At 47.7% G+C, this 64,608-nt stretch overlaps 2 protein-coding genes and 1 long non-coding RNA gene across 6 annotated transcripts; 2 read left to right on the top strand and 1 right to left on the bottom strand.

Moving 5' to 3' along the window:
• The first annotated feature begins 26,698 nt into the window (after positions 1-26,698).
• Positions 26,699-33,342, top strand: LOC127347448 (uncharacterized). 4 transcript variants are annotated; one of them, XR_011753495.1, is made up of 7 exons: positions 26,699-27,431; positions 27,547-27,867; positions 27,951-28,027; positions 28,591-29,480; positions 29,614-29,677; positions 30,392-32,771; positions 33,141-33,342. It is a non-coding gene; the product is annotated as an uncharacterized lncRNA (long non-coding RNA). The 4 variants fall into 4 exon arrangements; XR_007879628.2 differs by having other exon boundaries at positions 29,614-30,885; positions 32,666-32,771; XR_011753497.1 differs by having other exon boundaries at positions 29,614-30,885.
• A 986-nt stretch (positions 33,343-34,328) lies between these two features.
• LOC127347431 (uncharacterized) lies at positions 34,329-36,075 on the bottom strand. Its single transcript, XM_051373623.2, has 3 exons — positions 35,873-36,075; positions 34,757-34,911; positions 34,329-34,677 (listed from the first exon to the last, which is right to left on the bottom strand). The coding sequence occupies exons 1-3, from the start codon at positions 35,957-35,959 to the stop codon at positions 34,596-34,598; spliced, it is 324 nt and encodes a 107-aa protein (XP_051229583.1). The 5' UTR covers positions 35,960-36,075; the 3' UTR covers positions 34,329-34,595.
• Positions 36,076-36,231: 156 nt separating this feature from the next.
• LOC127347421 (large ribosomal subunit protein uL2m-like) lies at positions 36,232-38,207 on the top strand. Its single transcript, XM_051373614.2, has 2 exons — positions 36,232-36,374; positions 36,953-38,207. Exon 2 carries the CDS (start codon positions 36,953-36,955, stop codon positions 37,877-37,879), a length of 927 nt encoding a protein of 308 aa, XP_051229574.1. The 5' UTR covers positions 36,232-36,374; the 3' UTR covers positions 37,880-38,207.
• Positions 38,208-64,608: the final 26,401 nt, after the last annotated feature.

The following is a 64,608-nucleotide window of genomic DNA, read 5'->3' as shown; positions in this document are numbered from 1 at the left end:
GTGCCGTGGGTGGCGAGGAGTGAGCGAATGGTGATGTTGTCGAACTCCTTGCCGTTGTCCGTCTGTAAAGCGTGAATGGGGCGACCAAACTGAGTGGAGACGAACGCGAAGAAGGCGGTGAGGGTGGTGGCAACATCAGACTTACGGCGAAGTGGAAAAGTCCATACAAAATGCGAGTAATCATCAAGAATCACAAGATAATAATTATAACCAGAGTTACTCGGAACCGGCGAGGTCCATACATCACTATGAATGAGTTGAAAAGGAAAAGACGCGACTGTGGAGGACGAACTAAACGGAAGGCGAACATGTTTGCCTAGACGACATGCTTCACAAGAGTGGGCATCCGTTTTATTACAAGTAAAGGAGAAGCCTTGCATTATTTGACGCAGAGTGGCGGAGCTAGGATGGCCAAGACGGGCGTGCCAAAGGTCGACACCGGCGGAGAGGGCGAGTGGGCGACCGGTGGTGGTGGAGGCCGCGCCAACGGGGTAGAGATCGCCGGGGCTGTCACATCGGTGGAGGAGCATCCGGGTACGACCATCCTTGACAGAGAAACCAAAAGCGTCAAATTCCACAGTCACAGGATTATCACGACAGAAAGTTTTAACAGAAACAAGGTTTTTGATCAAGTCGGGAGAAACAAGAACATTATGGAGAGAGAGGGGAGTGGAGGTGGAAGGGAAAGAGACAGAACCAGTGTGAGTAATAGGAAGAGCATGACCGTTGCCAACGATGATGCGAGAGGAAGTGGAAGCGGGTGTGGACAAGGAGAGGTTACCGGGATGCGCAGCCATATGCGCGGAAGCGCCGGTGTCCATGAACCAGTCGCCACCGCCACCATACGCCCCGGCGGAGGGGGCGCTCTGGAGGGCGGTCAGGAGCGCGGGATCCCACGGGGTCGCACCCGGAGGGGCGGCGTAGGCCGGGGCAGGCTGGGGCGCCGCGTAGAACGCCTGGTGGGAGGCTGGGCGCGGCCCCATAATGCCCGGGTAGGGGGCGCGCGGCACGGGCATGGAGTAGGCGTGGACAACCCCGGTCCACGGGTTGTGACCGGCAGTCCATGGTGGAGGGGCGGTGTACTGCGGGGGACGAGGCGCGGGGACGGCGCCACCGTTGCCGCCACCGTTGCCACCGCCACGGCGACGACGGCCACGGCGGCTACCACCAGGAGGGGCCAGCTGGCCGGTCCAGGGGCCGGTCTGGCCGGCCGGGGCGCCAGCGTGCCCGGTCCAGGGGCCGGTCTGGCCGGCCTGGTGGCCGGTCCGACCGGGCGGCGGGGCGACGGCGGGGAAACCCGGCGGCGGACCCAGAGGGCGAGGCGCAGGGGCGCGGGGCGCGGGAGTCTGGGCGCCGCGGGAGAAGCCAGCGGCGAAGGCGGTGTGGGCCGCCCGAGTCCGGAGGTGCTTGAGGCGGCGCTCCTCGAGGCGCAAGTACGCCACGGCCTGCTCGAAGGTGGGCGTGGTGAGGAGCGTGAGGTTGGAGGCGGCGTTGCTGAGATCCTCGCCGAGACCCGCCGATAGGGTGGAGAGCATGATCTTGTCATCGATCGGGAACTCCAAGTCACGGAGCTCATCGGAGAGGCTCTTCAGCTTGAGGGCGTAGTCGTCGAGAGACAGGTCGTTCTGGTGGGTGCCGAAGAACTCCTGTTGGAGGAAGGTGACCCGCTGGATTTTGTTGTCGGTGAAGAGGCCGGTGATCTTAGCCCAGACCGTGTGGGCGGAGTCGCCGTCGCGGACGACAGTGCGGAAGATGTCGTTGGAGACGGTCTGGTAGAACCAGCGGATGATGGTGGCGTCGATGGCGAGCCACTCGGGGTCGTGCGGCATGGCGAGGAGGTCGATGGTGCCGTCGACGTGATCAAGGAGATCATACTCGCGGAAGAGCAGCCCAAAGTACGTCTTCCACGGGAAGAAGTTGGCGGCGGTGGTGGAGAGCTTCAGCGGCACGCGCTCGGCGATGGAGATGTCGCGGATGACGGCGACAGAGGGTCCGGCGAAGGGGTTGCTGCTGCCGGAGCCGGAGGAGTCGAAGCGCGCCATGGCGGAAGTGGTGGTGGTGGGGGTGGCCGGCGGCGCCCTGGATGAGAAGGGGGCGGCGGCTAGGGTAGATGGCGGAAGCGGAGGTGGTGGGGGGTGGCCGGCGGCGCCCTAGATGGGAAGGGCGGCGGCTAGGGTTGGGAGTGGGAAGGGCCGGCTGCGCCCTAGGGAGGAGGAGGGGCGGCGGCTAGGTTAGGAAGGGGGTGGCCGGCGGCGCCCCAAGGGAGGAGGAGGGCGGCGGCTAGGTCAGGACCCGAAGGGTCTCTGATACCATGTAGAAAGGTTATGGGAGATTGCACAGCACCAATAGGGCCGGCTGCTCATATATATATAGGCGGACACATGTACAATTACAGGTACAACCCTGAGAAAACACGGGGACCTATATCTATACAATATGTTACTCAACAGTATGATCCTGCGGGCACATGATGGGACTATCATTTTCTCTGCATGTAGATCCCTCGAGCAGTGTAACTCCGCGCTGGAGGCGGAGCTCTGCGCCATTATGGAAGGTACCGCTCTAGCAGTAGAACGTTGCCAGCAGCCAATCATGATCGAAACGGACAGTGCGGAGGTTGTGCGGATGCTCACGACTAATGCAAGGGATCGTTCACCCTTGGGGCATATTGTCGCCGAAGCCAGAACCCTGATTAACCCGGAACGAGTGGCTGGTATTGTTAAGATTCCTAGATCACAGAATGTAGCAAGTCATTTGTTAGCTGATTATAGTAGATTGAATGGCCATACTGATGTATGGTTAGGGATAGGGCCAGAGCCTATTCTGGATGCCCTGTTGAGGGATTGTAACACTTCTTTATATGCTTAATACAATCCCTTTGCCCCCGCAAAAAAAAAGAAGGATACCCCGCGCGTTGCAGTGGAAATTTCTCCGATAACTCTATTTTGTAAAAAACAAAAGGATATAAGTTGATTGGAATATGATGTTATTTGTAGGAACATGCATGACAATTGGCATAAATAGTCAAGAGGCTAACTTAAAAAAACTAACTTGAAATGGTTATATAGTTGGCGGCTAAAAGTTGATGATGTGGATAATTGGATGGCTTAAAAAATAGATGATGTGGCTTGCATGTAGAGTATTAATGAATGTTAGTGGGGGATAACATGGACAATTGGATGGCTAATAGAATGGATGATGTGGATAGCTTGCATGTTGAGATAGACAACTTAAATGACCCTCTAGTGAATTTTGCTTTATAAGAGATATAGATACCCTGTAAGGAATTTCCAAAAATATTTATCCCAATACAAGGTGGATTCAGATTAGAAGCCACTTCTTTTTCAAAAAATATTAGAAGCCACTTGAACGATAGCCAGAAAGTCTCGAACAAATTAGTAATAAAAAAATGAGGTGTTTTATCGACTTGCCGTGATGGCAAAAACACATTTTTAACTTCGTTACCAATTATGCTTTAAGGTTGTTCCAGATCACTCCTCTCAAAAGTTACGAAAGGAGGATCTTAGTTTTTTTTGTGGAACCTTTAGATTCCACAACTTGTTATTATTCCACCAGAGCGTCAACATGGATTAAGGCAAGGAATAATGAGATTACTGAGTGTTTATCATCTTGATGAAGATTCCACCTAAATTCATCTGTATTTTGCACACGCTGAACATAATCTAGTTGACTTAACAGGGTGTTTTACCCTGATAATCATGACCAATTAAATCTCTCCGGAACGTTACATCTGAATGTTATGTTATTCAAGTTTATATAAGCACTCATGAGTTAATTGTTACACACTTACACCTACCAACTCTGCATGCTAGTGCACTAGCCCAATTTCACACTGCATCCGTATGGGTCGACAACCTACGCATTGTTCATCTGAGTCCATTAATATCAATTCCTTACCAACTTAAGTACATATATATCATCACACACACACACACACACACACACACACACACACACACACACTACAAGCATAGTTTAAATACATACTCATATATATTCTCATGTTTGAACACTTCGTATGTATGCCAACTCGTATAGCTATATGTTGAGCTCACTAACCACAGGCAGAAGAACACGCGGTACCATATTAGTATGTGAAATAAAGCCTTGTTGTTGTTTGGTAGTAATATGGTAGGTGCCATAAGCATGCTCTTGCCAGGTCAGTTAAGTAAGCAAACTAACCAACTGGGTTTTATTGTGGGAAAGGAAGGCATTAGGAAGGTTTCTCTAAGAGCCGAAATGTCACGCCGTGCTCTGCTGCCAGGAAAATGAGAATCGCGATTCGCAAGCACCTAATGCTTTAGTGCCCTTTGGCATGCGAGATTTGGTGCTCCCTCTTCCTGCCCCTTTGGCTTCATCTCACTTCACCCCGTCCAGCGTGTCGACTCTGCTGGACTGGCGGCCATCTCTTACTGAAGCAGAGCAGTGCCTTCCCTTCAAAAAAGAGCTCAACATTCATATCAGCCCAGGACACTACGAGTCTTCTAATGGAGGAGGCATCTTGCAAGAGTCTATATATTCGCTTAGAATTCAGGTGGCATTGGTGAACATGATTTCACTTGCAAACATATTTTTAGTGCTGTGGGCAAATAAACTAACCAAAACGTACGCACGTATCCAACACACAACTGTACCAAAACATATATTTTTTTAACACCAGAGATATATTCAAAGATCATCCACAGCTTCCGTACTCACCACACATGCTGAATCAGAAGATTCCAGAGTATAGATCCTCCATACAAGTCAACTGGCTATTGCTTTGAGACTTAAAAAAGGAGGACCATCCCACAACGCCGCAAGTACATGAGTGGTACATATATAAAGTGCACTAGATCATAACACATCAATAAAGTCCAAATGGATTAGAACTTAAGATAATGCTTTGGTACTCATATATCTTCCTTCCAATTCAAATAGTAACACACTGGTTTGTGTAGAAGCCAAGGGCGAAACCGAACGCCTCTGTCGAGCATACCTATAAGTGAAGAAAATATATAGTTAGCATAACCTAGAAAAATGTGCATCTACAAATCAAGTAGAACCATCAATTTTACCTTCGGGCGACAGCATCTTTTTTCTCTAACACAAGTTTGAGTTCTTTGAATCCATCCTGCCGACCACCTACCACACGAGTCAACTCATCCAACTTCGCATCAAGACCTTGATAGTTGATAGCTCACACCGTTCACCCACATCAAACAATTAGAATCGGCACAACATTTTTAACTTTCTTACCAATTATGCTTAGTAAGATTGTTCTAGACCACTCCTCTCAAAAGATACGAAAGGAAGATCTTAGTTTTTGGTGGAACCTTTCCACAACTTGTTATTATTCATCGGAGCGTCAACATGGATTAAGGCAAGGAATAGTGAGATTACTAAGTGTTTATCATCTTCGTGAAGATTCCACCTAAATTCATCTGTCGTTTACACACGCTGAACATAATCTAGTCGACCTCACAGGGTGTTTTATGCTGCTAGTCATGACCCAACTAAATCTCCCCGGAATAATAGATCTGGATGTTATGTTATTCAGGTTTATATAAGCACTCACAATTAATTGTTACCCCTACCAAATCTGCATGCTAGCGCACTAGAACGAGTTCACACTGTGTCCTATGGGTCGACAACATAAGCATTGCTCATCTGAGTCAATTAATCCTTACCAACTTTTTTTAGGGGATTAATCCTTACCAACTTTAGTACATGTATCATCACACCCACACAAATGCAAGCATAGTTTATATATGTACTCATCTTCTCATGTTTGAACACTTCGTATGGATGCCAAAATATTGAGGTGACTAACCACAAGCAGAAGAACACGCGATGCCATACTGAAGTGTGAAACAATGCATAGTTGCTGTGGTAGTAACATGGTAGGTGCCATAAGCATGCTCTTGGCAGGTCAGTCGAGTAAGCAAACTAACCAACTGGATCTAATTTTGGGGAAGGAAGACATTAGGAAGACTTCTCTAACAACCAACATGTCATGTTGTAAAAGATCAAAATGTTCAGTACTACGCGCTCTGCTGCCAGTAACATAAGAACTGTGAGCACCTACTGCTTTAGTGCCCCTTTGGCATGGGAGATTTGGTACTCCCAACTCCTGCCCCTTCGGCTTCAGTCGTTTCATCCCATCTAGCGCATCGACTCTACTAAACTGGCGGCATCTCTTAGTGAAGCAGGGTGGTGCCGTCCCTTCGAAAGCTCAACTCCCTTGTCATTTTGGCGTTGCGCTCAATCTTGCTGGAACAAAAACTAGTAGGGTGTATGTATGAAAATTGTAATACCAAATGAATACCAATGGACTCACCATCGAATATATATTTTCATAATCTATTCATTCAATATTGTAGGTATTGACATTTTATTAATATAATGGGTCAAACTTAGAAAAGATCGACTTTTTTAATCTAAGGTTCGCTATTATATTTTGGGATGCAAGGCTAGGTTGGAGTGCATCCATGAATCAGTGCAATCCTGCCAAATTTTATTACTCCCTCCGTCCTGTAAAACTTATCTGAGATTTGTCTAATCTCGGTGTATCTATATACTAGTTAGTGTCTAGAATCTAGATGTTATGACCGGGCTGGTCTACCGCCGGAGGGGGCCCACCGGTCAGGCCGGCCAGGCTTAGTTAGGGGCTTAGCCCAATTAGCAGATTAGGGTTTAGCAAATTTCTCTTATATATATGAGTTGTAATCGATAAGAACAATTAAGCAATAAACATATTTTGTTGCCGACTCCCTCAGGAGTCGGAGTCCCAAACCCTAGCCGCCACCCAGCCTTGCGCCGCCGCATCTCCCCAAGCCGCGCGACGGCGCCCTGCCGCCGGCGCCCTCGCCTCCGCACGCACACCGCCCTTCCTTCCCCTACAATCTCCGCCCTAGACCTGGTAGATACGCTGATTCTACCAATTTGGTATCAGCTTCCTCGGTTACGATCATGTCTTCGGGCCAAACCGCCGCCACCATCACCGCCACCTCCGAGACACCGTCGGCCTCCACCGCCGCCGCCTCGCCACCGCGGTACAGGGCATCCGCCTGTACTTGATCGGCACGCAGGGGATGACCTCGCCCTCCCTGCCGCCGCCCCTCACCGCCTACCCGGCCGCGCCGGCGGCTCCGTCCGCCCAGGGCGTGCCTGTGCCTCCCTCGGCCTCACCGCCTCCGCCGCCGTGGGCGTCGTGGCAGCCGGGTCCCAGCGCCGGTCCTGCTTTGCTGCCCCAGGGCGTCCCCATCCAGCGGGTGCCGTTTCCGCCGTCGCCCTCCCGGCTCCCGGCGTGGGTGACCGCGACGGAGCCCCTGACAAGGTATTAACTTATCAATGCCTACGGATTGTAGACTAGGGTTTAGTTGGATGTAGAGGGCAAGTAGATCTCGAAGGTTTCAGCCGAAAAGTACTCGACGAATATGAAAACTAGGGTTTGAGAAACAATGGTTCGATGCCTTCTGTGTCCCTCGACTCCCCCTTATATAGGAGGCGGAGCCGAGGGATTCGTATTGTACAAGTTACAGAGTCCGGGAAGGTTTCTAACTCCTCCCGCAAGATTACAAATAATGCTTCCTATTACAACTCTAGCTTTCCTTAACAATATCTTGGTCTTCCGAGTCTTCTTATTCTTCGGGTAGTGGGCCTTCAGTAAACCCCGGGTACTATCATCGGCAGGCCCATTGGGGATGCCTATGTCAGTAGCCCCCGAGATTTTGCTTGAATCGTAGAGTCAGGGAAAATCTCCGCTGTTTATTTTTACTCGACAACTTAAAACCTTTCTATATTTCTTCACATAAATTTCTATATTTTGCAGGGATAATAGTAGTTGGGGCTAGTTCATCTGACGGATCAGGTACTAGTTAACTGCTCTAGTGGCAATCCGCAAAAACCTACTTCAAAATCACGTCCCTGGACATGATCTCGGGATACTGGTGTAAACTTCGACAGGTGCCGCTTAAGGTCTTACCATTCTGTCGAGTCCCAGTTATATTTATCGGGTACCTAACGCGTCCGTTAGGATTTTTCTTCGTATCTGTTGATACGGATAAAAGTAGCAAACCGACGTCAAAGACGGTGCCACGCCTCACAGAACGGATCTGGGGTCTTACCTTCGCAAAGTTTTGCGGCATTCAGAAATTGATCGCAACTTTGGCGTTCTGAGAATATATTGTCGAGTGCTTATTCGGCTGTTGGAATGGCACATTTTATTGAGTCAAAGATGACTTATATTGCTCTTCCCGATGGGAGTATATGCAGAGTTATTTATAACTCGAAATATACTCTTTTGCTCTTCTATCTTTCATTTTTCCATTCTTTCTTTATTTTTTATAATTTCATCGGGCACGCGAACAGCGTTCCCGATGGGAGTAGCCCCCGAGGCTATAATCAAGGACTTGTTCTTGGTTGTAGGCTCCACGCCTTATGCCGCTATGTTTTCTTTCTCTCCCGAAGTTTTATAATTTCTTGGGAGCGCGAACAGCGCTCCCGATGGGAGTAGTCCCCGAGGCTATGAACAAATATTTGTATTTGATCATAGGCTCATGCCGTTTCTATTTTGTCTTTCTTGATCTTTTCATTTTTTCAAATTAGCCCCTGAGCATTTGATCAAAAACTTGTATTTGATCAATGGCTCTCCGATATTTTTTCCATGTCGCCTTGTTATGCCGCTGTTGAGTCGAATTTTTGTCTCTGACAAGGTGACGTTATTGCTGACGATAGCCACGATTGCGAATCCGAAAATGGCGAGAAGTTTTCCCCACTGCCTTGCGGACCCAAATTATCTATTATCTTGACACGTCGTGTAGGTGGGGGACACACGTCCTCCACTTTTCCTGGCGCACGTACCGTAACTTCTTTAGTGTTAAAATACTTTTTTACCCTTGTTTCCACGTGGTTATCATCTGTCACACATTTTTTCCATCCAACGGTCCGCCGCTTCGCCGCACCTCTACATAAGATCTCCTTCTTCTTCCTCGAGCACTTCCGCTCGCGCCGCTCTCCTGCTCTTCTTTGCAAAACCTCCGCCTGCGCCCCACAACTTCCTAAGCTCACCTTCTCCAAGCTGCATTCCTACGCCATTGTTGATGCCACCGCGTCGGTTGATCAAGCGCAACACGCCTGAATCGTCAATGGCTGCCGCAGATCTGGGAACCGCGGAGTGGGAAAGGTCCAAAATTTCCTCTCAGGACATCAATCTCTTGAAGAAGCTAGGGATTAGCAAGAAGCCCAAAGCGTTGTGCTTCCCTAGTGAAGAAAGCTACCCAACCCCTCCAATGGGGTATCGGGTAAGTTTCGTCGACCATCTCATCCGCGGTCTTTCCGCCCCCATTCATCCTTTTCTCCGTGGATTGCTTTTTGTTTATGGTCTTCAACTTCACCACCTCACGCCCAACTCAATCCTCCATATCTCCATTTTCATCACCCTCTGTGAGACCTTCCTTGGCGTCCAGCCTAACTGGGCACTATGGAAGCGCATTTTCTTTTGTCGCCGCAATGGCTCCCCCAATGTCGCCTATAATATAGGCGGCGTTGTTATTTCTGTTCGCCCCACAGTCGATTACTTCGACGTCAAACTCCCTGACTCAGTTCAAGGGTGGCGCAAGAAGTGGTTGTACATCCAGGAGGAGAACCATGGATGCGCTGAAGACAACATCCCTCCTTTCGATGGTGCCGAGAAAATCCTTCGCCACCGCTCCTGGGATGCAGAGGTTACCGAGGAAGAAAAAACATCGACAGAGGCCTTGATGACTCGCATCCATGAGTTGCAAAATACTCGCGGCAAAGAATTGTCAGGTATCCAAATTACAGCGTATTTTCTTCGAACCAGAGTGCAGCCTCTTCAGGCTCGCAAATACCCTCTCTGGAAGTATGCTGGCGACGAGGACGTAGATCGGTTGTCAGCGAATTTGGAGGTCAAGGATTTAGAAAAGCTTGTCCGAAAAATCTCCACTCTCAGTAAAAAAGATTCTGTCCCTTCTTCTTGTCGTGTAAAACCGTACAGCGCCACCAATGCGCTTCCCAAGGTAAACTTTGTCGATTGATTTATTATTGCCTTGCTATATTTTTGTAACTCCTTTTTTTTTGACATCTTCCTCTGTTTTTATATAGAACCATCCAAATCTTGTCTCGCTTCCTCCCCTTCCTGAAGGTGGAGAAGTCGAGGAAAGGGCCGTTGTCACCGATGACAACCAAGATGCCCCCTCTTTTGTGAATGAACCCGCAGATTCTCGAAAATCTGCGGGATCTGTTGAAAAGGAGGCTGCCTCTGAAGGTACTGCATCAGCACAATCTCCTCCTCCTGCTGTTTCTCCAAAGAACAAAAGGAAAAGGAGTGATGTCGAAGATTCCGGCACCTCCAAAGCCGAAGAAGTTGTTCCTTCACATCAGAAGGCAGCTTATGATCCATACCTTGAGGCCCTCATCAGTTCGTAAGTCACCTCTTTTTTTATTTTTATTTTTGTACTCAAAGATTTGTATCTATCTTGCTTTTTATGCTGCCAACATTTAATCGCAGTGATGATGAGGAAGAAGTACCAGCTTTTGATGTGGCTGCTCGAACGAGTACGTCACATACTCTAGTTGTTTCGGAAACGCCAGTTGATGGAGAGGAATCCTCGCCTCTCAACAAAACATCGGCGCTTCTACTCCTCCTTCAAGCCCCCTTGTCCCTTCACCAAAAAGGGCAAGGATTGAAACAATCCCGGAGCCTACTCTCCAATTGAGTAGCTCCTCTAACCCTCTCTTGGATGATGTAAGTTCTTAATTTTCTTGTCACTGTCTATATTTCTTCTGTTTGCTTCTTTGTGCCATCATATTTTTCCCATATCGACATTTTTCTTTGTCCTTCTTTGACAGCCTATGATCAAAGAGCTTATTCGCATCGGTGCCCAATTCATTGGGTACCGTGAGTATGCCAGTAAGACTGAAGGTAATGCCTTGCTGCTTAGTTTTGCCCTTGCCTTCTTACTCCTTCGTTGTCGATGTTTTTAACTAAGTTAATTTTTTCTTGGCAGAAAAACTGGCGGAGGCCAACGAGCGTGCCAACGCACTTGCTCAAAAATTAGAGCAAAGTGAAGAGGCTCGTAAGAAGGCCGAATCAGATGCTATTCAAGCTAGAGCAGAGGCTGACAAGGCCAAGACCGATGCTGCTGGTGTCGAAGATCTTAAGAAGAAAGTTCACGATGCCGAGACTTCGCTGAGCGAGCATATAGCCGCACAATCTGCTCGCGAGGAAACGATCATTAAGCGCGTAAGGTCGCAAAACCGTCGCTTTGTCAGTAAGTATCTGAACCACTTCACATCCTTTCGACTTTCTTTCCTTCACTCGTTTGTTGATCAATAAGTTTTTATCTTGACAGGTAAAACATCTCAAGAATTTGAACTTGAAGATCCCGACAACGATCCTCTTCTTGACGCCATTTCGTTCCTTGAGTTTCATGGAACAGAAGCACGCGAGGGCATTGATCAAGCTAAAGCAGGGTTGTCGCGACTCTTCCCCTATTTCTTCCCGAAGAAAGAGGAACCCGCAACTTTCCTTGCTCTTGCCAAGTGCTTTACCCCACCAGAAGATCTTGGACTGAAGATGCGCCAGGAGAACATGAAGATTTCTGTCGAAAGCACTGTTGCCTTGGTCGCTGATAGCCAACAAACTATCGACTGAGCGAAAGTAGGCGACACAGAACAGATAGAGCAGACAAAATGGCGATCGTTGATCAAGGCGGCAAAGCCCAACACGAAGAAAATCCTGTCCTATCTCGGGATCAAGCCATCTTCAACTCCTAGCTCATCAAAGTCGGAGGTCTAGTTGAATGCTCCTTCTTTTTATTTTTCCTGTTTCTTAAGCTATTGTTGCCATATTAGCTTTGGCGACAATTACCTTAGTACTTTTGAAGAACTCCTTCTGTAATATCCATGTAAATTTCTTGAAGATCAATGGAATTCTGTCTTGTGCAATCCTTTGATATTGGAATTTTCTTTTCCAGTTGATATTTGATAACTACTCTGCCGATCCTCATTCTGCCGATACTTCTCCTGCTTCCTCCTTCTCGAAGAAAACACTAGTCAATGATAACTTTGTCGACGGTTCTTCAGAACAACATCTGTCGCAAGATTTGCAAGAATTGCGCCAACACCTCCAATCCATGAAAAAACAAACTCTTGCGATGATGGAAAAATCTCGACAAGCATCCGAGAGAGAGAATATTGCTCTTCAACAGGCAAAAGAAGCCATTGCTGCAAAGGATGCTGCTGTTACTGAGGCTACCGAAGCTTCCTCACGAGAAAATTATATGCTTCAGCTAATGACTGACGCCAGCTTGGACATGACAGGTATGTTTCTTGTTCATAACCATGCTGGATGTTGTTTTTGCTATTTTCCTTCCTCGTCAATTTATTCGCTGTACCAGGCTCATTTTTGGATACTGCTGCCGAAGATCAACGTGTTGAAGCTCGAGCCACTGCTCTGCTCAGACTGGCTGCACAACATGGTTCTAACTTTTGGGTTACTCCCGAGCGTACCCATCAAATTGTCAGATTCCAAGATCGCGCGGGTCAGGTCCGTGATTTCCTTGACTTTTGTACGAAGACCTTATTTTTAGTTTATGGAACCATGTTCCCTCGCAACAAAATGCCAGAAACTCTTCCTGCATTAATGGAAAAATTTCGAGATGCTCCTCGAATCCATGGCTTTGTGCGGGCTCAACTTTCTGCTGGCGCAAGATTTGCTATGATGATGATAAAGATTTGCCATCCAAAATTGCCCATGGATCAAATTGTTCCCACGTGCCTGGCTAAAATGTCGAAGAAAAAGAGAGATGTGGGCAAGATTGATGATCTGGTGACTCCTGTAGCCGAAGATATGATGGATGAACTTCTTCGGATGGACGCTGAGTTCTTTGTGAAGGGTAGCTATGCCGAGCATAGTACCCGTCCTTCCAATGAACGAGTAACCATAGACCATGTGCTAGGTATCCACTGAGGGTTTTTCCTTTTTCTCACTGTAGTTTCATCATTGACACGTCTTTGTAAACATGATCTATATTGTAAAGCTGTCAACTCTGTAAGTATGTATTGTTTTTATTTTTGATCATCGAGCCCTCAAGCCTTTGGCTGGGGCTTATACTATTTTGTTACCCCGAAGATTTTTCTCTTATTGCGAGAAGGTATATATATTTCGCTATCAATGGGTACGAGCCCCCGAGTGTCTTGGTGGTGATGTTCTATTTTTTTTGCGAGGTTTTCAGACCAAAGCAATAATATTTTGACGAGTACGCTATATTTACAGTTGCTAGCTTCCGATGTTCTATTTGGCGAGGTATTCTTGTACCAAGGCGAAATATTTCGGTAAGTCTAGTTTATCTATATTGTATATATTTTGTAACCTGAAGGCATTGAGCCCCCGAGCGTGTCGAAGAATAAGAAGTATATCTCCACTATCTTTATTATATTGCAGCACCGCGAGCCCGCCTCATTAAAAACCTTTCTCGGCCCCACTCGATGCCCCGAAAAAGGAAAAGAGTGCGTCTGAAAACTCGTGGGCGTTTCAGTACATTGTATTTTTACAAGGAGGACTATATTTTGACACTAAGCGTAAAAACGCCTTAGCTGTGCCACGTTCCAGGGGGTTTTCTCGGGAACCCCTGTCTTCTTATCTTTTATCCTGTACGCTCCTCCTTCGATTACTTCAGTAATGACGTAAGGGCCAAGCCATGGTGACTCGAGTTTTTCAGTACGCTCTTGATTGAGTCGCAAAACTAGGTCTCCAACTTGAAAGGATCTTGGTCGCAAACGTCGACTGTGGTAGTTTTTCAGGTCCTGCTGATATTTAGTTACCCTTGACAATACTTCGTCTCGAGCTTCGTCGAGTGCGTCGACGTCGTCTTCCAAAGCTTTCCTGGAAACTTCTTCGTTGTACTCTGTGACTCTGGGGGAGTCGTGCTCTATTTCTATCGGCAGTACTGCCTCTACTCCGTGGACTAGGAAGAACGGGGTCTCATGTGTTGCTGTATTTGGTGTTGTTCGGATGCTCCATAACACACTTGGTAACTCTTCTGCCCAGGTATGTCGAGCTTTTTCCAGAGGTCCTAACAAGCGTTTCTTGATGCCATTGCAGATGATGCCATTGGCTTTCTCGACTTGACCATTGGTTTGAGGATGTGCAACTGACGCGAAGTGCAATTTGATGCCTACCTCTGCACAGTACGCCTTGAACTCCTTTGACGTAAAGTTGCTGCCATTGTCTGTGACGATGCTGTGAGGTACTCCAAATCGAAAAATGATGCCCTTCACGAACTTTATTGCTGATGCTGCATCTGGTGAATTTATCGGCTTTGCTTCTATCCACTTGGTGAATTTGTCGACAGCAACCAACATATACTCGTATCCTCCTGGCGAAGCTTTGTGTAATTTTCACACCATATCGAGACCCCATTGAGCAAAAGGCCAAGATAAGGGTATTGGCATTAATTCTGCTGCCGGAGAGTGAGGTTTTGCGGCAAATCTCTGACATGCGTCGCAAGTTCACACTATCTCCTTTGCGTCCTCAATTGCTGTCAACCAGTAGAATCCTGCTCGAAAAACTTTGGCTGCAATAGACTGCTTGCGTGGTGGCCACATACTCCTTCGTGTACGTCCTTCAGAATTATCCTTCCTTCTTCGGGTGTGACGCACCGTTGTAACACACCCGAGATACTGCGTTTGTACAACTCTCCTTTGACCACCGTGAAAGCTTTGGATCGCCTAATAACTCGCCTTGCTTCAACTGGATCATCGGGTATTGTCTTTCTTAGGATGTATGATATGTACGCTTGCATCCATGGGATTTGTACCATCAGCACTAGATCCTGTTCCTCGTCTTCTTCTTCCAATGCTTCTTTCACAGCCCCCGAGGGTTTCTCGCTCTTCTCTTTCTTTGTTGGTTTCTTCGGCTTCGTGGACCTCTCTGTTATTTCTTCCCAGAACACACCTGGGGGAATTGCGAGGCACTGCGACCCGATGTTTGCAAGAACATCGGCTTCATCATTGCTCAGCCTACTGATATGGTTTACTTCGCATCCGTCAAACAGCTTCTCCAGCTCATTATACATCTCTTTGTACGCCACCATGCTATCATTGACCGCATCACATTGGTTCATGACTTGCTGAGCTACCAATTGTGAGTCGCCAAATATTTTTAGTCGAGTTGCGCCACAGGCTTTCGCCATCTTCATCCCATGTATAAGGGCTTCATATTCTGCCTCATTATTAGATGCGTTTGGGAACATCATCCGCAGGACGTATTTAAATTTGTCGCCTTCAGGTGATATGAGTATTACCCCTGCTCCAGCTCCTTCTAACCTTTTGGACCCGTCGAAGCTCATAGTCCAGGTTCTCGATAAATCCGGAGGTCCTGTGTTTTGCAACTCCATCCACTCTGCGATGAAGTCTGGTAGAATTTGTGACTTTATTGCCTTTCTCTTTTCATACGTGATGTCCCGAGGAGAAAGTTCTATTCCCCAAAGGGAGACACGACCTGTAGCTTCTGGATTATTGAGTATGTTGGATAAAGGCGCCTCATTGACCACTATTATCGGATGCGCCGAAAAATAGTGACACAATTTTCTTGCGGTTGTGAATACTCCATATGCTAGCTTTTGGTACTGCGGGTACCTCTGTTTTGAAGGCGATAATACTTCGCTGATGAAATATACTGGCCTCTGCACTCCATGGAGTTTCCTTCTTCTTCTCTTTCGACAACTAGTGCCGTGCTGACCACCTGAGGTGTAGCCGCAATATATAACAGGAGCGGTTCTTTCTCTTTTGGTGCCACTAGAATTGGTGGTGTCGAAATTTTCCGTTTGAGGTCCTCGAAGGCCCTATCTGCCTCTTCGTTCCACTGGAACTTCTCTCCTTGTTTGATTAGGGCGTAGAATGGTAGCGCCTTTTCTCCCAGCCTGGCGATGAATCTGCTTAAAGCTGCGACTCGCCCAGCTTAATCGTCGTATTTCCTTCAACTTTGTTGGCTTCCTCATTGTGACGATAGCTTGGATTTTTTCGGGATTTGCTTCAATCCCTCTTGCTGAAACTAGGAACCCGAGAAGTTCTCCTGCAGGGACGCCGAAAGAACATTTCGTCGGATTCAACTTGAGACAGAATTTGTCGAGGTTGTCAAAAGTTTCTTTCAAGTCCTCGATTAGTGTTGCTCCCTTTTTTGATGTGATGACAACATCGTCGATGTACACTTGTACATTTTTCCCAATCTGTGTTGCTAGGCACTTTTGCATCATCCGTTGATATGTTGCTCCCGCGTTTTTCAACCCGAAGGGCATTGTTTTGTAACAAAATACGCCGTACGGTGTGATGAATGTTGTTTTAGCTTCGTCGTCTTCTTTTAATCTGATCTGATTGTAACCAGAATATGCGTCCAAGAAGAAAAGACGTTCACATCCTGCCGTGGAGTCGATAATCTGATCGATCCTTGGGAGGGGAAAGTGATCCTTTGGACAATGTTTATTGAGGCACGTAAGTCGACACACATGCGAAGGACTTTCGTGTTTTTCTTCGGCACCATCACTGGGTTAGCTACCCAAGTGGCCTTAGTGGATATCTCTTTGATGAAACCAGCTTCTCTAAGTCGATCAATTTCTGACAGCATGGCTTTGCGGTTTGGTTCCGAAAAACGCCGCAAAGGTTGCTTGATTGGTCTCGCAATAGGATCCAAGTTTAGGTGGTGCTCGGCAAGTTCCCTGGGTACTCCTGGCATGTCAGCTGGACACCATGCGAAGATTTTCCAGTGCTCACGGAGGAACTCGACGAGCGCGCTTTCCTATGCGAGGTCCATGTTTGTTGCGATGGACGTCGTTTTCTTCGGATCTGTCGGGTGAATCTGCACTTCCTTAGAATCTTTTGCTGTATTGAAAGTTGATTCCTTGTTGGGCCTCCCTACGTCTGGCAGCACATCATAATCAGTCATGAGCCTTGACGCTACTTACTCTGCCTGCATCCCGAAAGTTTCTGATAGTCGATGAAAATCTTTGTCGCATTTATCGGCTAGCGCGAAGCTTCCTTTGACTGTGATTGGTCCCTTAGGTCCAGGTAACCTCCAAAGCAAGTACGTGTAATGTGGTACCGCCATAAACCTGGCATATGCTGGTCGCCCCAACAAAGCGTGATACTGCGACGGGAAATCCACAACTTCGAATTCCAACCTCTCTATCCTGTAGTTTTCTCGGGTCCCAAACTGAACGTCGAGATTGATCTTCCCCAGTGGGTAACTTGGCTTTTCTGGTGTGATGCCGTGGAAACGTGTGTCGGTTGGTTTCAAATTTGCGAGGGAAATATTCATCTTCCTTAGCGTATCTGCGTACATAAGGTTTAGACTGCTGCCGCCATCTATGAATACTCGAGATACATCGAATCCCGCAATTATCGCCGGGTAAGATCAGTCTTTGACTGCCCTGGTCGAGGAACTTGCTGTGGATGATCAGCTATTGTGAAGCCGATATCTTGCCCTGACCAGCTTAAGGTACTCATCGTTGGTGGTGGCATCTTCTCTGCCATAAACACCGTCGCGAGATTACTTTCTGAGCTCTATTGGATGGCCTGCCTTTCTGAATCATCGAGACCGCTCCGTTAGAGTTAGGATCGACGTAGGGCGGTGGAGCAGGTGCTGCCGCTATTCTGAGCTGATGTCGATTTTCGTCTGTAACCGCGGGAGGAGGTGGCAAGTGAATCTCACTCCTAGGTCCTTGAGAATTTCTGTGAGCTGCCTGAGCATTTGCATGTCCTACCCACCTTAACATTGCCTGGAAATTTCGGCAATCCTTTTGCAAGTGTCCTGACTGTCTTTTTCCATTGCTATCGAGAAAGAAATGCATCTGACACGGCCCGTTCATCATCTCTTCGGGAGACACAAAATGTCTCTGGAACCTTGGCCCGCTATTTTGCCTGTTATCTCTATTGTCCCCTTGCTGTGCATTACTTCTCTGGTAGTCATCTCTACTGTTTCCTCCATTGTTTCCCCGAAAGCCAGCCGATATTTGGCCAGGTGCATCGTAACTTGAAAATTGACGGGGGAATCGACGTCTATTTTGAAAATTTCGACTGCGATCTTCCTCTGGGGACCTATGTCGTTTGTTATGTACCACATCTTCGCCATCTTCCCATCTGTTTGCTATCTCCATTAAAGCTGATACTGTTCTTGGGTTTGTCCTCCCCAAGTCCTCCACGAAATCTCCTCCTCGAACTCCTGCAACGAATGCATCTATCGCTCTTTCGTCAGATATATTTTCTGCCGAGTTTTTGATGATGTTCCACCTTTGGATGTACTTCCTCATTGATTCATCATGCTTTTGTCGACATGACCTCAACTCCTCTAGTGTCGCAGGTTTCTTGCAGGTTGACCGGAAATTCTTGATAAACACATCTTCGAAACTTTCCCAGCTGTCGATGGAACCTAGGGGAAGCTTTTTTATCCATGATCTGGCGGCTCCGCTCAGATGTATCTGGATGCTCTGCATGGCTGTCGCTCTGGTTCCGCCTATCAATTTTACTGTCTCGAGGTAATCCACAAGCCAATCCTCGGGGTCTTGCAGGCCATCGAATTTTTTGAAACTATCGGGTAGCTTGAATCCTGATGGAACTCGAGTTTTTCGGACCCGTCGTGTGAAACATGGAAGTCCACACATGTCCTCTTCAGCAAATTCTGGTGAATGCCGACGTTCCCTTCTTTCTTGTCGTGCTCTATCGACTCTGGCCTGAGTTGCTGTGTCCCTGGCTCCACTTGCTCTTGGTGGATCTTGCACTGCTGCGGTAGGTCTCGGACTATTTTGCCTTGCAGTTCCTTCGGGAGGTGTGGCCGTGAACGCTGCTCCCGTGGCTCCACATCCTGCCATGGCCATGTTGTACAACGCTTCCCTTGGATCTCCGGGAGGTGGCCTGGACGCTAAGATGAAAGCTTGTGTTGCCATGTATCCTGCTTCCGGTGTTTTTGGGATAATATTCCCCCTCGTGTCGATTGACATAAAGGACATGTCGAGGTTTTGGATTAGAGTCTCTCTTTCAGCTTCCGGTATATTTTGCAGCCGAAATCTTGCTCTCCTCCGAGCTTCTCTGTGACTATCTCCCGAAGTTTCTGAGTGTCGACTTAATTCCGCTCGTCGCCTGCTTGATGCGGAAGCTGCCTCCCTTCTTCTGTTCAGCAAATTGTCTGCTTTTCCAACTCTCTTCCAATTTCTGCGAGTCTATATTGATAAGCTTGCAGTTCTTCGACTGTAGCAGTTGTCTCCATTGGTTCAGAGCCATCCAAAGCTTTCGCAGCTCTATCCCAGGCTGCTTGTGGAAGTTGAACTCTGGCACGTGGTGTGGGCCCGACATATTTAGTGCCCAAACCTCTCCTTAGATCTGAGGGATCGACATAGGGGTTTCCCAAATCGTCAAAAGCCTCTGATGTTTCCTCTTGATCGCGACTTGCTTCTCCAATGGCATAAACTTTGTGATATTTTGGAGTTTTCGCTTTGTTTGGTTTGGTGACACCATCATAGAGATTGGTGAAGACCTTCCCAATAGAGATGGATTTGTCGATGAAGTCGAAACTATCGGTGTCGCTTGAATCATCGCTTATATAGGAGTCCGCCGATGACTCGAAGGACATGTCGCTGAAGATTTTGGTGAGTTTTTCACTTGCCCTGCTGCCGATGAAACGTGGCGACGAAATCTCCTTGTCGCTTGACTCGACGGATGATACTGAGTTTGAGAAATCAGGACCAACCGCTGGTAATCCCGATGAGATCGGAACTTCGAGACGATACGATCCTTCTTTCTCGACGTGGAAGTGGAATTTTCCAAACGTCATCTTTATGGGCTCCTCCAGATACGCATATGCATCCAAACGGGAGGGCGGGTGAGGAATAAAATCAATGAGACCAGTTTCGATCTGTTTACCTCTGTCCATGATGTTGCTTGCTACTGATGAAGTCGACGATCTTGAACGTGCCATCGAGATCAGCTCCTTGTCGCCTCTAGATCCCACAGACGGCACCAATTGACAAGGTATTAACTTATCAATGCCTACGGATTGTAGACTAGGGTTTAGTTGGATGTAGAGGGCAAGTAGATCTCGAAGGTTTCAGCCGAAAAGTACTCGACGAATATGAAAACTAGGGTTTGAGAAACAATGGTTCGATGCCTTCTGTGTCCCTCGACTCCCCCTTATATAGGAGGCGGAGCCGAGGGATTCGTATTGTACAAGTTACAGAGTCCGGGAAGGTTTCTAACTCCTCCCGCAAGATTACAAATAATGCTTCCTATTACAACTCTAGCTTTCCTTAACAATATCTTGGGCTTCCGAGTCTTCTTATTCTTCGGGTAGTGGGCCTTCAGTAAACCCCGGGTACTATCATCGGTAGGCCCATTGAGATGCCTATGTCAGCCCCCGCCCGTCTACTCGGCCGCACCGGTGCCTCCCCCCGTCTACACGGCCGCCGGGGACCCTCCGCGACCGTCCTTCCCAGAACCGACGTACTCGCGCTTCGCGGAGCCCTCCGCTGGTCGCGCGGAGTACCCCGTCTAGGGCGCCGCCGGCCTCGCTCCCCCACGCTACGCAAGGCTGGATTTCGCCACGTATGACGGCGTCGAGGACCCCCTCAACTGGCTCAACCAGTGCGAGCAGTTCTTCCGAGGACAGCGCACTCTTGCTTCGGACCGAACGTGGCTCGCCTCGTACCACCTCCGCGGCGCCGCCCAGACGTGGTACTACTCCCTGGAGCAGGACAAGGGTGGCATGCCCCATGGGACCATTTCCGCGAGCTCTGCCTTCTCCGCTTCGGCCCCCCGATCCGCGGTAGCCGCTTGGCGGAACTCGGGCGTTTTGCCTTCACCACCACGGTGCAGGACTTCGCCGACCGCTTCCAGGCCCTCGCTTGCCATGCGCCCGGGGTGACAGGACAACAGCGCGCCGAGCTCTTCATTGGCGGACTTCCTGACCACATTCGCGTGGACGTGGAGCTCCAGGCCCCGCAGGACCTCCAGACGGCGATGCACTACGCGCGCGCTTATGAGCGTCGTGCCCAGGCGGTTCAGCAGACACCCCTGTCCCGCGGCGCCCGCGCCGCTCGGCCTCCTCCTACGGCCGTGGCTGCCACCCGCCCCGCCCCACCTGGACCGACCGGCCCCGCCCCCGCGGCTACGCGCATGTTCCGCCGCCTCACCCCGGCAGAGCAGCTCGAACGCCGCCGCCTTGGGCTCTGCTTCAACTGCGACGACCCCTACACGCCCGGCCACGCGTGCCCGCGCCTCTTCTACCTGGAGACAGTCGACATGGAGGAGGGCGACCCGACGACCGGGACGGTTGCCACCACGTCCGAGCCGGCCAAGCCGACCGCCGCGGCCGCCACGGCTTTCGTCGTCTCTCTACACGCACTCCCCGGCATCCGCCACGAGCGGACGATGCTGCTACCGGTCACGATCCATGGCGAGACCCTGGTGGCGCTGCTGGACACGGGCTCCACGCACAACTTTCTCCCCGCCGCCACTATGCGTCGCCTCGCGCTACAGCCGACAGGCGGGGATCACCTCCGCGTGACCGTGGCCAACGGTGACCATCTTCATTGCCATGGGGTGGTCCAGCACGTACCCCTCACCGTTGGCGACGAGCACTTCGTCATCACGTGCGCCGGCATCGACTTGGGCTGCTTCGACTTCATCCTTGGCGTCGACATTCTGCGGACGCTCGGTCCCATCCTTTGGGACTTCGACACCCTGACGATGACCTTCTGGCGCCAAGGTTGCCACATCCGCTGGGAGGGTCTCGGGGGCGCCGCCCCCGCACCGCAGCTTCAGCTCGTCTCCGGGCCCGACGACGCCGAGCACCCCCTCCTGACGCACCTCCTGCAGCAGCACGGCGACATCTTCGAGGAGCCGCAGGCCCTGCCGCCCCCACGCGCGTGTGACCACCGTATCCACCTGATCCCAGGGTCGGCGCCAGTGGCGGTGCACCCATACCGCTACCCACAGCTGTAGAAGGATGAGCTGGAGCGCCAGTGCGCGCTCATGCTGGCGGCGGGCATCATCAGGATCTCCACGTCCCCGTTCTCCGCGCCGGTGCTATTGGTGCGCAAGTCAGATGGCACGTGGCGCTTCTGCATCGACTACCGCGCCCTCAACGCCCTCACGCTCAAGGACAAGTTCCCGATCCCGGTGGTTCACGAGTTGTTCGACGAGCTCCACGGGGCGTGGTTCTTCACCAAGCTCAACCTCCGCTCAGGCTATCATCAGGTGCACATACACCCGGAGGACATCGCCAAGACGGTGTTCCGGACGCATCATGGCCACTTCGAGTTCGTGGTGATGCCCTTCGGCCTCACCAACGCGCCCGCGACCTTCCAGGCCCTGATGAACGACGTACTCTGCCCATACTTACGCCGTTTTGTGCTGGTTTTTTTCAATGATATTTTGATCTACAGTGCATCATGGGCGGAGCACCTGCAGCATATCGCCATCGTCTTCAACGAGCTTCGAGCGCATCGACTTCACCTTAAGCGCTCGAATTGCTCGTTTGCGATGACCTCTGTGGCCTACCTCGGTCACGTCATCTCCGCCGACGGGGTGGCGATGGATGCGGACAAGGTGGCAGCCGTCGCCGCCTGGCCGACGCCGCACTCCCCACGCGCCCTACGCAGGTTCCTGGGCCTCGCCGGATACTACCAGAAGTTCATCCGGGAGTTTGGCCTCATCGCCTCGCCACTCACGTGCCTGCTGCGGCGCGATGCCTTCGCTTGGGATGACGAGGCTACCGCTGCCTTCGAGGCCCTCAAGGGGGCCCTCACGACGGGTCCCATCCTCCAGATGCCGGACTTCGACAGGTCGTTCATCGTCGACTGCGACGCCTCCGGAGCGGGGTTCGGCGCCGTCCTTCACCAGGGCGACGGGCCGCTCGCCTACTTCAGCCGGCCGTTTTGCTGCACGCCACCTCAAGCTTGCGGCGTACGAGCAGGAACTCATTGGCTTGGTACTGGCCGTCCACCACTGGCGACCCTACCTATGGGGGCGCTCGTTCCGCGTACGTACGGACCACTACAATATTAAGTTCCTCTTGGACCAGCGGCTGTCGACGGTGCCACAGCACCAGTGGATCAGCAAGCTGTTCAGTTTCGACTTCACGGTGGAGTACCGTCCTAGGCGCCTCAACACGGTGGCCGACGCCTTGCTGCCGCGACGCTGACCCAGACACTGCCGAGGGCGCCTCGGAGGGGCGCCTGCTATGCATCCGCTCGGGGCCCTCCTTCGCCCTCTTCGACCGCGTCCGCCAGGCGACCGCGACCGCGCCGGACGCCCAGCTTCTGCGGCAGCAGCTCGACGCGAGCGAGCTGGACGACCCCTGGCGATTCGTCGACTGTCTTATCCTCCATGGGCGCCGCGTGTTCGTGCCCGACCACGATGACCTCCGCCACCAGGTGCTGCTCTTGGCGCATTCTGTGGGTCATGAGGGTGTCCAAAAGACACTCCACCGCCTCCGCGCTGACTTCTACGTCTCTGGCGATCAGGCCATGGTCCAGGATTGGGTGCGTTCGTGTGAGACGTGCCAGCGCAACAAGACGGAGACTTTGCGTCCAGCTGGCGTTTTGCAGCCGCTTGACGTACCATCGCAGGTGTGGGCCGACATCTCCATGGACTTCATCGAGGGCCTTCCTAAGGTGGGAGGCAAGTCTGTCATCCTCACGGTGGTTGACCGATTCTCCAAGTACGCCCACTTCATCGCGCTTGGCCATCCCTACACGGCCTCGTCGGTGGCCCGCGCCTTCTTCGACGGAATCGTCCGCCTACACGGGTTTCCCTCATCCATCGTGTGTGACCGGGATCCGGTGTTCACGAGGCACGTGTGGCGGGATCTCTTTCGCATGGCGGGGGTCCAACTCCGATTCAGCACGGCGTTCCACCCCCAGACGGACGGCCAGTCCGAGGTGGTCAATAAGGTGATCGCCATGTATTTGCGCTGTGTTACAGGTGATCACCCTCGCGCTTGGGTGGATTGGCTTGCATGGGCGGAGTACTGCTACAACACCTCCTATCACCCCGCCCTGCGCGCCACGCCATTCGAGGTGGTCTACGGCAGGCCACCTCCGCCTATTATGCCGGTGGACCCGGCGACGGCGCGGACGGAGGCAGCTGGCGAGCTCATCCGTACCCGCGACGAGATGCTAGCCGAGGTGCGGCAACGTCTTGTCCAGGCTCAGCAGGTCGCCAAGCACTACTATGATGGTCGTCACCGCGAGGTGAAGTACGCGGTGGGTGACTGGGTGTGGTTACGTCTGTTACACCGCTCTCACCAGTCCCTCGACCCGCGAGCAAAGCGCAAGCTTGGTCCGCGCTATGCGGGGCCCTTCGTCATCTTGGAGCGGATTGGGACCTTGGCGTACCGCCTTCAGTTGCCTGATGGGGCACGCATTCACGACGTCTTCCACGTGGGATTGCTGAAGCCCTACCGCGGCGAGCCGCCAGTCGCCACTCCACCACTTCCGCCGACGGCAGAGGGTCGTCTGCTTCCTCAGCCCGGCCAAGGTGCTGCGCGCCCAGCAACATCGTGATATTTGGCACTTGTTGGTGCAGTGGGAGGGCCTTCCAGCTGAGGAGGCGACTTGGGAACCACGTGAGGCGTTCCAGCAGCATTATCCAGACTACCAGCTCGAGGACGAGCTGTTTGCGCAGGCGGAGAGAGATGTTATGACCGGGCTGGTCTACCGCCGGAGGGGGCCCACCGGCCAGGCCGGCCAGGCTTAGTTAGGGGCTTAGCCCAATTAGCAGATTAGGGTTTAGCAGACTTCTCTTATATATATGAGTTGTAATCGATAAGAACAATTAAGCAATAAACATATTTTGTTGCCGACTCCCTCAGGAGTCGGAGTCCCAAACCCTAGCCCTGCCCAGCCTTGCGCCGCCGCATCTCCCCAAGCCGCGCCACGGTGCCCTGCCGGCGCCCTCGCCTCCGCACGCACACCGCCCCTTCCTTCCCCTACAATCTCCGCCCTAGACCTGGTAGATACGCTGATTCTACCACTAGATACATCTAAATTTTGACAAATCTAAGAAAACTTTCATGAGACGGGGGAGTACTAGCGATTCTTTTCGAACTGCATTCAGTATCGATTGAACCACGATACCCCTCAACCGGAAAAGTCCATGATGTTATCACGCAACTCTGTTACTGAATTAACTGAATTTAGAATATGTCAATATTGTTCGAATTCTAAATGGTCCTCTAGTAGACCCACTCAACTTGTGATGTGATCTTTATGTCAAACATGATAAAGAAGTTGGTTGAAAGGCATATTGTCTTTTTTTTTTTCCGAGTAAACGGCAGGAGCACTGCATTTTAATTTAATTAGAAGAAGAGAAGAAGTTAGATAAGTTCACAGAGTGCAAATCTGCATACCGTGTCTCTTGTTATGTTGTAGTTTAGTCTCCTAATTAAGTTGGACGACAACTCACTGACTCATGATAAGTGACATTAGAGTTTTTCCCCTTTTTATATAGCTTTAGCCTATTGACTCAAACGTCGCATATGAGTGATACAATCACACATTTTACATAGCAAAGATGCACACAACCCACCATGTTCCAATATACGAAGAAGAGACAAGTTGACAAAGTTCAATACAAATAAAGGTTGCCTAGAGTGTTGGAGGACGATCAGAAGACTAAATGAGGACCGTCCATTTTGGAAAAAAGATTAGAAGCCACTTCTTTTTGGAAAAAGATTAGAAGCCACTTGAACGATAGCCCAAAAGTCTCGAGCAAATTAGCAATAAAAAAATCAGGTGTTTTATTGACTTGTTGTGATGGCAAAAAACACATTTTTAACTTCCTCGCGAATTACGCCCAGACTGCTCCTGGCCAAAGATACGAAAGGAAGATCTTATTTTTTAGTTGAACCTATAGATTCCACAACCTGTTCGACGTGTCAACATGGGCTAAGGCAAGAGATAATAAAATTAGTGAGTGTTTATGATCTTTGAAAGATTCAACCTAAATCCATCTATACTTTCAGCACACTGTACATAATGGAGTTGGCCTAACAGGGCGTCCTACGATGCTAGTGATGACCGAACTAAATATCTCCGGAAGGTTACACCTGAATATTACGTCATTCAAGTTTATATAAACAGTCAGGCCGGTGTTCACCTGAATATTACGTCATTCAAGTTTATATAAACAGTCAGGCCGGAGTTCACCTGAATATTACGTCATTCAAATTTATATAAACAGTCAGGCCGGAGTTCATTGTTACCCCTACCAACTCTGCGAGTTGGCGAGCCAGCCCAACTTCACACTAGTTCCGTATGAGTCGACAACCTACCCATTGTTCATCTGAGTACATAACTACTATACTATTTGGGAACAAACATCTTTTTTGTGAGAATTTTGAGGCTTCTTCCGAATTACTGTGGTGGTGACACGTATCCATTTTGGATGGTTTGTTTTCTGGAAGGTTTACCTGTGTGCACTTCGATGCTGCGTACCAATTTGGCCCAAGAGGCCAAGATGTTTTCTTTCCTGGTATTTTGGTGGCCGGCTGTCCTGGTGCGTCGTTTAGGTGGACATATTAAAGATGGATGAAGCGGTGGTGGCTTCCTGTCATTTATGCCAGCCCTGTCTTGGTCGGACCGCTTTGACTACGTTTTGTTTTATCTGTCCCTCTCAATGGAAATCCTTCGCCCATGCGGCTTCTTCTCTCTCTGTCCATCTCCCGCACCGTCTCGAAACAGATTCCCGTGGTGGCCGGTCTCCTTTTTCCTCCATCCACAGATCCACTGCTCCCGGCGGATACACCCGCGGATTTCTGCCGATTCTCGCGACAGCCATCGCTGTTCAGCCGGCTAGAGCAGCGGCCTCCCCCCTACCCGGCCATGGAGCTCGACGAGGCCGACATCACATGGGGCAAGGAGGCCCGGTGGTGTCCTGCTCGGTTGACATGTGCGGATGCGCTCTGTCTGCGTCCAAAGCCTCTAAGCCGCGCGTCGTGGGAGGCCGCCTGTGGCCTCCAATGAATATCCCGGATTGGTCCAAGATCCTTGTGCGAAGTACGGCGGGGGCAGCGCCGGTGAAGGGCGGCGGCTGTCGGAGGGCCACGAGGACGCGTACGTAGATCACGGCTAGGGTAGGTGGGTGCTCCCGCAGGAGCAGCTCATGTGCCGGGAGCGCCGCGACGTCCTTCTCCGTGCGCGAGGGTGCTGAGTCCTTCTTCTCACACCAGTGCTCCGCGGCGGCGCGACGTCCTTCTCCGAACGAGCAGCTGAGCTGCGGTGCCGCCCCTTATCCTCCCGGTTCCCTATCTTTCGTAGCACCGCTTAGTTGACCCAGCGCCGCTTGCCGTTTCCTTGATGTGGAATACGGGAGATCCGGCGGGCGGCCGATGATGATGAACAGATGCAATTTTCTAGGTATGCTCTGTAAGGCTCGAGCCCACCCTCAGATTCTGCACAAAGAAAGTCAAATCTATATGCTAGCGTTGTTTCCATGGATTGAAACTTTTTTTTATGTACGTTTTTATAACAGGAAGAAGAGGAGTCGACGGCATAGATCATACGCTGAACTCACCTCCTGCTCTGAACCGGTGAACTACAACTGCAGAAGCATGAAAACGCAGGCCAGCAGCTACCAGAGGTCGAAGAATCCAATAAGCCACAAAGTGCAGATTCTGACTATGCATACGGCCAAGTTACATGTGGGTCGTCTGACCAAAGTGGGAGACTCAGCAAAAAAGAGAAAGGAATACCATTGCGAGATGAAGATGAGGGCAGCAGTGGTCAAGACAACGATGACCCTTTAGCTCCAAAGAGGCCAAGAGTTGCTGTTGTCAACCATCTTGGAATTGAAGTAAGAACTAATGAGTACTTTCCTTGTGTCGTTATTTGCTTAGAGTAACTCATGTTACTCACTATGATTTTCTGTTTATGCAGAAGCTATGCCAAAAAGAATACTTGAGCTCATGAATGTTGAGAAATTCACTAGGGAAAATGTTGCAGGTCACCTACAGGCAAGGCACTTTATTTACTTTCTTGTAGTTATCAGTAGATCAGTACCTTGTCTGTCTCATTCTGTGAAATGTAGATCTTTGTACTGCAGCCAGCAGCTAGGTATTAAAGATGGTATATGGTACTACCATATATTATGCTGACCAATTAATATTATTTAAGTTGTGCTGAAAGAAAGCACCGCTCCCACACTGATTAACCTGGAACAAATATACTTTTAATGTTGATATTAAAGCTGGAGTGTGAAAAACAAGGTCGTATTTTTTCACTGTAAAACCTGCAGTCTGTGGAACAAGTCCTGAAACAAGTAAATGAGTATTCAGGTAGGAGCTAGATAAAGGGCCTTTATGTGTAGCCTAGCACTTCTCTAGACCTCTTACCAAGATTCAGCAAGCATGAGTATGGTAAATTAGCTCTATAATGTTTCTATATCTGAGTATGGTAAATTAGCTCTATAATGTTTCTATATCTCGCTTTGGAACAAGCTAAAGGCTAGATGTGCAAACATAGTTAAGTACTCCTTATAACATGTTTCACAAGTTTGACCGTTTGCTTTGGTGTACAGGCATACATATAGGCTATATCTCCGACGGTTAAGTGTTGTGTCATCACAACAAGCTGCCATCGTTGCTACTTTGGGAGGCAGAGACCCCTTTTTGCGCATGGATGCATTTAAGGGCTCCAGGGATATCAAGCTTTCACATCTCCTGCAGCTCTATCATCTTTCGGTGCACATGGGCTAAGTAGTCCTAGAAACAATCAGGTAGTGGTTGTGATACAGGGGATGCCTGCTTCCAGATCAATTCATACTGGAAGTGGCATTTCCATAACAAATAATTCCGTTGGTGATGCAAATAAGTACCATCTTAACCTATAAGGAAACCAACATGGTAACCTGGCACAAGGTTTAGCCACATCGCTTGGGCAGGCCCAACTGCAACAGAAGTGGATGAATGAAGCAACGGTGATTTGTCCGTCATCCTATGTGGGAATAGCCTGGTCAAAGGCATGCCTCACACGCTCCGAAGTGTCACAAGCAGTACATGCCTCAAGATCAAATGATACATTCTCAGCAAGGTTTGGTCCAACAAATGACCTCATGGTAGCAAGAGGTGGCAAAGTGGGAGCCAACTCTTTTGGTGGCACGATACTTTGTCGCCAGATACCGACCAAAAGTACTGGAGCTTTGGAAGTGGAAACAGCTTTAGACAGAAGGCAGATGAAAGTAGTGTAGACAGTCTACTTGGTCCAAACCTTGCATGGAATTCCTCTCAACTGATAAGCTAGCCATAAAGCTAATACACAAATAGTCTCTCTTTTAAGTGGCCAACGAGCAATTGTGATTCTCGGGGGAGACTACGCCAAGAACTTTGATTCTGCTGACCTATGTAATGCATCCTCGCAAGATTCTATCATAATATTAATTTTTTGGCATGAGTGTCAGCAAATACTGAGGTAACTTACGATTATCTAGCTAAATCCTGCATTGCACATGAGTTCTCTTCAAGTTCATGAATTTTCGTGTGATTATTTGTAGTATTGGCAAACTAGGTGGGTTTCATGGGAATATATGTTGGTGCTGCTGCAGGTTCTGAATTTTTTAAGGTGAGCTGCAGGAATTGGATAGCTCTTGCAGGTCGTGCATTTCCTAGGTGCGGGTGCCTCCATCTCCATAACCTCACACATATGATTAATCTTACATGGATGTTGGTGTATGGTCTTGGAAGAGTGAGATACAAAGTACTTTCGTTGCATTTTTTCCCTCAGAAATGGTGAATATACTTAAACGGTTAACTTTATAATTTAGTTGGTAGTTTTTGAAAAAGCAACCTATATATGCAGAGGGGCCTTCCAATCATCAATATAGAGTTTCTTCCAACTGCTTGGTTGTTCTGATCATATCAGTGGTGGAACTCCGATAAGATTTTAATTCCATGACTCACGAGGTGTCCTCTTCAGAAGTTATATGCAGAGTGCAACAAGTTTAGGCCCCACAACACCTGTAGTAGGTGTACCTGTAAATGTGGTCATATTTCTGGAAATTCGAGCATAGTTTCCTTAGCTAAGCTGAGATCAGCGTAGAGAACTCCCTAAGCTGAACAGTCTTTGCTTAATTCAACAATGAATGCTCCATGCCTCTTATAGCAACAGATATCACCCTAGGGGCGCGGCATGTAGGATTCCTTCTAGAGTTGAAGTGTGTTATTATGGGTTTCAGTTAATTAATGAGGGGATGGTTGCTAGGACCTAGCTAATTGGGTAGTAATATGTAAGTTAATCTAACTGCATATACAAAAGTTACTAATAGTAGAGATTCATTTAAGATAATTGAGGTAAAAATTGCTAGCATTGTCTATAATTTTCAGGTTTTGTCAAAGTTTGATACTGCCTTTTGTACCAGAGAGCCCTGATATTTTGTAGCGACTGGGCTCCGAAATAGATATGCATATTTCCGCAAGATTATGTGCTGCTTGAGCAAGGCACGTCAAGATTTCTTTTTTTCTCTCGAACACACACCTAGACGTGTGTCTTTGTATATTAGAAGAAGACCGTCAAGATGACGGGAAAGTTACAGCGTTGGTAGCAAGGCTACAGAAGAAGGCAAAAAACAAAGAAACAAGAGAAGAACACAAGAGAGAACAAAAAAAATGTACAAGGCTAAAGCCTGCATTGTTCGAGATTTCTGATACTAACCTTTCTTTTTTATTTCTGCACTTCTATGTAATGGGTGATGCTTGCCTTCCTTTTTCTATCTGCAGTTTCATGGAATGTGTGATCTATTTCCTCTAAAGTTGTTTGGTGCTTCTCCCCTGCTTCTCCCTCCTCCTATATGCAGATCAGAAAAAAAGAAGAAGCAATGGTACCTTTTTTGATCTTCTAGGTTCACATTTTGAAAGATAGATGGGCATTGGACATTGTGTCGCTCAATCGGGGCAATTTGGTTCTGTAAATATTGCACAATGATCATGTTTCTCTTTGCATTCCTATTCATTAGATATATGTAGGTGTGTAGCAATATCATCCCCTGAAATAGCTGTGCTGATGCACCTTCCTGGTTTATGACAAATGGGTATTGTGTGATTAAGGTGAGCTGCTTCTACCTGCATACATCCTGCTACGTCGGTGCAACCAAGTCATATGTTCTTCAGAGAAGTGTGATTTTCCCACAAACAGATCAAAGACGATCTTCTGGACACTGATCATTCAAGTGATTATATTTTTCTTAACTGCTGCCTTTTTCCTAATTGCAGCTTGGGGTCTTCGTTTTTTCATAGAGGGTGTGTCTCTATTAACAAAAAACAGTAGTGCACCTGGTAATTCTTTCTTGACAAGCCTATCATGTCAAGATTGTTTCTGATGCATTACTAACAATGCTTTTGTCTGCACAACAAACAAACCAATGGTTGTGTCAATATGTGACACTTTCAAGTTCAAACCTTTAGGTACCATTATAATTAGCATCGTGTTTATCATTGGAGAAAGTAGCACAAAGCTATGTTATTGGCTACTCTCAATGAGTCAGTGAGAGCCAAGATTATTTTCAAGTTACATTTTTGCACCACTTTTTGGAAATTTTTCAAACTACATGAATTTTCCTATTCTCGCATTTTAACTTATTGCCATCTACTTAAATAAGTACACACACAAATGTTGTATTAAAAGAGATCAGTGTACATGTTTCTATAGGAACTAAGAAGTGAAGATGCATGCAGCTGACTATTCTGTAAACATAAAAGGATCCTGCCCTCACAACCACACACAATGGTTGCGCACAAGTACAGTGGACCTATTCGACATTTTGAATTATTGCCATGCATCCACTTAAAATAGGTATCCAGAGGTGTGTGTAGTTAGGAACTTAGAAGTGCAGATGCAGCTGACTAAGCTTAGCTCTCACAACCATACATGCATGGTTTTTGGTTCTCCTCTTCTAGAGATTTGGCAGCTCTTCTCACTAAGTTCATCCTTCAAGGTGTCGTTGTATCTACCAAGGTTTTACCATTGCGTTCCTAATTTGTCTGTCGCAAGAACCTGCGCTTTAAATGATAGAGAATGAAAGCAATTACCTAGACTATACAAGAAATCTTATAAGCTAAAGAGCCGTAGAGAGTGGGTTTTATAGTTTATTATTACTGCATATTCAGCTATGTGCAGGCATTGCCTTTAGGCACCAATATTTAGATCCTGGCACATCTATTTTCTGTACATAAATGGAAATTTTTCCGCTAATGAAGATTTCGGTTTATACAAAGAGTTAGGAAAATAAAATGTAGTATATTATCCTTCAACTTGAATCAGCCTATGCTATGTTTATTAGTGGCATTGCCATACAATTAGCTAAAAAAAACTATTTGTTCTGCTTCAGTCGTGTGGAATGATCAAGGGGAAGCAAGGCCGAGAATGCAGTACTGGTCAAGTAGTATCTCCTTAATCAATGACTAGAATTAGTGTCCGCTCCATCTTCCATGGATTGAGAGAGCTCGATGTTTTTGTGAACTAATCAGACTGAGATGAGTTATTTGATTTAAGCGCAAATACAAATCTTAGCTGAATATGCTCTTAGTTGTGGAGATTCTGCTATTACATTATTCAGCTTCAGTTAGTCTTGTTTCTTAGACTTATTTTGCTTCTTTGTGTAGGCTCGGTTAAGAAAGGCATGGGAATGGGTAGTTCTTTCCAATTTTATCGTGTATGCTCGCATAATTTTATCATGAGCATATGCTATATACCAACAACAATTTAAAGGTGATTTCATTGTGTTGTTGAGCATTTAAAATTTGTCATATATTCTAGACTCTTTATGCTACACAAAAGAGCTTCGATGTTCTCTGTTTTCTACTATGTTTTTTGATTGACATAGTTCTCTGCTGTTTCTGTTCTGAGAAGGCTGCATCTGCATGACAATTTACATACATTTCTACTCCATCTAATTTTTCTTCATCTAATAATTGAATATAAGTTCTTAGATTATTTATGTTTTCTTGGTACTACATGTATTGTCTCCGCTGAAGGTCACTCTTCTTCAACCATTAGTATCAATACTACTATTCAAATACGTGCATCAATTTTTTTTTTTGTAGTTGAAAAACTGACATATGTTTGTCGCTTTTGAAGGCCATTCGCAACTTCTTCAATCATGGAGAGGACGACAAAGAGAACATACTGGCTTTACACAAGCAACACACATGTTATCGATATATCATCTGGGAACACGAGAGTGGCTAAAGTAAGATTTGTGTATGCAGGTAGAACTTGGTATATCATGTATCGTCCAAGTCAGCAAATTTACTGTCATATATGTCCCCATTGCCGTCAATGTGTCATGTATCCAATTTCCTTATCGATTGCTTTGTACCCTGTTTAGCTAGCAAAATATTCATCAAGTGAAATCAATAAGAAAATTTTCTCAAGAAAAAAAATCCACAAGACACAACATTTGCCACACACGATCTTTACATTTTCCTTCTACTATCCCACCTACACTACCAAAAATTACCACCAGTCAGCCACCATATGGCGCGGCGTGCCGTCGCGCTGATTATTGCTAGTGTACTATTAATCCTTATCATCTGAGCATTAGTCCATTAATCCTTATCAACTCTAGTACATGTACTATTTATCACACCCACACAACTGCAAACATAGTCTATATATATACATACACGCGACACCACGCATGTTGAAGAGTGCAACGATTCGTAGTTGCTGTCTGCTAGTAATATGCATGGTGCCATAGGCATGCTCTTGCCTGCAGGTCAGTCGAGTAAGCAAACTAACTAACTGGATTTAATTTGGGATAGGAAGGCATTAGGAAGGCTTCTGTAACAGCTTACATGTCAAGTTGTGTACTCCGTAAGATCAAAACGTCCAGTACTGCGTTTTGTGGAAAGCACGATATCAGCGATCTACAACCCACCTTGATGTTATGGTGAATCATGCATGTAGTCAAAAAAACAAAAAAAGCGTCCAGTACTGCGAGGCGTGGTCTACTGCCATGAAATGGAGTATGGCTTGAAATGCATCGATGAATCCAGGCGATGCTGCCAAAATATACTACCAGTGATCTTTTTCACACTACATTCATATCAGCCTAGGACACTCCCAGACTTGTACATCAAGGAGGCGTCTTGCGAGGGTCTATACTCTATACATTCGCTTAGAATCCTGACATTGGTGAACAGGATTTCACTTGCAAACACTTCTTTTCAGAGACGTGGGGGAAAAACCAACCAAAACAAGTAGTACATACGTATCCAACAGAGGACACTACCGAACACATGCACTTTTGGAACACTTGAGATGTATTCAAAGATTGTCCACAGATTCCGATATACTCAAGTCATGACCCGTACAGAATCGGAAGATTCAAGGGGCTAGATCATCCATACAAGTCAACTGACAACAGCTGGCTGTTGCTTGAGACTTCAAAAAGCAATACCATCCCACTACGCCACAGGTTCTAGAGTGGTACATATATAACAGTGCACTAGATCATAACACGTCAATAAAGTCTACATGGATTAGCACTAACATAGGGCTTTGTTGCTACCGATACATCTTCCTTCCGACTCAAGCACTAAGATGCTGGTTTGTGTAGAAGCCAAGAGCGAAACCGATCGTCACCCCCGCCAGCATCTTGAATGGAGCCTGCCTGCAAGTGAAAACAAAATATAGTTAGGATAAACTAGAAAAAAGTGCATCTACAAATCTAGTAGAACCATGAAGTTTACCTTCTGACAGTAGCGTCCTTTTTCTCTAACACTAGCTCAAGTTCTTTGACACCTTTCTTCAGACCACCTAACACACGAGTGAGCTCATCCACCTTCGCACCAAGACCTTGATAGCTCTCCCTGTTCACCTGCAGACCTGAGGACGAGGTGGAATACTGGACACACCCACATCAAACAATTAGAATCTGCAGACATGGTAATCACTGGATTACTTCTTTAACTCGTAAGAAACTTGCAAGGCATTATAATGAGCTCTCTATCCATCAACAGTAAGTGCTTAGTTAACAGCAGGAACTGCTCACAGCTAAAGAGATTCTGTCAAAAAGTACTTCACAGTGCAACAATCTTTGCATATTCTGCAATTTCTAGGAGTGAATTGTGCATCGGTTTTTTAATGTGTGGCTGGTAGACATGTTTGGCATGATAACTGTTCATTTCCAAGTGGAAATCAGATGAAACTTTGGAAACACATGCGGAACTTTTCGCCAGAAACGAGAAAAAATGCAATTCTACGTCTCTTTCAGCTTCTTCTATCAGGTGGCCTGGAAACTTAGGACTGGTACATTGAGCATGCTAGTTGATTGTTCCAGTGGTAATTCAGCAAACTTCATTCAGAGGGCGGCGTGTTTGTTAAATGTTCCAAAATGGATGCTACGACCACAACAGCGACTTTCCTAAACTTTGCTGTATAATCAACACAATATATTGTGATGTGTAACTATGAGCCCACGCTTCATAAATCATAACACGGGCTGTTCTAATCTTTCAAGACTTTACAGTTTATATAATAGAATTCCAGAAACAAAGGACTTGGAAAGGTAGAAACATGTTTTGTTTTACACGGCACCACATCTATATCTTTTTTTTTTTTTTTGCGAATAGGCACCACATCTATATCAAGTACTGTCACATCACATCTTCACATTCCAAAAGGTAGAGGTGGCAATTTTAAATCCATGGCAGTTGAGTGCATAGCCAGAATGGCAGATAAAGTAAAATAAAATGAGCGGAAACACGCTAATGTCGTGTCACAGGAAGCTCCGAAATTGGGGGAAAAATGGTAGTATGACCGGAATATCAATGAAGAAACCCTAGAGGAAAGGGGGTGGGGCTTACCTTGCTGGATTGGGTCTTCCCGACGAAATCGGAGACGGGCGACCGCCGGAGAGCGCGGCCGGCGGACCTGAGCACCAGAGAAGCCATCGCCTTCTGAACACGAGGGTCGCGGGGACGGCCGGCGACGAAATCGTGCGGCGGCAGCGGCGTCGACGCTGCGGCTTCGGAGAGAGAGCTTGATGGAAATCAGGAGCTTGGCGCTGGATGGTTTGGGCCGGTACGCACGGGCCTTTTTTTTCGCAAAGCTAACAGACTGGGCCCAAATTCCGCACAGTTCTTCTAATAAAAGCTGGGCCAACATTTGGCCCCGGCCCAAGTCTTCAGCCCAATAACGCTCGCCTGGGTTACCCTACGCTCCTGGCTCACTTTCACGCTGCCGCCACTCCTCTGCTCCTCGTCCTCCGGGGAACGGCTGCAGGCGGCGCTCTCGTCCTGACGCAAGAAGATCCCCGGTCTCCGATCCGCTATTCGCCGGATTCTCCTCGAGACGCCCTCGTCAAAGGTACGGCGCCCCCGCTCTGCCATCCCTTCTCTGAGCTCGTTTGATTCGCGTGGTTCTGTTCATGAATCTCGCATCTGATGTGTTGGAGGTGAGATTTTGGGGTTCCTAGTTGTTTGATCTGCGATGAGCCCGAGGAAACCGCTCGAGTCATGATCAGCATTATACATACAGCAGTCGTTTCAACTCCTCACCGACACCAAACCCTTTTAGGCTTGAGTAAATTGCTATGCTTTTTGGTTTTCTACCGCTTTCCATCTTTTCTTAACTGGTCAGCACGCTGAGATCGATGGAAATAGTTTGTATGTTAGCTGGTCAGCATGCTGTCACCTGAGGTCGGTAGAAATGGATATTGCTATCTGCTGACTCTCTGTGGTTAGTTAATTGGGGCTTGATGCGTGCAAGTTCTCTGTTTGTGCATAGTTCATCTTTGGGGCTTGATGCGTGGAAGTTCTATTTGTGGTTAGTTACTTCATCCTTTGGGGCTTGATGCGTGGAAGTTTATCTACATGCTAATACCTGCCTTCTGATCTCTAGCCCTTGAAGCTTTACCATCTCTTTGTCGATTCTTACCTCTGCAGATGAAGGTTGCCAAGACCTTGGTCAAGGCCTTGACCGGCAAGACCGTCACTGCAGGGAGGAACTCTTCCGGCCGAATCACTTCGTTTCACCGAGGTGGTGGGCACAAGAGATCGCTTAGAGAAATCGACTTCAAAAGAGACACTTCGTCTGTTGGCATTGTGGAAAGGATTGAGTATGACCCTAACCGCTCTTCTAAGATTGCTCTTGTCCGATGGATCGAAGGGGTAGGGCAGAAGGATGCATCGTATAAGGCTGAACGTGCACCTGTCAATTATATTCTAGCCAGTCATCAAATGGAAGTGGGCAGCATGGTGGTAAACAGCGACTGCTCCAAACCTTCTACAACCGGCTCCCTGCGACCTGCCCAGAATGCTGATTCTTTCCTTCGGTTCCAAGAGCTCTTTCGCCAAGTCCATGCAGATGCAGAGGGGACTGATCAAGCAGAGGCTGCAGTTACTGCTGCACCACTCCCGCCTGCTGACCTATTGGATCTCAATTCCAAGGTAGGGAATTGCATGCCGTTAGCTGATATTCGCATGGGAACATGGGTACACAGCATTGAATGTCGGCCTGGTCAAGGGGCACAGCTGGTTCGAGCTGCTGGAACTTACGCTAAGGTGGTCAAGGAGTCAGCCTCCCAGTGTCTTGTACGGCTGCCTTCAGGTGCTGAGAAACTCATAGATTCCAGATGCCGAGCTACCATTGGTATAGTTTCCAACCCCTCCCATGGTGCGCAAGAGCTTAGGAAAGCAGGGCACAGCAGGTGGTTAGGCTGGCGCCCGGTTGTTCGTGGTGTTGCAATGAATCCAGTGGATCATCCTCATGGTGGAGGCGAGGGCCGTACGAAAGGTGGTAGGCCATCGGTGTCACCTTGGGGGAAGCCCACCAAAGCAGGTTATAAGACAGCGAGGAAACAAAAAGCTTAGTTCATGCCACAGCGATCTGCATGCAACAGGTTTTTTTGGATGGAAAATTTGCAGGATTTTGATGTGGATCTTGATCAGAAAGAACTGTAACTCATGGTCGCATCCTCATAATGTGTTTTGGTTTCCTGTAAACTGTTTGCTGCTATAGCAGTTTTGCTTTATATGTATGAAATAAGTGATCAAATAAGTGATCTTTAGACTTGCCTGTGCTTGGCTTGCTCACTTGCATTCCCTCATGGCATTTGATTAAATTATGTAGCTGTATTGCTCCTGACGATCTTTGAACTTACCTGTCCACAATTTGACTATTGGCATTTTAATCTGGCTAGACATGTTGCATCTGATAATTTGCAGCTCTGTCTGGATAAGCAATCTGGGAACATATTGATCATCATATTTCTTATTTATATAGCTCTTTTAGTCTGGAATCGTAGCTTAAGCTGCTAGACTAAATTATTTGAGTCCCCCATCATGTATGTGGGTGTGTGTTTCCTGCAATTTGTTCTTGCCAATGCAGTTCGTATGAATAATTGTCATTTAGACCTGTCTGTGCTCAATTGGTTGTTTGAGTTCCTTTCTGGCATTAGTTTGGTTCAAGTGCTGGTCAATCAAACGGTTGTATGCATATTTCTAATTTTGGTATCCCAGTTTGAATTCTGAATTGTAGCTTTGTGTATGTGTTGGGACATAATTACTGTGAAGTTCTAGCAGTTTTCTGGCAGATAAAGGAACCTGTTCTGGAACATAGAATTATACTGCAGTTTTTCTTTTCTTCCCTGTATGTATTTTTCTGAATAAGAAAAGCATGGGGTTTCTCTTATGGATGTTGCCAATTTTAATGTTTTTTGGTGAAATTGAGCATGGTTTTATTATGGACCATTTAGGGACTACAGTCTACAGAGTCATCTCTTATGTTTTTTCTTTTGGAAGCCTGAATGTCAAGATAAGTTTTAAGAGCGCCCAAGGCGTTTGCCTTTGCTCCTGTGCATTTACAGAATAATCTTTGCTTTTCTTCTGAAACTTGCCTGAACTGATACTACAGTTGGATATCATGTATGAATAAGTGATCTTTGGACTTGCCTGTGCCCAGGTTTTCTTAATCTGTCAAGATATGTCGCTTCTGATAGTTTGCTCTATCTTGACAAGCAAACCAGGAACCTCCTGATCTCCATATTTCTAATTTCTGCAGCTGTTTCTTATTTTTGAATTGTGGCTTAAGCTTCCGGACTCAATCATGTGAGTCCTCCACGACGTATGTCATTGTGCTTTTCGTGCATACAGTTCTGTTAGGCTATTCGTATTAATGATTGCCATTTAAACCTGGCTGTGCTTGGTTTGCTTGTTTGCATATCCTCTCTCGCATTTGCTTGCTTCTGATGAATCAAAGTGGTGTATGCTTTTCTGTAGCCCTGTTTTAATTCTGAATCTTTGTTTTGCTCATGTGTTGGGAGTCCCAACTTGGGACTGAATTATGTGAAGTCTCCTTTCAAAATAAAATAAAATCATGTGAAGTTCTTGCAGTTTTGTGTTGAATAGAGCTGTATGTTCTGTTCAGCAAGTTTCAGGAACATAGAGTTTTTCTCTTCCTTCCGATCCAAAATTTTCTGAATATTAAAAGTTTGGAGCGTCTCTTATGGACGTTGTTCGCCAGGTTTAGTGCTTTTGGGGAAGTTTGAGAACGATTGGGGTCAATTAGGGACTACAGAGGTCTCTCCTATGGGGTTTCTTCTGAAATTCTGAGTGCCAAGAGAAGTTTTAAGGGTTTTAAGGGTGTCCAAGGACCAAGGCGTTTGCCTGTTTCTCCCGCCTTTACAGAATAATCTTAATGCCAATGCCAAAATTGACACTTGGTTGCACTTCAGTTCTTAGTTCCATTCTAGCTTGTGTGATCCTGCCTATTGAATAGTTGTGTCCCTAGTTTGGTCTCTTCGGCTTCATCAGGCAGCAGCATATGGATTCTGAATCTGAGCAGAGTGCTGAGCATGATTTGGTTAAATTTGGGGATATTAGTCATTGGTACGTAGTACAAATATAGCCAAATATAACATCTGTACACTCCATACTTCGATGTGTTGCAGACTTGCAGCGCATAGTTGTACCACGTTTAACAGTTCACAGTTCACACGACCTATAGAACAAAAAATAAATCAACAGTGGTGCTACTGCCCTGCACAGTGGCGCACAGTCCAGTTAAGCAAATCTACTTATACTTTAAACACTCGTTTGTTTCCCTATGCATCCTATTCCTATGGCTTTGCCTACATTGCTTCGTTGGTGTGGATATGCTAGCATCTCCGGTCCATGTTTACATTGGTTGTCACTTGTATATTTGCTACATTCAAATTGTTCAAGGGAAGCAACAGTGTAGTGTGTGGTTGCAGAGGATGATGGTCTTGGCCGGCTGCTTGGGCTTGAGATGGGAGTATATGTAGGGGAAAATGGTTGTTCAGGATAAGTTAAAACTGGTGGGATATTTATTTTCTGTACCAATCCATGTCATAACTCTAGAAATGAACACACATATGTCTGGCGCAGAAGATTTTGTTACTTCATTGTTCTTGATGCGTGAATTTTTATATTCCGTAGATCCTAGCATAGTCCATGATCATTTTGCTTATAAGGAAACTACTTGAATACAAATAAGAGAGAGTATGGTCTTTCATTGTTAGTGATTGATGTTGAGAGACAGAAAAATTTGGAGTTTCGCTTATGGATGTTGTTGCCAAATTTTCTGCATTTGCCTTTTGGGGAAGTTTGAGAATTGGATGGGCTAATTAGGGACTACAGAGTCCTCTCTTGTGTTCTTTTTTCTTCTGAAACTCTGAATCTCAACAGAAGTTATAAGAGCGTCCGAGGCATTTGCATTTTCTCCTACGTGTTTGCGGAAAAATGTTCCTGACAATGCCACTTCAGTTCTTCGTTCCTGTCTTCTCTGTTATCCTAGGCAGAGCCTTTGATGGAAATTTTCTTTGGTTTTGATGAGTTCACTCTCCTTTATGCTAGGCGGAGCTTGTTTGGTGTTTTCCTCCACGTTGTATGTCGATGCTCAACATTGATGGCCAGATGACCGGAACCATCCCGTTTGGTTATTGCAAGATGAATTTGCTGGTGACCAAACGAACTTGCCCGAATTGGTGCTATAGCTGCTAATGGCTATTAGATCAGCAGTTTTAGTAACGTGTCAATATGTCATGCTTTAGCTTGTGATGAGTGCATATACTGGGCAACACTACCAACATGTAGTTGGGTGGTTAGGGGGCAGTGACACCCCCATCCCATCAGACTTCAAACCCTAGGTTTGACACTTTGGCGTAAAGGCGGAATATTCTTCCGTGGGAGGCGACAGTCCCATCGACAGCTGTGGTGACTTCGTCAATTTCAAGACCCGTCGAATGAATTTTTTTGGACGCAGTCTCCTCGGAGGTGCTCATAGGGGTAGAGTGTGCGTGCGTTCATAGAGGTGAGTGTTTGTGCGTATATGTGAGCATCTACGTCTGTACTGTGTTTCGAAAAAAAAAACTGTCTTTGCAGATTATAAATATCGACTAAAAGATTGAGGCAAAAACCTTAATGTAGCAGACGTATCCCTTAAAAATGCGTTAAGTGGGCAGAATCTGAGCATGAAGTCCAGAATTTGGTCTCCTAGACTTTAATTTCTGAATTTGATCAGATTAGCATCCTGATTAGGTTAAGCCATATGTCTGACAGAGCGTATTGTACTCTACTTCTCTTGTGCGCTCGGAGTAGCAGTAAAGAGTAGCAACATGCCGCAATGGCCCTTGGAGTCAGTATGTCGAGAGCGTTCAAGAAAAAAGGAAACTGTGCTACAGTAAAATTGTAGCCACACCAATGGAGGAAACCATACTGTATCTACAGTACTCAGAATGTTGTAGTTAGAGCAAAGAGGGTCAGCTTTAATATAGAGTATAATGTGTCCACAGACTCCACTCTCCACCCCTCACATTTGACTTACTAAATGGACTTTTATGTCTTGTTCTTCATATTTACAGTAAATTCCAAAACAAACCACCATATTACCTCGAGAAGTTCGAAAACCTACCACTATTCGACGAAATTGCAAGAAACCACCGAAGTTGAGAGAACTCGTTCCAATGTGCGCTAATTTGCAGTTTAGCCGTATTAACGAGTGACAACAGATCCCACTGTCAGAAGTGACGTGACAATAAGACAATAGTCAAGGGAGGCAAACCTTCGATAGGCATAAGTTTTGGTTTTTTTCTTTTTGTAATTTTCCAGGAGACCGTAGTTGTCAGCTCAACGGAAGGTCGGAAGCTGCAGCATGGTCGCCTCCTACCCCGACCCGGGCGCGAAAAAGAAGCAGGACGAGGCGCTCCACACGCCTTGGGTCGGCTCTTGTCGTGAGCTGGAGCAAGCCGGCATGGATTCCAGCTTGGTTTGGCCAGCATTTTTTACCTCACACCACTAGGGTAGTCCAAATCATGTCAGTGGCCCGCGGCGTCGGACGGCAGAGCATGGCGCCGCGGTGGCGGGCGGTTGAGCATCAGCGACTCCCAGATTGCGCCCCGTCCTCGCCCGCCGCCGGTGGACAGAAGGGTGGGGCCACCACCCACGCTGCGAGTCGCCGATGAAAATGCTTATAGGTGGAGCTTAGTTCTGTGGCGCACCAGCAGAAATGCGCCACAGAAAGATTTTTTGTGGCGCACTATATTTTTGTGGCGCACTACTGAACCGTGCGCCACAGAAATTATGTGGGGCCCACATCCTGCCACCACCAATTATTAGTGTAGGTATTTCTGTGGTGCACATGGCGTGCTGCGCCACAGAAATAAGTGTTTCTGTGGCGCACTGTTTCTGGTGCGCCACAGAAGTAGTTGATTCTGTGGCGCACTTGTGCTGGTGCGCCACAGAAATAGCGCCTTCTATATCCAACCGTACCCCCTCCCCCCCCGCCCGTACTTCTTCCTCCTCCACCCTTCTTCCTCTCCCTACCGCCGCGCGCCGCCGCCTTCCATGGTGAGCGTCGCCATCGCCGTCACCGCCGCCGCCTCCTTCCTCCGCGAGGGCCGCATGCCGCCACGCTCCACCCATCCCCGCCACCAGCAGCACAAGCCGCTGCGGCGTGGAGGAGGAGGGGCCGCCGCATGGAGGAGGAGGGGCCGCTCCGCGTCAAGGAGGAGGAGCCACCGCGTCTTCCTCCTCCTCCACCCCTGCCATCATCGTCAACCTCCTCCTCCACCCCTACCCGGCCCCTCCCTCTTTCTCTACCCTGCCCCTCCTCCAACAGCATCGTCGGTGAGCTCCACCTCTCCCCTCCCCTCCCTCTTCCTCTCCCGTGCGGGCACAAAGTGCTCGACAAAATTACTTTGTCCCTGGTTGCCTCCTTAATTGATGCCTTATGATCCAAATTACCATATTATTGGATTGAGTGATATGGCTACTGCTTGTTTGCTCTCCAAATTACCAAGTGATGAATATATATAATCCCTTTGGAGCATCTGCCCCATGCTATATATGTGTATTTGACCATGCTTATGATGGATTTCTTTTAAGGACTCTAGCTAGATTAGAGGGGGGAAAGTTGCTGCTTTGTTGCCTATGATAATGGATCATCAAATGTTTCCCTTTGTCCCTGGTTGCCTCCTTAATTGATGCCTTATGATCCAAATGACCCAAGTCCCTTGCATGATCCCATTTGTCCCTAATGTTGCTTAAGATAAATAAATTCCCTCTAATCACCATTTGGAGATCAAGACTAGTTCTTGATTTCCATTAGCTAGACTCCAATATTAAAAATGTCTCCCAAATATGGAGACAAACATTTTAACATTACCCCAATGTTATTTCTCTCAAATGGACAGTTTCTGATGGTATGCTTGCTCCTCACTGTACTTTATCAATTCCCTACTGATCCTAAGTACCCATGAATATCTGGTGGTGTTCTTCTGCTATTTAGTTACTGTCAACACATGTGTTTGCATGTGTGTGTGAGCTGCTTGCAGATGTTTATCCACTGTTGGCCTTTATTCTTGGTAGCTCAAAGTGTCATGCACTTACTGGATCATCAAATGTTTCCCTTTGTCCCTGGTTAATTGCCTCCTTAATTGATGCCTTATGATCCAAATTACTATATTATTGGATTGAGTGATATGGCTACTGCTTGTTTGCTCTCCAAATTACCAAGTGATGAATATATAATCCCTTTGGAGCATCTGCCCCATGCTATATATGTGTATTTGACCATGCTTATGATGGATTTCTTTTAAGGACTCTAGCTAGATTAGAGGGGAAAAAGTTGCTGCTTTGTTGCCTATGATAATGGATCATCAAATGTTTCTCTTTGTCCCTGGTTGCCTCCTTAATTGATGCCTTATGATCAAAATTACTATATTATTGGATTGAGTGATATGGCTACTGCTTGTTTGCTCTCCAAATTACCAAGTGATGAATATATAATCCCTTTGGAACATCTGCCCCATGCTATATATGTGTATTTGACCATGCTTATGATGGATTTCTTTTAAGGACTCTAGCTAGATTAGGGGGGGGGGGAAGTTGCTGCTTTGTTGCCTATGATAATGGATCATCAAATGTTTCCCTTTGTGCCTGGTTGCCTCCTTAATTGATGCCTTATGATCCAAATGACCCAAGTCCCTTGCATGATCCCATTTATCCCTAATGTTTCTTAAGATGAATAAATTCCCTCTAATCACCATTTGGAGATCAAGACTAGTTCTTGATTTCCATTAGCTAGACTCAAATATTAAAAATGTCTCCCAAATATGGAGACAAACATTTTAACATTACCCCAATATTATTTTTACTGTTTTTAAGTACTCAAGAATATTTTTACTGTTTTTAAGTACTCAAGAACATTTTAAGTACTCAAGAATATTTTTACTGTTTTTCAATGATCATCTCATGAATCATTTTGGTACATGCTCATAACATTTTTAAAAGCACATGACATCTGATTGTGTACATATTATTTTGTGATCTATAATCACTCATGTGGTTTTACTCATTGAGTGTCAGATACACTCAAGTCTTGTTAAAACTTCACATGACAAGAACATTTTCTTAATATTTCTGTATTGAACTATTTCAATATCCATTCTATGTACTTTGACTTAAACTTATTTTGTGTTTCAATCTATCTTCATAGATCTTGACACTAAATTTGTTTCAGTCCATATCTTTTCAGTGAAGTTAATTTCTCAATGAAACCTTTTTAATCAAGTATATAATTACATCATTTATAACCAACTATATGTCATCTACATAAAGTATTATAAATATGTCTCAGCGCTTCCACTTAATTTCTTGCAAATGCAAGCCTCTTCATCATCTCTGATGAAATCAAAAACTCTTTGACTATTTCATCTGGTGAAGATTCCAACTCCGTGATACTCACTTCATTCAACTGAAGTTTGTATACCTATCTAGTTTTCCACGGACCAGCAAAACTTTTGGTTGTATCTTGTATACACCTTTAATACACACTTCTGATAAGTAATGTATTTTGCCATCCTACTAGCATATCTCATAAAAGAAATATGTAGTGATTACTAGAATAATCCACATAGACTATAAGCATTGCTACGGAAGATCTAATCTTATCGTAGTCAACTCTTTGAACTTTGTCGTAAACAACTTTTTGACAAGTCGAGCTTCTTCAATGATATTTCATCCAAGTCTATAGATCCATTTACTTTCAAAAAGTATTCATCTATTATGGATTTCATGGCGTATAGCCATTTTAACGGAGTCAGGGCCCATCATAACTTCTTTGTTTGTAGTTGGTTTATCATTGTTCAAAATCAATCCTTTGTCCACAAATCATTTATTTGATCACAAAGTAAACCATACATACAAGGTTCAATATGTACTTCGATCTTCCATGGCTAAAACACTTTGTAGTCATGGGAGCCATGATTGTCGTGGCCGCTTCCGAAACCAATTCCGATGCTGCGCTACTCTGATCATTATGCTCAGGTTCATAAACCTTATCAAATTATATTGTCCTCCCACTCAAAAACTTCGCTAGAAACAATTTCTTGGAAATAAGAAACATTGACAAACACTTTTGTCTTTGTCTCGTGGGAAGAATTCCCAATTAAATCTCTGGGATAACCAACAAAGACATTCATCCGATTTTGGTTGTAAATTCTTAGACCAAAATTTCAAGAAAAGACTATTATGGTTTATACCCATACCATAACTTGTATGGTGTCATTTCAACGGATCATGATGATGCTCTATTCAGTGTAAAAGCGGTAGTCATTAAAGCATAATCCACAAAAATATAATGGCATCATAATATTTTATCTCATCATTAATCCAACAAGGTTTGGATACATCTCTCGGATACTATATCATCATTATGATACTCCAAGAAATGTGAGTTGTAGAACAATTTCATGACTCTCTTAGATGTTCGCTAAAAATCATAATTCAAATATTTTCACCATGATCCAATCATAGATATTTGACTTTTCTATTACGATGATTTCCACTTCATGTTGAAATTTATTTGAATCCATTCAAATATTTCAAACTTCTTTCTTATTGAATATATCCACATATATACTCAATTCATTGTTGAAAGTTTTCATGAAGTAGAAGAATCTCCCGCACACAACTATGTCCAGTGAACCACATACATCATCATGTATTTTTTCACTAAGTTTGTTGCCCGTTCAACTCTTGGCCTATGAACGGTATTTTAATCATTCTCTTTAGAAAAGATTTGCAAGCACCAAATGATTCAAAAAATCAAATGACTCAAAAAATCCATTTGCATGGAGTTCCTTCATGCGTTCCTTTCTAACATGACCTAAATGGCGGTTCCACAAATAAGTGGAATTCAAATCATTTGCCTTATGGCATTTTAGCGTCAGTGTTATGTATGTGTGTTTCACCATTAAGATTTATAATAACTTATCCATCGTACATGGAGTAATGTCATAATTTGAACAACTCATTGTTTTCATTTGACCAGAGCAAAATAACAATTATTAAGTTCTTTATTATAAATTCTAAGGGCTAGATAGAATGCTAACGACGAACATAATAACACTTTATTTTGTTCCAGACGTGCATTCTTATCATATTCCTTGTCAATCACTTAGGCCATTGTATTCTTGTATTGCGTTGTTTTGTATGACACTTCATACCAACCAATACAGTACTAATACCCAAGAATTTCATAGTGTGACTTAACTAGGAATACAACCATAACATGTATATCATTTATATACACCTGAGCTAGACTTTCTAGTCTTTTCTTTTCTTTTGCCAAAATATCTTTTGCAGTTTCTCTTTTAGCTTTTCTCATTATTCAGAAAAACACATCAACTTCAATAACTTCTCGGTTTGTTGGTCAAATATAAATAACCTTGAGGTTCTTACTTTGAAGTTGATCATCATATGACAAGTGTTCCGGATTTCACTATTAGTAACCTTGTAATATGATGAACAATTTCACTCATAATTTTATCCATTGTATCATGATGACTTTCTGAGATCATGTCTGTACATGCTAGGCTCATAAAGTTTTAACCTTGGTATTCGCATGTGCAAATCTGGCTTGCACCCGTTGTATGCACACGTAGAATCTATAACACCCGATCATCACGTGATGCTTCGATACGACGAGTCTTAGCAACGGTGCATACTAAGGATGATAACTTCATGGATATGCGAATATTGTTAGTGCCCCAATAGTTGGAGGATTGGGACGCCTTGCATCTTCAACCTTCGTACATTCCCATCAAACTTATGAGTTTATGTAGTCTCACCAAATTATATTCTATCATCTTGCAATAAGGTCTTAGATATCACATATATCTCACACCTTGATTATTTCTGAAAACTAAATTTTCAGCTCCTTACTTTTCAAACAGATTTGAACTTCAAGTTTCACGGAGACAAGATAACTTTATGTACTAATTGAAACCATAGCTCTTTGAATCAACAATGTGAGGTTTACTAAAAGTTTGCTATAGGACTTAATCATTTCTTGATTCTTTAACAATACGGTACCAGTCCGTTAAGTTTCTTATCAGATTTTAACAGTATTTCTATCTCAATAACAAGACTAGCGCATGGTAGAAAACGGATGCCAATACTACAAAATTAATTCAAAATACTACTCAGACTATGTTTATGATAATTAGTTCATGTTTTAATCTAATTACTAATGAACTCCCACTTAATACAACATCCCTCATAGTTGTTAAGTGGTACACGATCCAAATCCACTACACCAAAACCGATCATCACGTGAGATGATGTAGCTTCAATGGTGAACATCAACATGTTGATCATATCATCCATATGACTCGTGTTCAACCTTTCGGTTTCCGTTGTCCCGAGGCCATGTCTGTACATGCTAGGCTCGTCAAGCAAACCCAAGTATTCCGCGTGTGCAACATGGCTTACACCCGTTGTATATGAACGTTGAATCTATCACATCCGATCATCACGAGATGCTTTGAAACGATGAACTTTGGCAACGGTGCATACGAGGGGAGAACACTTTATTATCTTGATATTAATGTGAGGGATCATCTTATAATGCTACCGTCGTGTTCTAAGCAAAATAAGATGCATAAAGGATTAACATCACATGCAATTCATATGTGATATGATATGGCCCTTTAGTCTTTGCGCCTTCGATCTTCATCTCCAAAGCACGGACATGATCTCCATCATCAACGGGCATGATCTCCATCATCATCGGCGTAGCGTCAAGGTCCATGGCGCCATCTTCATGGTTGTTCACCTCATGTAGCAACTATTACAACTACTCTGTAATACTACTCAACATGAAATTTAAAGACAACCATAAGGCTCCTGCCGGTTGCCACAATACAATAATGATCATCTCATACATATTCATCATCATATTATGGCCATATCACATCACCAAACCCTGCAAAAACAAGTTAGACGTCTCTAATTTGGTTTGCATATTTTACGTGGTTTAGGGTTTTCGAGTAAGATCTAATCTACCTACGAACATGAACCACAACGGTGATACTAGTGTTGTCAATAGAAGAGTAAATTGAATCTTCACTATAGTAGGAGAGACAGACACCCGCAAAGCCTCTTATGCAATACAAGTTGCATGTCGAACGAGGAACAAGTCTCATGAACGCGGTCATGTAAAGTTAGTCCGAGCCGCTTCATCCCACTATGCCACAAAGATGCAAAGTACTCAAACTAAAGACAACAAGAGCATCAACGCCCACAAAACCATTGTGTTCTACTCGTGCAACCATCTATGCATAGACACGGCTCTGATACCACTGTAGGATAACGTTGCATAGAAAACAAAAATTTTCCTACCGCGAACACGCAATCCAAGCCAAGATGCAATCTAGAAGACGGTAGCAACGAGGGGATTATCGAGTCTCACCCTTGAAGAGATTCTAAAGCCTACAAGATGAGGCTCTTGTTGCTGCGGTAGACGTTCACTTGCCGCTTGCAAAAGCGCGTAGAAGATCTTGATCATGGCGCCACGAACGGGCAGCACCTCCGTACTCGGTCACACGTTCGGTTGTTGATGAAGACGTCCTTCTCCCCATTCCAGCGGGCAGCGGAAGTAGTAGCTCCTCTTGAATCCGGCAGCACGACGGCGTGGTGTCGGTGGTGGTGGAGAAACCCGGCGGAGCTTCGCTAAGCGTGCGGGATGTGGTGGAGGAGAGAGGGCCGCTATGGTTTGGGAGAGGGGGGCGCCGGCCACTAGGGGGTGCGGCCACCTTGTGGTCTTGGGGTGGCCGGCCCCCTCCCCTTGGCCCTCATTATATAGGTGGAAGCCCCAAGTGTTGGACTACAAGTCTCCGAATAAGACCCGAACCCAAAACCTTCCATGTGATAGGGAAACCTACCCAAGGTGGGAATCCCACTTGGGGTGGGATTCCCCCTTTCCATGTGGGAGGGTGGCCGGCCCCCATAAGGGGAGTCCACTTGGGACTCCTTCCCCTCTAGGGTAGGCCGGCCATGGAGGTGGACTCCCTTTGGGACTCTGCCTTCCATAGTGGTTTCTTCCGGACTTTTCTAGAACCTTCTAGAACCTTCCATAGAACCTTCTGGATCATTTTAAATCTTATAAAATGACTTCCTATATATGAATCTTATTCTCCGGACCATTCCGGAACTCCTCGTGATGTCCGGGATCTCATCCGGGACTCCGAACAAATATTCGAACTCCATTCCATATTCAAGTTCTACCATTTCAACATCCAACTTTAAGTGTGTCACCCTACGGTTCGCGAACTATGCGGACATGGTTGAGTACTCACTCCGACCAATAACCAATAGCGGGATCTGGAGATCCATAATGGCTCCCACATATTCAACGATGACTTTAGTGATCGAATGAACCATTCACATACGATACCAACTCCCTTTGTCACGCGATATTTTACTTGTCCGAGGTTTGATCATCGGTATCACTCTATACCTTGTTCAACCTCGTCTCCTGACAAGTACTCTTTACTCGTACCGTGGTATGTGGTCTCTTATGAACTCATTCATATGCTTGCAAGACATTAGACGACATTCCACCGAGAGGGCCCAGAGTATATCTATCCGTCATCGGGATGGACAAATCCCACTGTTGATCCATATGCCTCAACTCATACTTTCCGGATACTTAATCCCACCTTTATAACCACCCATTTACGCAGTGGCGTTTGGTGTAATCAAAGTACCTTTCCGGTATAAGTGATTTACATGATCTCATGGTCATAAGGACTAGGTAACTATGTATCGAAAGCTTATAGCAAATAACTTAATGACGTGATCTTATGCTACGCTTAATTGGGTGTGTCCATTACATCATTCATATAATGACATAACCTTGTTATTAATAACATCCAATGTTCATGATTATGAAACTAATCATCCATTAATCAACAAGCTAGTTAAGAGGCATACTAGGGACTCTTTGTTGTTTACATATCACACATGTACTAATGTTTTGGTTAATACAATTATAGCATGACATATAAACATTTATCATAAACATAAAGATATATAATAACCACTTTTATTATTGCCTCTTGGGCATATCTCCTTCAGTGTTTGCATGTGTGTGTGAGCTGCTTGCAGATGTTTATCCACTGTTGGCCTTTATTCTTGGTAGCTCAAAGTGTCATGCACTTACTGGATCATCAAATGTTTCCCTTTGTCCCTGGTTAATTGCCTCCTTAATTGATGCATTATGATCCAAATTACTATATTATTGGATTGAGTGATATGGCTACTGCTTGTTTGCTCTCCAAATTACCAAGTGATGAATATATAATCCCTATGGAGCATCTGCCCCATACTATATATGTGTATTTGACCATGCTTATGATGGATTTCTTTTAAGGACTCTAGCCAGCATCACTTGGTTACTACCAAGTGATGAGTAATCCCTTATGGTACCCCAGCTTTGTTTTGAACTCAATTGAGTAATGATAAATTTCTATTTCTTGTTGGCTTTGATGAAAATAGAGATATCCGCAGTAGGCTTTGATGAGGCATTCCATTTAGTTCATACTAGCTACTTCTTAATTGCATTGGCCTTTCTTCCATTTTAGTGCCGATGATTAAATTGTTTGGTCACTTGTACACTCTGGGGTGGGGCTAGTGAGCCTGGTGCGATGGCACAAATATCAATCTCTTGTGCATCCTACCTGGCCTCGCTGACCCCATCCATGAATGTTAATATTTCTTTCGACCAACAAAGTATGAGGCATATGATATCTAGTTGAGATACCACTTGGCTCTTTCTTCTATTTTAGTGCCGATGATTAGAATGTTTGGTCACCTATACGCCGCAATATACCTTGTAGACGGGCCCCCCCTTTCCCCGGCCGCCGTTCCGTGAACGAGTCCTTGACGAGACAACAACGCCGACCTGCCTCTCCGCCGCAGAACCACGCCAGTCCCAGCTGCCTCCCTTGTGGCCGCGTCTCCTGCGCTCTGCGCTTTTCTCCATGGCTGGACTACGATTGGACACACCGAGAGAATAATGATAATAGCCATCACCACTATCGTCAGACTCCACAGGTGTAGAGTACTTTGCAGCAGATGCCACTTTTCTTCTCTCGTCGTCCAGTATGTGAACGAGTCCTTGATGCAAAGACGGTGCTGGCCTCCCTAGCATCATGCCGACCCCTGTTGTCGCGCTTCAGGCCGTGTCTCACGCGCCCTGCACTCATCGCCTTCTTGCCCGGTGAACGAATAGACTAATCGTTGGAATAAGGAAGCCGATGATGGTCAATCGCAATCTAATCTTGAGACCGGCCGTCATCGGTTTCCTTATTCCAACGTTCAGTCTATTGGTTCACCGGGCAAGAAGGCGAACAGTGCAGGGCGCGGGACACACGGCCTGAACCGCGGCAACACGGGCCGTCATAATGCTGGGCAGGCCGGCACGGGCTTTGCATCAAGGACTCGTTCACTGGACGGCGACGGAAGAAAAATGGCATCTGCTGCAAACTGCTATGCACCTGTGGTGATGGCGATTATCATTATTCCCCCGGTGAGTCCAATCGTGGTCCGGCCATGGAGAAGAGCGCAGGAGATGCAGCCACAAGGGAGGCGGCTGGGACTGCCGTGGTTCTGCGCCGGAGAGGCAGATCGGCGTTGTTGTGTCGTCAAGAATCCGTTCACGGAACGGCGGCCGGGGAAAGGGGGCCCTTCTTCAAAGTATACTGCGGTGTATACTGCAACTATGGTTTCTGACCATAGTATTTGTGTTGACCAACAATGTATGAGGCACTTATTCCATTTTTTCATTCCATTTGCTTTGGTATTTTCAAAATTCCGATGATTAAAATGTTTGGTCACCGTACACTTGGGGGTGGCGTAAGTGAGCCTGGTAAGATAGCACAAATATCAATCTCTTGTGCATCAGACTTGGTCTCACTTACGCCATCCCTGAATGTTAATATTTGTGTTGACCAACAATTTATGAGGCACTTATTCCATTTTGTCATTCCATTTGCTTTGGTATTTTCAAAATGCCGATGATTAAAATGTTTGGTCACCGTACACTTGGGGGTGGTGTAAGTGAGGCTGGTAAGATAGCACAAATATCAGTCTCTTGTGCATCGGATTTGGTCTCACTTACGCCATCCCTGAATGTTAATATTTGTGTTGACCAATAATGTATGAGGCACTTATTCCATTTTGTCATTCCATTTGCTTTGGTATTTTCAAAATGCCGATGAATAAATTTTTGGTCACCGTACACTTGGGGGTGGCGTAAGTGAGCCTAGTAAGATAGCACAAATATCAATCTCTTGTGCATCGGACTTGGTCTCACTTACACCATCCCTGAATGTTAATATTTGTGTTGACCAACAATGTATGAGGCATTTATTCCATTTCTCTTGTGCATCGGACTTGTTGGTCTCACTTTCTTCCATTTTAATCATAGTAGGAACTGGATGAAGACCCCGATGCAAGCGAGCCTGGTGGGTAGAGAGGAGGGAGCAAAGGAGAAACCGGATGAAGACTACTTTGTATCTCGAAATTGTGAAATTTGTATGAATTAAGAGTTGTATGCAAAACATTTGACACTTGCCACTATATATGTAACTCGATCGGGCTCTATGTACTGTGATGATGATGTATAATGTTGCTATGTTATATGTGTCAATATTATATCTGTCTATCTGTCTATATTATACCTGTATACTGTGTATAAAACCTGTATAATACACCAGGGAGCACAAAATCGAGTATACATGTACATTGTTCTGTGGCGCACCAAAATAGAATTTAGTGGCGCACCTTTTTCTGTGGCGCAACACGTCCATATGCGCCACAGAACAACTTAATTCTGTGGCACATGATCAGGTGCGCCACAGAAACCCTATTTTTGTGGCGAAGTTTCTGTGGCGCACCGCCCGTGCGCCACAGAATCAAAATTTTGTGCGCCACTGATGAGGCTTTTCCTACTAGTGTGAGGTCATGAAATCCATGGCCACCGCCCGTCCCCGATGCGGCAGAGAACACGCTGTGTGTCGCCGATGAGGTCAAGAAATCTATGGTCGTCGCCCCTCCCCGATGCAGCGGAGAACTCCATGACCTCCTCCCATGCCACTTGCCCCTCATTCGGCCAAAATTCGAGAGATATGAGAGCTTGAGGCGGAGCTTGTCGGCCAAAGCCATGGAGGTAGAGCGCGCCGGCATCCGGGGATGGGGATGGCCAGTGGCGGAGCCAGAACTTGAAGTATGTATTGTCATTTAAAATCTAATGATCTCAAATGCATGTATTTTTAACTTATTTTCAATATTTTTTGCATAATTTATATCAATATGCAAAGGATTTGCTAAAAATCTGTGTGGTCAATTGACCACACAGCTCCCTATGTGGCTACGTCACTGGGGATGGGGGTCGGAAGGGGTCGCGCTGGTGGTGATGGGCTGCAGCGTTATGTAGGTGCTAGGAAGAAATAGGAAAAATAAAAAAAAAAAGAGAGCAGAGAGACGTGTAGGTCCCTAAAAAATTACCGAAAACCCACTAAAATTTAGATGACTAACATTAATCGTCCTCGACCGTCACATTTTCTGCCACGTCACTCCTGATAGGTTTTATTGATCACAATAGGTTTTTTCTGCCAAAGAAGAACTTCGAGTACACAGTGCATGCTTCACTTCTGAAACTTGAGGATGGCTAGTGGTTGCCATGCTCACATTTATTGTCCGAAAGCCAGCACTAGTGAACGGACCTACCAGACCCTCAGGCACCTAACCTGTTCAGCTACACAGTTCTTCAGTAGCCGGATCTAGTGGTGCTCAACCTTTAGACGGCTTGATGCTATTCGCTCTCGTCGACTCTCATGGGCTGCTAATCTCACTTGCGATACGAGCACGATTACCTATATCTGATGTTAGCCATTCCTCGATGACTCCCATTCATATATATACTGATTCATATTTTTTTCCAAACTCTCAACTTCTTACACAACCAAATTAATCTATGCGCATGGTGTAGTAGTCTCTTCGTGGTCTCGTGGGAGCTAATGTAAGTAACAGGATGTGCTTCCCTGCACAAGTGTGCACTACCATATATTTAGTTGTAGATGAGTGTGGATGGACAACGTGCCTTTGGTTTCCCAACCTGAGTTACTGTGATTAAATTCCATAGCCATGTTGTGAGACTGAACCTGTATTGACAGTAGTACTGTTGTACTACGAGACTTGGAGTGCACATGCCCTGGAGCTATGCCACCAATTAAAGGATCTAGGTGTCGTAAAAGCCAGGGGCGGAGCTAGAGCTCCAGTCACCCTGATGCACCACTTGATATAGCAAAAAAAAATTGAGCAACATTTTACTATATATAAGTATGGCTGATAGATTAGCGTCGCTCTCAATGATTATCTGCGGCGATCACCCAGATTAAGCTTACATGATCCTATATAGCACGACACTGCTTCTAGTAGAGAGCGGACATTATAATCACATGATCAGACAAAGCTGGCCAAGCCAACAGGGGTTGCGTTCACCACACACACACGCCAGAAACAGGTCAACCAGAAGGCGCCCGTCCAAGCCAGCAGTAGAGGATTATGTAGATTGACTCGACACCGTCGGAATGGGTGCTCCTCGCTGAGTCGATCGCTGCAACGCATGCATCACGACCAGATTCTAGATGTCTCTCGTGCTCAATATAGGATCGATTAATTAGATCCAACATATATGCCAATCTTTACACTGGTATTCATTTGGCTTGAATAATTAGAATATTGTCTCTGGACCTTTCGAGTTTGAAGTGCCGTTTGATTTGTCACAGAGACTCTTCGGTCCATATATTTATCTCTACTAATAAGTTACGGATAGGTGGTGTTGCTAGGTCAAAAAAACCGGAACAAATTTTCGTCTGTTAAATAAACCGATCTAATCTTTATTATTTTGGGATTGGTGGTGTGCGTACCTAGGAAAACCCTTCGTACGTAAAATAATGAGGCAATAGCACCTGTGGTACAACAACTTGCACTGGAGGTGCAAAAACATACAACAAGTTGTAAAATGTGATGGAGTGGTACACAAACTTGTCACTCCGGTGCAAAATTGGTCCAAATGAACCTGGTGTGGACAAGTGGAGTTATTTCTTTCGCAAAAACAACCCTATATATTCATATATGCACAAGAGTTGACTTATATTCATGTCCTACATGTCAGTGGTGAAAGAAAGAAGAAGCAAAATTATGCAAAACCGTTTTTTCAAACTCACGACAAATCATGCACATCCGAACGCACTAACCACTGAACCTTTGAACAACGCTTGTTAGTTCATAGACTGCTGGAAAAGTCCGATTTGAACCTGGGTGCATGTGAATCCTAGTTGGAAATGTATTTTTCCAAATGTTAAAAAATTCTGAAATAAAAATATCCGGGTACGTCCATGTTATATGTGTGCGTAGAAAGTTTTCGCGGAGAAACCACTTTTTTATTTCAGAATCTAAAAAAGACAAAATACGTTAGATATATACTGCTATATAGCCCTTCAAAATTTCTCTTTTTTGCCGAGACAAAATAAAAGATTTTTTCGTCACGAAACTCATGTCCAGGGCACATTTATTACATCATCTGTGAAATCATTTTGTGTTTCGATTTTTAAAACATGTTTTGAGATCACAAACGGAACTTTTCAAAAAGTGGATTCACATGCCCCATGTTCCATATATGCATTCTCCTAGACTGCTATTTTATTATACACGGTTGGAGTGAGAGGTAGATGCATTTATAAACCCCGTCGTGAGAGCGGCCTAGCTTTCATCATCAACTCTCCGTCTCCATGCACGCTCGCGATGGGCAAGCCCATGGAGGCGAAGAAGAGGCAGCAACTTAGAGCATCACTAGTAGTACCTCTAAACCCTTAAATTCTCAAAAATAATTGTTATTTTACAATTTTCGATCGAAAAACGACGTACACTAGAATCCCTTAACCCTCAAACCCTCAAAAAATTTTAAGGGCCCACCACCAAGGCCCGTCGGAAGAAGGCGACGCTGACCATCGCCACAGGTCGGCCGTCAGCACGCCGTAGGTTACACCGACGGTCACCCTCGGCGCAACTCTGGCCGTCGGCATAGCAAGGTGGCGCCCGAAGGCCACCGTCGGCACAGTGGCAGCCATCGGCACACCGACTGACAGGCGGGCCCAGCCGTTAGGCGTCACGACGTCGTTCAGGCTATGCCGACGGTGGCCCACGCCCACGGCACAAATGCGGCGTCGGCACAACAACTGACTGCTGGGCCCCTGTCCTGTTGTGCCGACGGCTACCCACGGCATAGAACCTGGCCATCGGCACAACCTATGTACCTTTTTTACTTTTACACTTTGTTTTAGTACAAAGATAATTTTTACCCATATAATTGTTAATCCCAATAATTTTGATTTGTTTATTTCTTCCTCAGTACTATTTTGGCGAATCCATTTGCGAAAACCTATGTATAAGGGCGGTATAGATCCCCTCCAGCAGCTACGGTACCTCCGTGACACCGTCGGCACAGCCGGCCCGTTTCGCTCGTTTTTTTTCCAGTTTGAACGGGACGGTTTCGCGGTATTTCTGGGAAAAAAACGATGGAACTGTGCCGAAGATTTCACCGTCGACACAGCTTGACGGTTGACGGCCGGCGACGTTACGGCGAGATGGGTTGTGCCGACAGTGGGATGGCCGACGGCCACCGTACAGCCGTCGGTGTACGCGTGTACCGACGGTGACGCGCTGTGCCGACGGTGCCTGGGCAGTCCCCGATGCGAAATGTGCCGACGCGACTACGCTGACGGTCACCGTCGGCACAGCCTGTGCCGACGGTGCGGGACCGTCGGCACACGGCGTGTTTCCCGTAGTGCACGAAACCGCCGACTAAGGTGGCAACGGAGTCCTTCCTCCTCATTATGTGTATTATCGTGTATAATACTACAAGGGTATGTATGAAGACATGAAGTGTATTATTGTGTATAACAATACAAGGGTATGCACGAAGACATGAACTAGTGCTAGCTCTGGCGGCTAGAACGCGACGTGGTCGAGTGTTCGAATTCTTATATTGCATTGATTGTAGTTGTTGTCTTTTGCGCCACTATCAGGTCGGACCTATACATGTAAGGGAACATAAAGAAATAAAACTATATAGTGTGTTTTTTGCAAAAGAAACTGCTCCACGTGTTCCCGTCAGATTCATTTGGACTAACTTTGCACCAGGATAACAAGTTTCTGTACCACCCCACCACATTTTACAACTTATTGTATGATTTTGCACCTGCACTGCAAGTTGTTGTACTACCGGTGCTATTGCCTCTAAAATAATACGAAATAAACCGATCTTTCCGTAGATCGATCCGAAAAACCGGTTGTCCCTTGTCCCCACGGACCATCGCCTAAAAGCCATCTGTCTGAAAAAACCCGGAGAGGAGTCCTCGTTCGATGCGAGCTCGGTTGATCCGATCCATGCTCTAACTCCGGCATGAGACAAGGAAATAATCCCGTGGTTAAAAGGCCAGTCCTGCTAGAAAGGAACGCGGGCACAAGCGCACGTCTTTGGATCGGTTTCCCCGTTGTGCGTGTATGCGAGCAGCATCGTCCGGCGATTGTGGCCGCCGCTCAAGGCCGCGAGAGTTGGTGCCATCAAAAGTTGATGGCTCGAGCAGCTGGGCACGATGTTGACGTAGCTGCCGGGATATCGACGGGGCAGGTTCCGTTTCCATGGAAACGTTCCGTGGTATATCTCGCCTTGGAGCGATGATTCCGTGTCAGGATCAAAGTCATTGATTTGTTTTCCAAGAAGCCGGAGTGACTAGGTGAGTAAAGGTTTTCATCAGGATAGCGGACGGCCAAACTCATCAAGCAGTTCACATGACTTGATCACAAAGAATATTTTCTACTCTCCGAGGACCTAGGCGAGGGAAATTCAGATCGCCGCCGGCTCTCCCCATCGCCCGCCCGCCTGCTTCAAGTCCTCGGCTGCGCGCTCCCGGACACTGCCGCTCTGGCCTGCAAGTTCGCCATCGCCGACGACCTAGACTCCACCCTCGACTGCAGAGAAGCCCCCGCGCGATGCCCCTACTTGATCGGCTGCTGCAGGCGGCGGCCGTCTACACGCTACCCCGCTGATCAGTACGTCTGCACGGCGTCTCCGTCCACCGCGTCTGCCTTCTGGGCCAGCGGCAACAGCATATTGCCGCACGACGGCGGCGTACCTTCCAGCAGCCGACCCGGTCCAGAACCCGGTTGGACCGGCCAGGCGACCGGCCGGCCCGGTCCAAACCGGCCCTCTGACTGGTGCCAACCGGGAGTGGTATCCAGGGGCCTCCGCTCCCTCACCCGGTCGGCCGCCGGTTCAAACCGGCCCCCCAGCCGGACCGTCCGATCAGCAGGCCGGTCCAACCGGTCCCCCGGCCGGTTCAACCGGCACTGCGACCGGCCCGGCGATCGCTGCTGCATCCTCCTCCGCTCCTTCGCCGGTGCCCACCTCAGCTCGTGCCGCCTTGCGCGACCCACATTGGCGCGCTGCCATGCAGGAGGAGTACGACGCGCTGCAGCGCAACCGGACCAGGGAGCTGGTTCCCCGGCCCCCTCGTGCCAACGTCATCACCGGCAAATGGGTCTTCAAGCACAAGCTCGGTTCCGACGGTACTCTTGAGCGCTACAAGGCACGCTGGGTCGTGCGCGGCTTTCGGCAACGCGCCGCACGGTGTTGCACCTTGCCGCCCCTCGCGCGTGGCCGGTGCACCAGATGGACGTCTCCAACGCCTTCCTCCATGGCCATTTGCAGGAGCAGGTGTACTGTCAGCAGCCCATCGGCTTCGTCGACACCGAGCGCCCCGATGACGTGTGCTTGCTCTCTCGGTCCTTGTATGGACTGAAGCAGGCACCCCGCGCCTGGTACCAGCACATCGCCGGCTTCCTGCATCAGCTTGGCTTCCGCTCCACGCGTTCGGATGCGTCGCTGTTCGTCTACCGGACCGGCAACGACATGGCCTACCTACTGCTGTACGTCGACGACATCATCCTGACGGCCTCCACTGCTGGGCTTCTTCGACAGCTCACCGACAGTCTTCGCGCTGAGTTCGCGTTGAAGGACCTTGGCCCGCTCCACTACTTCCTCGGCATCGAGGTTGTCCGGCGTGCGGACGGGTTCTTCCTTCATCAGCGGAAGTACGCTCACGAGCTTCTCGAGCGTGCAGGGATGCTTAACTGCAACCCTGCACCTACTCCTATCGACACGAAGGCCAAGCTCTCCGCCAGTGATGGGTCGCTGGCGTCCGACGCGCCGTTCTACCGCTCCATCGTCGGTGCTCTCCAGTACTTGACGTTGACGCGCCCGGAGCTTCAGTACGCTGTGCAGCAGGTGTGCTTGCATATGCATGCTCCTCGGGATGCTCATTGGGCCGCGGTGAAGCGGATTCTACGCTACGTATGTGGTACCATTGGCTACGGCTTGTCGTTGCATGCTTCGCCCTCGACGTCGACCGACCTCGTCGCCTACTCTGACGCGGACTGGGCGGGATGCCCGGACACGCGGCGCTCCACCAGCGGTTACTGCGTCTACCTCGGCTCGTCGCTTGTCTCTTGGTCCTCCAAGAGGCAGCCCACCGTGTCTCGCTCCAGTGCTGAGGCTGAGTACCGCGCTGTGGCCAGCGCTGTGGCCGAGTGCACGTGGCTTCGCCAGCTTCTGTCCGAGCTCTCTTGTCCTGTTGACAAGGCTACGGTGGTCTTCTGCGACAACGTGTCGGCCGTCTACCTCTCCGCCAACCCCGTTCATCATCGTCGAACCAAGCACATCGAGTTGGACATCCACTTCGTTCGTGAGCAAGTTGCCCTCGGTCGCGTTCGAGTTCTTCACGTACCGACGTCTCAGCATGCAGTTTGCCGATATCATGACGAAGGGATTGCCGTCCACGACTTTTCTGGAGTTTCGCTCCAGTCTATGTGTCGGTGCCGACCCTTCGACTGCGGGGGGGGGTGTTGAGTAACATATTGTATAGGTATAGGTCTCCGTGTTTTCTCAGGGTTGTACCTGTAATTGTACATGTGTCCGCCTATATATATATATGAGCAGCCGGTTCTATTAGTGCTGTGCAATCTTCAGTAACTCTTGTACACAAAGTGGAGATGGGTCTCCCGGCCCCATGACGAGAGCAATGCGCAGCAGCCAGACCATGTCGCCCTCGCGCGCGAAGAGAAGACCTGCAGATTTCTCCGCCCGACGGCCGCGAACTCTGCTAGACCGAGAGGGAGATACTTGCCAGGCATCTGTAAAAGCGATTATCTAACTGTCAAGGACCTGGAGACGCCCCTGCTGCCTGATCCTGGTTTCGCGGTGAGCCTCGTGCCAGCGACGTCGCCGGATGCTGCGGCCACTGCTGTTGAGCTGCTTGCTGACCAGATGCACTCCCTCGAGGTGGATGGGAGCACCACCTTCCTCTCCAAGGTCTTCGGGCTGCTGCCCGCCTCCATCATGGGTGCGCCGCCCGTGTTCGCCCCTTTTGAGCACGAGGCGCCCGTCATGGTGCCCACGCCGCCGCCAGCATCGGCGCCCCTGCCCGGATCGCCAAGGGCCCAAAAGGGCTGACCCAGGAGCAGAAGGCACAAGCCAGGCTTGCACATCAGCTCGAGTTCATCGACGCCCCGCGCAAGTTCAACTCTGCTGTGCACGCCAAGTACGTCGCCCGGTACAAGGCACCGCTGGGAGCGCTCACGAAGAGGCTTGGCCGCGCCGCCGGCATCGACACGACAGCGTGCATCCGCCTGCCGGATGAGGACCTGGCGGTGCTTCCCGGTGAAGCCGTCGGCAGCTTCGCTTGATTGCTCGTTGCCTGCTCTGGGACTGCCTAGTTTACCATGTTAGCACAATCTCTGTTGTTGGTTGCTGTGTGTCTGTTGTTGTCTGGGCCTGCTGTTGCGCCATCTCTTGGCCGCGCGGCGACGACCGGTGGCTTCACTACCGGCTGGCGCGCCCTCTGGTGTAGTTTGTGGCGCATAGGTCGAGCGTCCGTACATGTCGACCATGTTGTAACCCGCCTGTTCTTCAAAGTGCGACGGCTCGCTGTTCGGGCTGCCGCTTGTTTTGTTCTTACTTGCTGCCTGTTGTCACCCTGCTTCATGGCTGCTGTCTGGGGTTTGCTGAGTTTCCTCAATGGATAGGTCCTTCTCTATTCTTGACTGGAACCCGCGCGGTCTGAATGCCAAGGCTCGCCGGCTCGCGGTTCAATCTCTTGTGGACCAGACGCGGTGTTCCATCATGTGCTTGCAGGAGACCAAGCTAGCTGCTTTTTCCCCGGAGGCGCTGCGAGAAACGCTTGGCCCCTCGCTGGACGGCTCTGCGGTGCTGCCTGCGGATGGTACCCGTGGCGGCGTCTTGTTAGCATGGAACTCGTCCATGTTCGTTGTTGATTGCATTGAGGTGTCCCCCTTCGCTGTCTCTGCATGGCTTACGCCTTGCTCTGGAGGCGCACCCTGGTCCATCACCACGGTGTATGGCCCCTCTGATGATGCACGTAAGCCTGCCTTCCTTGACGAGCTCATCTCGCTGCGAGGTCGCATCCAAGGCCCGTGGCTGATTCTGGGAGACTTCAACCTCATCTACGAAGCACGCGACAAGAGCAACTCCAACCTTAACCGCGGGATGATGGCGCGCTTCCGTGCTGCCCTCAACTCAAGTGAGCTCAAGGAGATCAAGCTCTCCGGCCGGCGCTTTACTTGGTCCAACGAGCAGAGCTCGCCTACCCTCTGCCGCCTCGACCGTGCTTTCTGTGACGTGGATTGGGACTGTGCCTTCCCCAACGCCCGGCTGCAACCCCATGCATCCTCCATGTCGGACCACTGCCCGATCATCCTGACATGTGAGTCGCCGATCCGCAGACCCCACCGCTTCCGCTTCGAGGCGTTCTGGGTTCACCTTGACGGCTTCTCCGAGGTTGTTGCCCAAGCTTGGCATGGGCCTTGCGCTGCAGCCGACGCTGTTGGCCGGCTGCATGAGAGGTTGGCTCGCACGGCCAAGGCGTTGCGCCTTTGGCAGAAGAACTATGTTGGGGACACCAGGATGCAGCTCCTTATGGCCCAGGACACGGTCATGCTTCTTGATGCAGCGCAGGAGGAGCGCCAGCTTGAGCCCGACGAGCTGGAGCTCCGCAAAGCTCTCAAGTCCCGCATTCTCGGTCTGGTGGTCATTGAGCGGATCAGGGCCCGGCAGCGCGCGAGGGTGAATTGGCTTCGGGTGGGGGACGCAAACACCCGTTTCTTCCACCTGAAGGCCAACGCCCGACGACGGAAGAATTTCATCCCTTCGCTTGCTGGGGACCATGGCGTGGCCACTGAGCATGTGCACAAGGCGTCTGTCATCAAGGACTTCTTCGGTTCCTTGCTTGGTACTCCGGCGCCTGCCGCGCACACGATGGACTGGGATGCACTTGGGCTGCCCTCCCTTGACCTCTCTGAGCTCGATGAGGCTTTCACCCCGGACGAGATCTTGGCCGCTATCGTCGACATGCCGGCAGACCGTGCGCCAGGCCCTGACGGATTCAGTGGGGCCTTCTTTAAGGCGGCGGCGCCAATCATCATCCATGACCTTGTGCTTGCCTTCCAGCAGTTGTTTCAGCTGAACAGAACTAGCCTGCATAAGATGAATGAGGCCCATGTCATCCTGATCCCGAAGTGTGACGGTGCTGACACCATTGGGGACTTCCGACCGATCAGCCTCTTGCATTGTTTTGCCAAGCTGTTCATGAAGGTGCTGGCCTCCCGCCTTGCCAAGCGGATTGACGACCTTGTCTCGCCGGCACAGAGTGCTTTCATCAAAGGGCGATCGATCCAAGACAACTTTCTGCTTGTCCAGGGGCAAGTTCGTCGCCTGCACCGCGCCAAACGGCCCTCCTTGCTGGTTAAGCTTGACATTGCGAAAGCCTTCGACAGCGTTTCCTGGGTCTACCTGCTTGACATGCTGAGAGCCCGGGGTTTCAGCCAGCGCTGGTGTGACTGGATTGCCCTGATCCTTTCCACTGCCTCGTCGAGGGTTCTCCTCAACGGGGTGGCCGGTGACCGCATTCGGCATCACCGCGGCCTGCGGCAGGGGGACCCTCTATCCCCCTTCCTCTTCATTCTGGCAATGGAGCCCCTGCAGCGCCTCATTGTGTTGGCTGTTGAGAACGGTGTGCTGTCGCGCCTCCCCGGCAATGCAAATGGGGTGAGAACCTCACTATACGCCGACGACGCTGTTTTCTTCATCAGACCAGTTAAAGAGGAGTTTGAGGCCATCCGTCAGATTCTACAACGGTTTGGCGACATCACCGGACTCTGTGTCAACTTCGCCAAGACAAGCGTCATTCCCATCCGCTGTGAGGCCCTCGATGTTCCCGACATTGTCTCGCCTCTCGGTGCACGGATTGCGGGCTTGCCGTGCAAGTTTCTGGGTTTGCCGCTGAGTCGGCGGAAGCTGCGGAAGGTTGACTTCCAACCCCTACTCGATCGCATCGTGAGCAGGCTTGCTTGCTGGAAGGCCAAGTTGTTGTCGGCTGCGGGCAGGCTAGTCTTGCTTAACGCTGTCCTGTCCGCTCTGTCAGTCTACTGGATCTCAGTTCACGCGATGCCTGCCTGGGTCCGTAAGGAGATTGACCACATCAGACGCGCCTGGCTCTGGCGCGGGGAGGAGACTTGCCATGGCGGACATTGCAAGGTTGCCTGGAGCCGTATCTGCCGTCCCAGGGAGCTCGGTGGCCTCGGTATCGTCGACCTTG

This window comes from Lolium perenne, chromosome 1, assembly GCF_019359855.2.
Source record: "Lolium perenne isolate Kyuss_39 chromosome 1, Kyuss_2.0, whole genome shotgun sequence".
In the NCBI taxonomy this organism is placed as follows: Eukaryota; Viridiplantae; Streptophyta; class Magnoliopsida; order Poales; family Poaceae; genus Lolium; species Lolium perenne.
Note: the sequence above shows the minus strand (reverse complement) of the source record. Positions and strands in the feature narration are given on the sequence as shown.

Coding starts and splice junctions, on each gene's coding strand:
- LOC127347421 (XM_051373614.2), top strand. CDS start 36,953: ATGAAGGTTGCCAAGACCTTGGTCAAGGCCTTGACCGGCAAGACCGTC.
- LOC127347431 (XM_051373623.2), bottom strand. CDS start 35,959: ATGGCTTCTCTGGTGCTCAGGTCCGCCGGCCGCGCTCTCCGGCGGTCG. Junction 34,912..35,872: donor GGAAGACCCAATCCAGCAAG/GTAAGCCCCACC, acceptor GGGTGTGTCCAG/TATTCCACCTCGTCCTCAGG. Junction 34,678..34,756: donor AAGGACGCTACTGTCAGAAG/GTAAACTTCATG, acceptor TTTCACTTGCAG/GCAGGCTCCATTCAAGATGC.